This window comes from Nelumbo lutea, chromosome 4 (genome assembly GCF_056320005.1).
Source record: "Nelumbo lutea isolate HS-2025 chromosome 4, American lotus-T2T, whole genome shotgun sequence".
NCBI classification, from domain to species: Eukaryota; Viridiplantae; Streptophyta; class Magnoliopsida; order Proteales; family Nelumbonaceae; genus Nelumbo; species Nelumbo lutea.
In genome coordinates this window covers 39,050,338-39,122,426 of record NC_142687.1, presented here as the reverse complement: position 1 = coordinate 39,122,426, position 72,089 = coordinate 39,050,338, and the positions used below count along the sequence as shown (strand labels likewise).

General features: G+C 35.6%; 2 protein-coding genes across 3 annotated transcripts; both read left to right on the top strand.

Moving 5' to 3' along the window:
• The first annotated feature begins 40,609 nt into the window (after positions 1–40,609).
• On the top strand, positions 40,610–57,953 carry WOL (CHASE domain containing histidine kinase protein). Of its 2 annotated transcripts, none has more exons than XM_088983434.1 (12): positions 40,610–41,632; positions 42,309–42,716; positions 42,852–43,085; positions 43,200–43,369; positions 46,962–47,180; positions 47,282–47,468; positions 47,580–47,631; positions 47,758–47,987; positions 48,213–48,311; positions 48,486–49,201; positions 49,707–50,210; positions 57,231–57,953. In XM_088983434.1, exons 2-12 carry the CDS (start codon positions 42,381–42,383, stop codon positions 57,481–57,483), a joined length of 3,000 nt encoding a protein of 999 aa, XP_088839560.1. In that variant the 5' UTR covers positions 40,610–41,632; positions 42,309–42,380; the 3' UTR covers positions 57,484–57,953. The 2 variants fall into 2 exon arrangements, with proteins under 2 accessions (XP_088839560.1, XP_088839561.1); XM_088983435.1 differs by having other exon boundaries at positions 42,247–42,716.
• A 5,037-nt stretch (positions 57,954–62,990) lies between these two features.
• Positions 62,991–67,771, top strand: LOC148855318 (brassinosteroid-related acyltransferase 1-like). Its single transcript, XM_088986739.1, has 3 exons — positions 62,991–63,718; positions 64,312–64,773; positions 67,074–67,771. Exons 1-3 carry the CDS (start codon positions 63,287–63,289, stop codon positions 67,569–67,571), a joined length of 1,392 nt encoding a protein of 463 aa, XP_088842865.1. The 5' UTR covers positions 62,991–63,286; the 3' UTR covers positions 67,572–67,771.
• Positions 67,772–72,089: the final 4,318 nt, after the last annotated feature.

Sequence of the window (72,089 nt, the reverse complement as noted above, 5' to 3'; positions counted from 1 at the left end):
AGATAAATCCCTATATATTAAATGTTACATCTTAACCATTTCATGTGAGAGGGTTGAGGCTAAACCTGCCAACACATCCAAGTTCATTGTTGATATCTTCTTCAAATTGCCAATTGATGAGGCCCATACATGTAGCCCATGCCCATGCTGCCGTGTATCATAGAATGAACCAAAGAGATACCAGTGACCTAAACTAGCCTAATTGTCTATTTAACCAATTAGTCTCATACAAATGCACAAGGTACACATTAAGGGTGAGCCAATGAGATCCTTGGGCCAATAGTCATCTCCTTGCAAGACCATGACTCATTAGAAAAAGTTATGCAATACACAACACTCTCTAACTCTCTGCTTCTTTGCTTTCCTTGTTGACCAACCTCCTCAGCTCAGCCTATGTGACCCATGCTCACTTACTGGCTTAAGCATCAAAGAGTTCATCCCAGGAACATACCTCAGGACTCTCTACCCTTTTAGGGGTCTTTAGAAGCAACTCAGTTCACCACTCACCTTGCTTTATCATTTTTCCTCCTCTTTATCTATTGGTCAGGTTTTGACTGCAACACCAATATCAACACAAACTAGGAAAAGAGATCTAAACACATTCTCTTATAACTTTCTTCCCTTAATTTCCTTAATAGCTTTGTTCGTAACTTTTATACTACTATTTGTCAACACCCAAATTTTCCTATAAAAATAGTTAAATACAACCGAAGAATTACTAGATCTAGTTATATTGCATAAATATATACTAGTTACCTGCTTATCAAATAAATAAATATATACTATTTACCTAGTGTATAAGGCACAAGGAGGAATAAAAAAGCAAAACATTAAATTAGTTTGGCACAATGATTCTTCAATTTAGATTTCTCTAGTTGAAAGTTTAAAGGAAATGTTTGTGGGCATTTTGTTCTAGAGAAAGATCATGATTTTAATGAGATACTATTAGGACCCCGTGTAATGCGTAGGATTTGTTAAATAAATCAAGTAATTGATTAAGTATATTAATCAATTTGGTAGGATCTATGACTTAGTAATAGAGACTTGGGATCTAGTCCTACTAGGGTGGAGGTTAAAATGATAGGGGATGGGCCGTTATATAGCCCCATTAAGTAAAAAAAAAAAAACTAAAAAAGTACATCAAATAATTTTTAAGTACATTAAGTAAATAAAGTTAAATAAGCAAATTAAGCTAAGTGAACTTAGTTAATTTAGTTTTAACTAATCTATGTTACAATTTATTTAGTTTTTTAAGCTTAAAACTTATCAAATTAATAATTCTTATTAGGTTTTATAATTTTTATCATTCTAATTGAATTTTTATTATCTTATTTTAATGTTTATTGACTTGTTAATTTTTTTATTATGAAGTTATATTATTAAGAATGGTAATGGTGTGGGTTCAAGGTGGGGCACCCCCTTCCTGTCCCCGCCTTATAGACAACTCCCTTACTTTGTCCCAACCCCATCCCTAATGGCAAGGCAGAGCACCCATTCCCAATTGGGGATGGGGAATCATCAAAGTTTCCCTCCTTTGAGGCAATCGCTTAAATATATATCAACCTTAAGGGTTATTTTAGAAATGGAATTATAGGATGCTAGGGTTTTGCAAATTTAAGGAAAACTTATGGATATTTTAAAAAATAATGATAAACCTAAGGGTATTTTAATAATTTATTATTGAGTTTGGGTGGGTTTGAAAAATTATATGCCAACTCCATTCCTACTATATCCTTGGTTCAGGGTAAAATAGTTTTTACATCCCTACCCTTATCCCATTTAAAATTAGGAAAACTTGCCTCAAATGCACCAAAATTGGGAGTCATGAATTAATTAATAACACTTTATTTAATAAATAATTATTTATTTCATTAATTATGGAAATGATTAAGTATAATGTTTAATTAATGATATTGAGCACATGAATTGTATAGGACACGGATGGCAAATATAAGGAGTCATGTAATTGTATACATGTAACTGATAAAATGAACCCAAATGACTCATTTGAGTTGAATCTATATTTTATATGGATTAATTCTTGATTGAAATCATGTTCAATTTATTTAATTATAGCAGTGATTGAATGTAATGTTTAATGATATTGAGCACTTGTATTGTATAGGACAAGAATAGTAAACATAAGGAGTCATGGTATTGTATATGTGTAACTCAAAAAATGAACATAAATGATCCATTTGACTTGAATCCACATTTTATATGGGTTAATACTTTATGAAATTAGGTTCAAATTCACCCACTCTAATTGTCATCTTCACCCAGATGGAGAAGAGTCTAGATCTAGTAGGCACAACATTGTAAGCACAATAAATGAGCATACAATAAATATTCTACAAATATATCAAAAGTTGATTTTAATCTTTTTTTCAAGGGTAGGTTGGAGGTATTTTAGGGGATAGGTGTCAAAAAGAATAACTTCAAAGTGTTTAATTAGCATGCTCATAATGTGTGCTTACATGATCCAATTCCAATTTGACAAATGATTTCGAAATGCCTTGCTTTAGAAATTGCTTACATGGAGAGCCACCTATTCATTATTTTTCAAACCAGTCAATTTTATCCTAACTTGTGCGTTTCTCTTTTCTCCTTTTTGTTTCTTTGGAAAATAGCAATTATTATTAACTTGTATTTCATGATTGAAGCTTCAATCAATACCACAACAAATTGTGAAAAAAGCTTAAACAAATCAATGGATATGACCAAATTAGTGATTAATCAAGGTGAGAAATAAAAACAAAAACAAGAAAAGATTAGAGCCCGAATCCCAACCTTCAACATTTCTAAGGTTTTCGGTTCTTTTGATTTTTGTACTTTTGGCACAAAAGTCTTCAAAGCCTCCTCAACTAATACCAAACATACTACACTCAAATTTTGCATGCTACTAAAAAGGTTTCTTAATGACCTTCATCAATTTTAGACTCGTCCTCTATATGTAACATTTCAGGAAAAGTCACTGTGATTCAATTGTTGGGCTATGCTTATTATCTAATGGATGAAACTTGGTGATAGGAAAGAACTTCATAATCTTCACTATTACATGGGAATGTCAGTCATTTTGCAAAACCATGTTTCTAGACATACTCATAAACAAAAAAAAAAAAAAAAAAAAAGAAAAAGGATAAAAACTTTCAAATGCTACACAACCTGTTTTGCTGAAACAAATAAATGTATTCCATTTTGGCTGTCGATGTTATTAGGTTGATGATTATTTGATGATCTTGTCTCCCAACAGTAATGAAACATTTCTGCAAGAATAGTAAAAACTACAGTAAAAAATGTTTTCCTACAATCTTAGCTGAAAAAAGAGAGGGGATAAAAAGAAAAGGAGAGATAGATGGCATACATGCGATTTTTTCCTTCATCTTAGAATAGGTTCTTTCATAGAGTAGGACAACTTTTTATGTATTTATTCTTTTGTGAGATGGGTTCTTCAATTTTATATATAAAGGAAATGAATCTATAAGAATGGAAACTTAATCTAAGATGGAAACATGACATAGCAGAATTCTAAAACATTCTATCTACATGAGACATGGGAGAAATTTTAGAATGTGGCTCTACACATTTTCACATATGAAGGGGATTTTTTTTTTAAATAAAAAGGAAATTCGAATTTTGAGAGAGGATTACATATTAAAAATAGTAAGAAATTAAAAAAAAAAACATAAGAAAACAGAAAAAAAAAACACAGATTTCCTTGTTTGAGTATATACTAGTAGGGCAAAACATAAATAATATGATGATAAAAGGATAAAAAAGTACAAGTGTTCTCCATTGTTACATATGTAATGGATACAAAAGTTGAATATCCATTCCCAAGTAGTAGAACCTTTAGTCAGCAAGAGATTGTAGGTAACAAATGAACATAGATAAAAACCAATTCAAGTATGAATGAAAAAAATCTTCAAAGAGCATGCTCCATGATCTATACCATTAAAAATTGTTATTTTTTGGTAGAAAACAGTTAGAGGAATTTACTAAGCTTACTAGCTAAATATTGAACTTAGTGACATACCCTCCTTCCCCCCTGGCCATAAATGTGATAAAATAAAAAAGTTTTTTCCCTAAAAAAGCGAAAATAAAGACTTGCTTCAATTTGTTAAAAGGATATGATGAAGCACCAATGTCTATGGTTAAGACAAATAAAGGTAAATAATGAAGTAATAAAATGATGGGCAACTCCATTTCAATTGGAGAAGACAAAGCAAAGAGTAAAAACCCTTCAATGTCTCAACATTTCTCACACAAAAATCCCTAAAATAGTAGAAACCGATGCCAGTGAATTAGGATATGGAGGGATCCTAAAATAGAAGAGAGATGGGAAAGATGAAATTGCTCGATTTACTTTTGGAACCTGGAATGACACCTAGAGAAAATATTCTACTGTTAAAAAAGAAATGCTTAGCATAATTCTTTGCATCACTAAATTTCAAAGTGATTTGACAAATCAGCATTTTACTCTATAAATCGATTGAAAATCCACCAAAGAAATTTGGGAAAAAGATAACAACAACAACAATTGTTATTATTATTATTATTTGATTATTTTGAGAAATTATTACCAATAATTGGTAATTATTGTTAATTGTTATTATTGTTACTAAGATTAATTAGAAATTGTCAAGAAATTATTACTAAGATTGTTATTATTGTTAATTGTTAACTTATTTCTAAATATTACTTAATAATTATTCAGATAATTGTCAAGAAATTAATAAACAATAATATTCATATAATTTAATAATTATTGAATGATTAATTATAAATAATTAATTTAATAGTAATAACATTTTATTTGTTAAATTATTAAATAATTATTATTTGTTTAATGTTGTAACAGTAATAACAATAATTTGTTAATTGAGTGAATAATTATTCCAATTATTACTAAGATTCAAATTATCAATGTTGTTTCGGTAACTACTGAAAACAAAAATTTAAATAACGAAAGAAAATAACAATTGCTGGTAAATAAGTTTCTCTTGGATAAATTAAGTGGACTTTTTTGTTAATGTTCTAATTTAACATCCCAAGCTTATTGTTTCTATCACTTCTTTTCTTAATGGATTTATTTTTCTTTTTATTGACTTTTTTGCCTAGCTTTTTTTTTATTGAAACATAAAATGTAAAATGGTTATAATTGTTTGATAATTAATTATTAATTTATTTAATGCTTAAAAGTAAATTATTGCTTATAAACTGCTATTTTATGGATATTTGTACCTTCCATTATTAATTTATTTATCATTTATAAATTTTAATTAATTTTTCTTAATTTTTTGAGGCTTACGCCTCACAACGCCTTGATGCTTATGCCTTTGGACTACTATGGCTCGACTACTCCTTTAGTCCTTTAAAATCTTGGTTGCAGCAAGGTGCCAACCAGCTGGTAAGGTCTCCTACGATCGTAATGGAGACTTGGGATCGAATCCTACCTGGGTTAGGGGATGGGCTACCCCCATTTTGTAGCCCTTCAAAGATAAAAAAAAAAAAAAAAAAAAAAAAAAAAAATCTTGGTTGTAGAGAGGCGTGAATGACATTGGTTTCCTATTATGCCACGATTCAGAATCGTGAAAGATTTTGTTTTAATTTTTTGGGCCCAAAGAGGAGAGTTGGCAAGCTGACATGGCAATCTTGAAGGCTTTGAAAGGGAATAAGCTACCCCTCTAGGATTGTTCGGTTGAGGCAATCAAGGAGAGGGCTGCTGAACATAGACATGTGGACATGTGGCCCAAATTAGCATGAACATAGACATTCTATGGATGATGCTAATTTGGGCTTTGCAAATGTGAAATTTGTTCATCTTTATAAATGGGGCCAAAATAAATCAAACTTACTGGGCTGAACTGAATCCAAACATGGCCCGAACCCATTGTACATAAATTGGTATTACCTTGGGCCTTTAACAAGTCCAATCTGATGTCGATCCTCGATCCACATCTCTCTTCCACTTACAGCACCTAGTTGAAGAATGGATTAACATATAGAATTTGTTAATTTTAGTGAAGAAAAACCTATGTTGGTCTCTTTAACTTGAAAGCACTAGCCACATGTCCAAAACTAAAGAGGGTAGGGTTGACATTTGACAACTTGACATGGACTGGAGAAAGTGGCAAATCCAAGGATCCCCCCAATTCAATAGATGGTTTGTTTTGGCGACATAGCCCACATCATCTCTCCACGTGGCAAAAATGGTGTATCCCTAATTAAGGAGGCCTTTTCCCCTTTTCATTTGTATAATCATAATCCAGAGAATAAAAGTTCAGCTAGCTAGAATGACTTTTCAAAATTTCCCTATAAAACCCTCGTTTCTACTTTCTATGCATCTTTACCCTGTGCTTTTCTGACAAATACTTGAACCTCCCGATGTTATCCATAGAAATAATTAAAAGAAGGGGTGTAATTGCATATTTATTTGAAATGTGAAGGGAGGTTTTTGCAGAGGTCAAAATACAGGAGGTTTGCTTCTACAGATGGCAAGGTTGTGGTGTTTATGTGGACAAGAGAAAAATAACATGTCTGATCCAAAAGATGCTGTATCTGATTGGACAGCCATGGACAGAGATTGGTGGGTTCATCTTGGGAGCTTTTCTACCTGAAAATTAGAAACCCAAGAGCAAAAGTATTGGCCATTCTTCCTAATCACTAGAAAGGGAATCGAGGGTGGTTGTGAAAAGAGCAGCACAACTAACTTAAAACTTTGTCTTTAATTTGTTCAAGGGTCAATCAGATCTTACTGTTACCCACTAAATTTGAACAAATCCCATGCTTAGTAACATAGATCATCATCGTCATCTAAGCCTTTGGGGTCAGTTACATGAATCCTATCTTATGCCATTGTTTAACTCTAAGTACTTTGACCCATACCCTTTTTAGTCTACCCCTAATTAGGGGTGTCAATTGGACTGGATTTGGTCTCATCCGATCCAGTCCAATGTGAGTCCATTACAAATGGACCCGGTTCAATCCAGTCCAATGAATATTTTGGGTTATTTTGGACCAATCCAGTACAATGTCTGGACCGTCCAATTTGTTCAAATTTATGTTACTTTAGATTGGTTCCACTCACACCTGATCCATTGACACCTGTATTATTATCTTTTATTAATGGACCAGATATTGGTTCAATCCAATATAAATTCATTACAAACAGACCAGATCCAATCCAATATGTCTTATTAGTCCATCCAATCCGTTCAAATTCAATATGTCTTATTGATCTGTTTAATCTATCCAAATTGATTTCATCTTGGCTGGAGTCCAACCCAAAACCGGTCCATTGATACCCTTAACCTTTCTAGCCCTTTCAATTTGCAATAGTCACTTCTTCTTAGTGGTTAGGCCAAACCAAAACCATTGTCCGTAGGCCTTGGTTGAAAACTTGACAATACAAATAAGCAGCCTAAGCTCAATTTTGCCTCGGCAGCTAACGCAGAGCCCATTTTCATCTAGCCATTGAAACTTCACCCAACCAGATCGAAACTTGGGTTGACTCTGAATTTCAATGGGCTGGACACTTAGGTCAATGCTGGTAGGACTTGGCCCAGCCAACCACTAGTAACCGGGTAACTTATAATCCAAAATCTAATATACGAGAAAGCCGTTGACTAGTTATGTCCAAAGAGATGTCAAAATAAAATGATGTTGCCTTTCTAGAAAAACCATGTACTTTAAAATGAGGCCCATTTAGAACCAGGCCCTGTAGAACCATATCCATAAGAAACTCAGGCTAAGGCCCCATTTGGGATGGTTTCTGCAATGGGGGCGAGATGTGTTAACTGAGCTGCTTTGGTTAAGCATCTATGCTCTAGATAAGTTACTCAAAGTAGCTTCATGTTACAGTCACGATTCTAGCATTCAGAACGTCCCATATTAACTTTCAAATGGGGCCGAAGCCATGTCCCGGAAGCTCTCTCAAATGGGCACTAAAACCAGTAACTTTCGAGACTATGGATAATACGTGTCTCACACCGACCTTACAGCATGTTCTAGCCACACATCGGAAACATTTCTTATACTTGTATTTATTATTTATGGGGAGATGTCTCAATACATGATGGGATGTGGCTGTGAAAAACAGATCCTAATTCTGCAAGAATAATATATGCCCGGGTTATCCATTGGATGGGATAATATTGGATTTATTATCTATCCATTTCTATACCATCAAAAGAGTTCAGACTCTCTGCCCTTACCTACTAACCCCACCCCCTCACTCCAGGCCACTCCAAAATGAGCCTGGCCTTTTTATCAGATGGTCTTCAAGATGGGCCTGCACCAAATGTGGCTTTCCAATTGTTAGGCCAGTCGGCAGGCATCCGCTTTTGAAGTCCAGAAAGGTCACAAATAATTCAGCTAGGGTCTGAGAGAAGTTAAACTTAAGGAAGATAGAGGCAGTATTATCCACTGATGTATGGCCACAAAGTAAAAAAGAGAGAAAAATAAAAGAAAGAGAGAAAAGATAAAAGGAAGATCCATAGAATCGTTGGATGTACAATCCCTTAATCCATCTGATTCATGAATTCATGTTTGTTGCTCTCAACTCTCAAATAAGACCAAATACACACTTGGCCACAACCACCGAATGTCGGTTCTTTAGCTAATTCTAGTACAATTTGCCTTTATCAAAGGGCTGCATATCCTTGGCCCAACTGTCAATCTGCCGGAATAGTTCTTTCTGTGTAGTTGTGTACGACTGCCAAAGAATAATTCAGTCAGTTGAGGGAAGACATTCCAACCTCCCTTCCTCTACCACTTAATTTCATCAAACACTTTCAATTATTAGTTGTTGATATCCTTAGAATGAGGTCCATTGAGAATGATGCCAACCCTTGCTGTACAGTGGGTGTCATTAATCGGTCAATTTAATAGTTGTTTGATATTTAAACAATTTGCAATTTAGTAGGTAAGGACCAGAATAATGTAGGCCGTTTTTGGTTTTTGGTAGAACATAACTTGAATAACAGAGAAACAGAAAGTTGAGGAAAAAACCACACAACCTAAATCACAATCATATACATTGGCGAACATCCTCTTAATTATTTAGGCTCACTTTGGAAGTAATACAAATACAAATATATAGAGTGCAAACTATGTATTATCTATGTATTTATATTTGTACTCTTTCCAAACTGAGCCTTAGGATTGGAATTACACTCACTAGATTTGAATCAATTTTCATTTAACCTACCTAAGTTCAGGTTGGGAAGGGGAATAATGTGTGTGGTTTACCTTAGGAAAATAAAATTCTGTATCTCTCTAAGGCTACAGTCTCTGTCCCCCCATATATAGATGTAAGCTTTTACCCTCTATTAGTGAAAATTTAGGTTTTTCCTTTTAGATATAACCTTCTTTTACCTTATACAAATACAAATTTACAGTGGTTACCCCTCCACTGAAGAATTCATTTTGGGGAGTTTGCATAAAGTATAAACCATGAAGATGCTGTGGCTATGGTTGCAGCATTTTCTTGTGACTAGGGGTGCAACTCGGGTTGGCTTGACTTAGCATTTGGCATCACTTTTGAATTGGGCTTTAGGTCAGGTCCATTTAAATTTTGACAAAATCCCATTAAAAAAAATGCAGAGAAATTAGCAACCCAACCAAAAAACAGACCACCTGGTGTTTTGAATTTAAAACAAATGGGGTTGTGCCTATATTATTATTGGTGGTTACAAGAAAATGCTATGGCCGTGGTCGCATCAAATGCATGCTCTATTATGTGATGTAGAAAATTGGAGGTGTTTGTGTTTATCAATCTGACCATTTGCATCCACATAAGAAAAAAAAGAGAGTTTATTGTTTGGTGATAAAGGCTTCGGGTCCCATAGCCAGCCAAAAGACTATCACTTGAATAAAGTCACAAATGAAGTTAAAAGCCTACACACAAGCTTTACAAGCCACAGTTCTATACTTTCAATTGAGAGCCCACATTAGAGATATAATTTTTATTTTATTTTATTTATTTATTTATTTTGGGTCTTTGAATACAGTTTTGAACCCCCCCACAGGGTACGCCCGATCGACCTAGGGTGCATGTGGAACCTACTTGCAATGACGCCGGGAGCCTGCAATCTGCTGCTCCCTTGGCTGTGTATTGATGCACAGCAATCATCTAAAGTAATCATCTCTTAACAAATCAAGGTACATTCACAAACTTGACTGCAGTGAAAGAACCATGTTTTTTATACAGAGAATAAGAGGAGTCAAGTTCCTATTCTAAAATCATGATACACCAGATCTCAAAAGGGTTTTCAGTTCAGGATTCAATCTCTCTATCAATGAGATGAACTTTTCTGAATAGTCATCCAAAGGTCAGTAGTCTAGAGCAAGCTCAAAACAAGTTATCCACAGATGACATATTATTATAAGCATTGACATGTCTTGATCAGGTGCTGATTCTGGCAGCTGGATCACTGGCTAACCCATTATCTACTCAAATCATCCAAAGATTCTAATCTGTGTTGAGGGGTTTAATAGTTGTTAACGGTCGCTATTATGGAGTTCTGATTGCTTGTTATTTTATATAATAGTTGTAAATATTTAAATCAAGATCTTTCTGTGGGTATTGCTTAGATTTATAGAAAGTTGAGGCCTTCAATGGCCAACATCACTTAGGAAAAGGCCCAACAGATGCTGCATTATGGAGCTTAATTGGACCAAAAAAAAAGATTAAAGATATGACCAGTCCATTCCATAGGGCCCACCAATCAGATTGATTGCCTAGATTGACCACATCACTCTCTACTTAACTAATAATATTAGAAAAAAAGGCCCCAAGTCATCAAATCAAATTGTCAAATGCCAAAAAAATTTCATATACATCTATATGCTATGATACCCAGATTGTCTCAATGTGCTCTGTCCTTGAAGTTGATCCTATGATCCAATCAAGCTTGGACTGGTCCATCTTCTGATTAAGACATCACATTAGAGGGAATAGGGATGTTGTTCTTTCTGTGAGTTGGCCCGAGTTGCACTCTAACCCGATTGAACATGCAAAAAATTATTCTGCTCAGAGTTTAGACAAAAATGGGCTTGTTATTTTATTGCAAAAAGTGGTTCCTTCATGTGGAAGGCTAGGCGGCTTATCCAATCCATAAATCTAATAGGGGAGCATCTTCTCTTGGCAATATCTTAGCTGTGGGGCTACATCATGGTCTTGAGTTGGAAATGGGGCCCATAATAGAGATTAACCATGGCAAGCCAGTTTTAGGCCTTTAGCTATCTATCACAGCTACCCCATTTTGTTGTCCTAACAAAAATTATGAAAAATAATCAAAATAATGTATAAAAGAATTTCTTGATCTTGGGGTTTCTTTACTAGTACTAGAGAAAAGTAAAAAAAAAAAAAAATCTTGGGTTGGATTGAACAATTGGTGGGTCCCAATGACAAGGGCCTAGATTGCAAGCAACCCAAACCCAAATGATGACAGTAGCTATGGTTTGGAAAGGTTAACAGATATCTCCAATCAACTTTCTTCTTGTAACAGGTACTGGGAGTCCAACTCCAATCGTTTGAATTTGAAAGGAAAGAAAGGTTCCCAAGATGGGACATCAGGATCTCTTTCTATATAGAAAGAATGACTTTAACCAATCCAGGCCATCAATCTGGTGCTGCTACCAGCTAAATGACCCAATCATTCACCTCTAGGAAAAGAAGGAAATTGAATGCTGACACAAGGGTCCTACTCAATAATAACAAGGTTGAAATCAAAGCCTCTGTTGCAAGCTTAGTGGGGGTAGGTGGGTGGGTTCTTTTGGTGAATGATATCTGATGAGAAGGGCCTTATGTGTTATCTCCCCATGACTCAAAGACAAGCCCCCTCCATTGAATGCAGAAGGGGGTTTCAATGACCTAAATCCTTCTACAATCTACACCACTGAATGTGGTTTTTTTAATTGTTGGATGATTAGAAGATTAGGGCAATACAGAGCCCTCCACTGGAGGGTCATTTGCAACTCATAGATAGCGCCCAAAAATAAGGGTCAGTTTCTTAAGATTTTAAATGCAGTTGGTGGATTGATCCAGTAATGTTTCAGCTTCAATTCATGTTTTCCCCTTTTGGGTGCTTTTGCTAATTTATTAGTTCAACACGGCTTGTTTATGACTTGACCATCTACTAACAAGCTTTAGTTCTTTACTAATATAGATAGATATTGTTTCTCAGACTGACAAGCATGAGAACGGGGATTTGAGTAAAAGAATAAAAGCCAAAGTTTTATTTATTTTTTTGGTGAATTGCCAAAGGTTAAGCCCATGTCCAATGAATCCATCTCAAGATCCCAGATAGACAGGAGACTAACATTGGGTGATGGCTATTTTTCAGTTGATGGGTTTTTATGGCTGTCTTGATCTATAATTATATATCTCTTAGATAATAAGTTAAAATTGTTGCTTAATTTGGGGGGGGGGGGGCGTTTGTCAATGTGAATGGTTTTATTTTGTAAAACAAAAACAACTGTCATGTCAATAAAAATAATACATTTTTTATGCTGATGTAGTATTTGTTTGCCATTATGATATGGGAAAGATATAACATCTGAAAAACAGCTGACCAATAAAATGGAATCATAAACGTGGTATCACATAAAAGTTTTTTTTTTTTTTTTTTTTATCAAAATCTATGAATAGGTTTTAATTGGTCAAAACTCTTTCCATACCATATCTTTCCCGCATCATGGATTTACCCTTGTTTTTGTTTTAATAAGAAAACAAAACCATTCACAATGACAGACACCCCATTAATGAACATTAAGTAATCCATAGTTCCATACATCCAATTAACTATATTCAAACTTTAAGAGAGGCATTCCATCACATTATCTGTACCATTTAATTAATACCATGAAAATTATTAGAATGAAGCATGTGAAATCAATTATGAATCATAAGTGTTTAAATCATGTAAGCAGTTTTGTAATAAATAATGTTCAATAAAACTAATTAATTAAACACAAATGGGTGTCATAAACAGCAATCGTTTTATTGTTTTCTATATTTTTCTTATTATCAACCAATAACTAATTACTTTTCAATTCATTGCCCAATCAAACACAACAGAATACATATTTTAAAGAGAGATGAATCCTAACCAGATTCAATTCATTCTGATTACTTATGGCACTGGACCCATTGATCTCATATGTACTAGAGGATGCTTTCATTTGAGCCATGGATTGTTGGGTTTAGAGAGTTTTTTCCCTGTTTGGTTGTACTTATTCTATGTTTCAACTAGCCTGATTTATTTGTTCTTACAAAATTACCCATGTTGCTTATTAATTATTTAAATAAAGGTTCAAAATATCCATATTGGTGGATCCCAAAATGCATAGAAACACTGTTATAGAAAAGTTTATGGGGTTTTAAAACTTTGGGGGGCTTTACTAGCACCCCTCTAATACCTGTAAAATAAATAAAAAATAAAATAAGAAATATCGCCACATTAGTATACACTTAAAGATATCGGATGTATTGATATTTTAATCCTGATTTAAATTAAAATAAATATAATATATGAAAAAAAAAAGCTAACAAACTCTTGTACATATCCATACACTAATTCTAGGGTTTTAATATTAAACATAAAATAATACATATTATCCAAGGGAAGATGAAGAGTCATATCCATTTAACTTTTGTTAATGGTCAAACCAAAATTGTAAGAGATTAGGTGCAGGAACAAAACTTTACTCTAAAAATTCAGAAAGCTCAACTTGAATATCTTGTGGCCATGATTCAATTGCAATATCTTTCATGGGTTCCACTACCATGTCTGTGAGGCGAAGCTTATAGGAATTGCATAAACTCGTTGCACCAGAAATTAGGGTATGGATAGAAACAAATGTGTCATGCATTGACCGACCCATTTTTTATTTGAATGTACTAACCAATGAAACATTGACTAGCCAGCTGTTCTCTTGGCGTTTCAAAAGATTCTTGATAGTGTTAATGCCTTAATGGGGCTGTTCTTTTCTTGACATGACACCAGAAATATGAACAGAGATCAACACCCCCACTTGGTCTCTATTGCTTGTGGTTTTCTTTAGGTCATTCATGTCTTCCTGGTCTTTTTTCTTTTAACTAAAAAAAGTTGAAGCTTTCATTGGCTAGCCTCACCTGATCACCCCATCTCTCTATTTGGCTGAAACCAGACATTGGACGTGAAACCCTAATTTGTTCAATACTTACCGAATCAGATATTGGACAGTACACAAAAGTTGCTTAACTTTAATTTGGAGTCAATGGGTGTTGAACAAGTTATAGCTTGTGTGTACTGTGTTCAATCAAAGGTTCTATAAAGCTTGAGCACTACCCATATAGTAAAAAGGCTCTAAGGTGGCTGAGTGGTTTATTTTTTATAAATGCTAGCTCCACTCACAAGAGGACTAAAGATCCACTCTCTCAATTTCTGGGGTTGTTTAGTTGAGGTTGACCTTCAGCTATGTGAGTTGCAATTCTGTTCACGTTTTGTTAAGCTTGGTATTATTAATTCAAATCGATTGAGCAATTTTACCTTTAAGTTTAGAGGACAGTGATCGTATTTCTGCAACCGTCTGGCAGGACAATTTGGAGACCCCTCCATAAAATGCAAATACGTCAATATTTACAATAAATCAAGGCATTATATCAACTGTTTTTTAATTTCAAGTAATGCTGGTGTATTTACATTTCATTGAGGGTCGCATGTGACATGGTTGCAGAAAATGTTTTCTCTAGAGGACATAGCCTGTGGGCCGATAATCTGCCATGCATGTCTCTGATCCTTATCAAGACCCACTTGAGTGAGTCCCACTCTAAAAAAATAATAATAATGGAGTTTTTACCGTTTAGTCTATTTCAGAAATCTTAACTCACCGTACAGTTTAGGATAGGTGCCAACTTAGAATTAATGTCAATTCATTAGTGAGTATGGGTGTTATAGATAGAGCTGCTTATAAAATTAAATTATTGTAAATCTGCAGTTTAAATGAGAATTCTGAGGGAGAGTGTAGTCTAAAATTCTCAAAAATATTTTGGTTAAAAGTTAAATGGAAGCCATGATTATAGATTTATATTGGTATATGATATTATAGGGTGATTAATGTTGAACCGCTTTCCTATGGGTTAATGGGTTAATGGTTCACCTGTTTGGTTCAATCAGTAATGTCATGTTATAAAAATTTAGAAAAAAAAATCAGAAATCCATTGAATGAAGGCTAAGAAGCAAATGGATCAACGGCTCAACCGTTTGATTCAATGGATTATTGACCAGTTAATATTTTATTTTATTTTATTTTGTAATAAGTGGGATAGAGGTTGACTCATACCGGTACTGTACTGACTGAGCCACCAGGTCACTGATCTGAACGGCCAGGTCAACAACATATGTGACAGCACCAAATCACAAAATAAACAACTCTTCTCTTAGTCAAGCATGCATCTTACGTTTCGTCTTCTACCAGTCAAATTACTTTAAAAGGGAATTAATTAAATTCTGTACTCCTTTGAGTTAAACGTGGAAAATTCACAAGGAATTAGAGAGTTGGTAACTCAGATTCATATCTATAATATATACAAAAAGCGTGAATATAGTGTAATTTTATTTTATTTTATTTCTTTATCCTATAAAGCATATATAAATCATTTTATTTTATCTTTAATGTCTAATAAAATATCCATATTTGTATATTTAATCCACTTATAATTGTGAGGGTTAAAAATATAACTTTAATTATTATATTCCACTTTATTTGATGTCTTCTAATTAATTCTCATACTTAAGGTATTAAATTCAATTTTCTCTTATTAAATCCTGTAGTTTTAAGTTGTTTTTTCACTAATAAATGCTACTAGTGAAATCTATGTTAATATTTTTAACATTATAAATTCATATATTTTAAAATAGACTTGAAAACAAAACATTATTTATCCAAGTGGTGGTTAAGCAATTCAACCATCCAAATCAAATTGATCAATCTACAAAGTCATAGTTAGGTAATAAAAATTTTAAAATAGAAATAAATATAGAAAATTATAAAAAATGTAAAAAAATAGACACATTTATGTAATCAAATTAAAAAAAAATTAAGTGTAACAAACAACAATTATTTTTATTGATAATGAAAATGGAATGCATAATTTAAAACATGCCTAAAATGAAATATAAAAATTAATAATAAATAGTTTAAATTTTGTGTTAAATGTATTAAATTTTAATGTCATAAATAAATAATACAAATTAATAAAATATAAAAATAAAAAAAATAATACATACATTTTATAAAAAAAAAACATTAAGACACTTGTATAATATTACATATTTATTATATTAAACAAAAAGTAAGTGTAAAATATCAAAATTAGTTTTACAAACAAAAATACAAGAAATTATAGTAAAAATTGAATACATTTATAATTCTATATTTACACTACTATTAAAAATATGAATAAGATTGTGGAATTTTCCTTTAGCTAAAATACTCATTTTTAATTTAGTCCCTATTTAATTGTGAAGTTTAAATTGTATGAATTACTACTTTTCACTGCATTCAATTCACTCTATTTAAATCTTACATTTTTTTTTTATAAATGAACCAAAAAATGATACACCAAAAATATAAAACATTACAAAATGAAGAATCTAGTCAAGTAGTAGGGGTGTAAATGGATCGGATCATGATCTAATCTAATACTTTTGTCGAATTCGAATATCCCCAGTCGAGATCTTCTGACTGGGTCGGGTTAGATAATAAGATTCTATTAGAAATTGGATCAAATTCAGATCACTCCCTACCCGATCCTATATATATATATTATTTATATTACATTTTTGTAAATTTGTTTTATTATTTATTTTTTATAAAAAATGTATATATATGATGAAAATGGTTGAAGAGATACTCGTATTTTTTGTTTTTCTTTATTTAAATTATTATATTTTAATATTTTAATAAATTATAAATTAAATTGGAATAAGTCAGATCCAAATATTTGACTTCCTAACCAGATTAATATTCAAATCCATGTTTATTAGATGTAATCAGATTTGCTGTTAATAGTATTGTATAAGATTTGGATATACCTTGATTCGAATTCGATCCAATCCGTTTGCACCCCTACCAAGCAGGTAGGCTTGTCAATGATAGTTGAAACTTTATAACTCAATCCGATTATCACATATTTGGATGAGGTGTTTATGTAATTAGATTTGGATTTTGCAATTTACATTAGATTAATAGTAAAAAATATAAAATAAAAAAAAGATACATAAAAGTTTATAGAAAATTTTGGATGTATTATTACTATTATTTAACGTCATCTAGAATTGCCACATGCAAAGCATGTCCATGGTTACTACTAAGTATAAATAACCCAATATTCTATGAGTGTGTAAAATGATTTGAGGCTCAAATAGGCCCAACATGTTTGTGTGGAGTTTGGGAGTGATTAATTGAATAATAAGTTGTTTATTTTAATATAATATAAAAAAGTTTTTATTCTAATAAACACTGGTGAGAGTTTGGTGAAAAAAACAATTATTTTAAATGGGGATAATATAGGTATTTTTAAAATAACGTGGCGGGCCAAGTGCAGGTAAGAAAGGAAATAAGCACTTATTTAAGAATCTAAAGTAAACACTTATTCAGGTTTATTTCCCAAATACAAATAAATAATTATTGGTGCGGTTTCAGTATAAGCAGTTATTTTTAAGAACTCCCAAACGTAGCCTTACTATTTTCTATTGATGGGGTAAATTTAGCCCATAATTCCTGTCATGTGTCTAGGATAAATTTATTTTATGATTAAGTTAAAAAGTAGAAGGGTTGGAAAGCTAATGATACTTGAGTAAACTCCAATCTTGATGAAAATTTTGAAGTTTAAAAAATTTCATCCATTTTGAACCCAAAATCTGAAATGGAAATTTTAAAAATTTGAACATTTTTTTATTTTATTAATATTTTTATATTTTACAATATATTCTTTATTTATCTGAATTTATGTTTGCAGGACTTATAGATTAATCCAAAATCTAGGAGGAATATGATGGAATCTCAAAATATCAGGAGTGATTTTGAAATCGATCCAGTCCAAAACGAAATCCCCATATATATTTTGGAAAATTTTCTGGAACTGAAAATGAAGTTTCTCAAAATTTTGTCAAATTTTAAAATCACGATATGAGTTGGGGTTATGATGGTGGTGAGCAAAGACTCAACAATCTAAGGTCTCTTTTCCAATTTAAGGAATGGGATCTGCTCCTCACACATGGGCGCCTCACATTTTAGTGAGGAGCAGATCCGGTCTCCCAATTTATTGATTTATGATTTCTCCACAATGCAAAAAGTGGCTGGGTTTGCTAGAAAGAAGCTTTATTGACATAATTATGCTACTTTTTTTTTCTTTGTCTGGGGAAATCTTTTGTCTATATTGTTACTTTTAATTTATTTTAATATTATTATTATTATTTTTTTTAATTTTCTAAAAAATTCGTGCCGCTCATCATCCGGCCCGTAACCTAACCTGCCATGGACCTGCTTGGGCTCGTGTTGTGGGCCATACTGGACTTGCAAGCGGCCTGCAAAGGTGGGCTGGATGACCCAGCATGACTCACATCAAGGTTCAAAGTATCGTTACTTATCGACCCATATTGATCGATACATATTATATCGAGAGCACCCCGATATGCCCCTACAGAGGGGGTATCAGAGTTTTAACTGGTTTAAGGGGTGGAGGAACTTTAAACTGGCCCCGTGAACCGAATTTGAAAAAAAAAGTACATATCGGTATTTAGAACCGTGGCCCACATTGCACTTCTTTGTTAATTATATATCATTGAGCAGAATTACAAATTACAGTGAGAGTGCTCCCATCAGAAGGTTACGGACTTACAGATCTACCAATACCTTTGAAAAATCAACAAGATCAAACAAATTTTACAGATGGTTGTTGTTAAGTTGTTCTGGAACCTTATTAATGTCTTCTTCACACACGACTGTTTGATTGAATCTTATTTATAAATTAAGTGGTGCATATACACTTTACACCTGCAGTAGGAGCAGAGATTCAGATGCTCTAGACAATTGACCTAGTAGAGAATTAAGCATTTTTCTGATTTACTCTTGTATAAATGCTTATGAATCCTTGTGGCAGTATTTATACAAAAACATCCCCAACAAAACCCTAGGTGTTGCTACTTTGGTCAATGGTCCAAAGAGTCCAAATTGAGGAGAATGAGGACAGATAAAAAAATAAAGGAAAGGTTAAAGAGTGTAGTAAAAACAAAGCTGGAGAGTGGAGAGTCCATAGCAAGAGGAAAGGATGCCACTGCAAGTACAAATTTGTGCAACCCTTGCATTATTCCTTGCCTTAAAAAGACATTGGGAGGGGGGGGGGGGAGGGGACCTATGAGAAGACACATGCCTCTTTCATGGATCCCTTATTTGTAGGACAGATAAGGAGTTGCACAAACTCATCTTTTACTAAAGGACAGTTTATGCAACTCTTCTATCTCTTGCACTATATGTGGGACCCATATAAAGACAGTACTGCTAATACAAAGTTGAACATGCCTTTTCATGGATCCCCATATTTCTTTTATCATGAAGACAGAGGTGCATAAGCTCATCCTTTACTAAGCTTTCTTCAACACAAACATGATTGGGATCATCCAATCATGTTGACATTTGGTTTTACCACATGTTCATGCAATTTGCCCTCAGATGTTTTGCACACGTGGCTACTTATGTGGGGACTTTTTGACACTCATGATGAGGGCACCCTCATAGGCTTTTTTTTTTTACTCAAAACTCAAAAGGTTCCTCTCCAAGTAGGAACTGGAAGACTTATTTTGACAGGTGGCACATGCTACTGGCGAAAACCGAACCCTACCCATTCAATGCGCAATGAAGCAACGACACTTGGTGGCTGCATAATCTGCCACGTGGAAGATTCCTTGTACTGGCATAGAAAAACATGTCTCCTTAGGGATGGAGAAATCTCCAAAAGGGGACCAACAGAATGGTAATGGTGATTCCCTATCATCTCCAATGTACCCACACGAACCACCACCACAAATAAGGTGGATTTTGTCCACCTACAAGGATTTGTGGGGCTTTACCTCTGCAGGCCTACCACACGTTCAAATTGCAATAATATTGGCACAAGAAAACGTTGACACAAGAACAGTATAAATCATTAATGTGGTGGGTGCATCTGCAACCATTGGATCACTAACACAGCCCCTGAGATGTGAGAATATATAGCTACTGGTTGAAGATGAAATGCAGAGAAGAGAAGAGAGTACTAGGACACTGCCATGAGCCGTGACCCCATGTGCAAATGGCAGATAATGCGATCATTTATTGAACATAACACCACATGACTTTCTTTGGAAAGTGATGGAGGCCTTGACAAGCAAACACATGGCCGACACATATTTGTTTTTTGAAAGAGCTTTGGAAGGGGGTACATGCACTTAGTGACAAAAGAGGGTACCTAAGCTAATGGTCCCCAAATGTAACATCTCTCTAATTCTTCCAATGGAAACTAGGAAGTAGCCCTTTATGGTCATTTCATTTCTCTATCTCCACATCTTTTTTATTTTTCTTCCAAGTAAAAGTAATTTTATGGAATTAATTAGGCTCTTGATCTACATCATCCTGAATAAAAACAAAACCATCTAGGCAATTGATTCTGTTTCACCTTTAACTTGTTATTTGGTAAAAAATTATTGATTTAGTTGGTGATTGTTGACTCACATGATCAAACTGTTGGCCCTTTTGACCCGTTCAACAGTTTTTGTCTATTTTTTATTTTTATTATTTTATTTTTAAATTAGAATGAACCATTCATTTGACCGGACGATTGAACTACTGATCCGAAAACCGGTGGCCAAAACAATTCCAATTTTAGTTTGGTTTTTAAAACCTTGCTTTTTATTGCTCATGCTTTCACTTGTCCAATCCATTCTTGTCCTACTCTCTATCCCTTAACAGATTTCCCCTAAATGGTGAACCCCTCCCAATGGAAAATTTTCCATTACTTCTAATTTTGTATTTATTTTATCAATTTAAGAATGGGAGATAAACCCATACCCACTTACACGTCCTTCTCCCAACAAAGGAAAAAAATGGAAAAGAAAGATCTGCATCACTTGTTCTATTTGAGGCACCTCCATTCCAATCTCAAAGGAAAGAGAGTAAAAAAACTGAGAATCATGGTAAAGACGACATAGTACTTTTAACGTTTGGTTTATATTTTACCCTAAGGTTCAGCCTGTTTGCAGTTTGAATTTTATCTGCATTGGTGTAGGAGTAAATGCATGGGACTGCAAATTGGTTGAGTGTAAATTCTGGTTTAATTTTATTTCAGATTTGACCTTGCCTTTTTGTTTATGAGAATAAAAAATTATGTGCCCCCACCTCTTATGAAAGAGAATGGAGGTAGGAAGGTTATTTTTTGGGGATGATGTGGTCCCGGCCTGTTTTATATGAGAGAGGATTGACGTAAGAGGGAGGTGGAGAAAATTTTACATCAGTTTTTGATGTGCAAAAAGTTGCACTGTCAATGAGTGCAAATGAAACAAAAGTATAAATTTTGCATGAGTTAGGACTTCAAATTATAGTTACAAACAAGCACATGTAAAACTGAACTGGGTGCAAAGTTTGTATTTGTTTCAGATTTGCACCACAAACAAATAGAGTCTAAGCAGCAAATTATACCATTCAGGAAGGTATAATTCTTCTTCTGAAATAGATTCTTTCAATTGCAACTTGCAAACAAGTTCATATAGTAATTCAAATAGATTACACAAAAGTTGATGTGGAAAAGAGAAAAATGTCCAAACTCACCAACTGATGCAAGCAAAAGAATTCCAAAATATTGATAATTATTGAAGACAGTTCAACAAAAAGCTTAACATACACAAGTAGAAGCTAGAGAAAAAGTAAAAAAAAAAAAAATTGTAATGTTCCAAGGCAAAGTGGTGTGGCTCTATTTTGTGTTGGCTAATGTAATTTACTCCTCTTTTAATAGACTTCAAAGAGCACCCCACCTACTAGGAATAATCCAAATCTTTAAATAACAATTTGGATTTTCCAATTTTCTTCTAGGGCTTCTTTTCTCCCTCTTTGTCCACTTTTCATCTTGTTTGTGTCTACTGAAAAGAGGATACTTTTTCTTTCCTTTTAATACTTAATTTACCTTTCTTCTTCTTTTTCTCTTCTATTTTTTTTTTCTTAAAAGATAAAATTTGACAAATATCTTTATTATTTTATTTTTCTTTTCTCTCAATGAAAGGCAACAATTAACAAAGATCTTTATTAATTGTTTTGTAGCCAAACACGAAATATGTGTCTAACATATTTAAAACAAAGAGTTCTTTCTTTTTTTTTTTTTTCTCTTGGGTAAGAAACAAAGGGTACTAAGGGGCCGTTTGATCATGACTGAAGTTGCTGAATTGAAAAACTTATGGCTTTGTCATTTAATCATTAAAATAATTAAATAATAAATTTTTCATGGGTATAATGATCTATGCAACTCGAATTTCAGCTATTAAGAACTCACAACCTACTTAAAAACTTATTCACTAAAAGCCAAAGCAATAAGTTTTTCAATTCAGCATTTTCAACTGTTATCAATCGGCCCCTAAGTAGTCATATTTTGTTATTGGACCATTTACTAAAACATCCCTATAGTTTCTTGGATTTACTAAAACGTACCCTATGGTTTGTGTTTTACTAAAACATCCTCTAAAGTTTTCAATCGATTTACTTAATTGACATTATTTTAGATGAAAGCGGAAAATGATGACCCTAACATCCATTCAAATAAATTTAATCAAAAGAAAATAAAAATAAAATACCATTTTTGCCCCTAATAAGACATGGACAACCAATCTATTTTGTTCTATTTGGTCAATTTTGTTTTCTATATGATAAAGTGTTCAGGATATTTTTGGAATAAACAACCATGTGTCCATGCCCTCAAACATTTTCTACTCAGTTTAGCTGATCATGTACTATTTTTAGATGGAAAACCAAATAGTTCTTAATGAAAGGTCTATTAAATAAATAGGTTGCAAACTATAAGGAGTGTTATAATAAAATGAAAATTATAAGATATATTTAAGTAAATCTATGAAACTTTAGGGGGTGTTCTATTGGATGATCCTTTGTTGTTTTTACTTTATTTAATAAATTTAGCCTCTCCTCTGCTTTAAAGAATAATCTATTATCCACATTTTTCACCCCTTCAAAAATCAACCAAACACCTTCCAAGGTATGGCCAGTGTTTCAGACATAGACATAGGAGTTGGAATCTGACATAGTGTTCAAGAGTCAAACTCGACAAGTTGAGAAAACAAAGACTCGTCAAGACATCTATGGGATGGCATATATTATTGAAATATATATATATATATATTTTTTAATTCTTACATTATATATCTTCAAAAAATGTTGCCTCCATTACTAAGCAATTTTTGATACGAAAGTAACATTCATTTTGTACTTTAGTTGCTCTTTTATGTCAAATAAACTAAGAGACAAAAAGTAAATGTTAGGTAGAAGTGTCTTCAATAAATGTCTAGGTGACGAGAATCTCTCTCTTTCTCTCTACCTTGTATTTTTCCCTTTGTATGGTTCTCAGTTTGTGCAAATGGATTTATAGGCTTCTTTCTTTTTTGTTGCCTAAGATTTTTTTTTTATGAAATTTCAATTAAAATCCTTTAATGTTGTAAACTAATTCATGTGAGATAATTGTTTATTTCATGGAATTGATTTTCCATCCCTATTGGTGAAATAGTTGGTAATTTAGATGATTTTGAGGTTCGATAGACAACTTAAATTATTTCCTTCGGTACTTGTTTGATCCTTTGATGGGAAGGTGATGACTTCTCTCTTCATTATAGAAGATTGGCAGATTCCCATCTCCTGTCACTGTTGGGAGATTAAGAAGGTTTTAATATTGATCCTAAAATAGACATCAGAGGTTGAAATTGGATCAAAAATGGCAAGGCCTAACTAAAGGATTAAGAGGTTTTAAGGGTTAGGATAATAAGATTGAAGAGGAGGCATGACAAAAGCACAAATAATAGCTAATATGGATTTATGACATACTGGGCGGAAGATAAATTACAGATTAGTATTCTGATACATTTGTTTATTATTTTTGTTTAATACCCATTTTTTATTATTTAATTTAAGAAATTAAATTAAGTTTTAAAAAATAAGAGATTGTTATTTAGTTGTTTTTTGTTTAACTACCCTCACTTTTGAAAGAATGGTTTGACACATTGCTAAGCTTAAAGCCTCCTAATTGAAAGGGAGTAACCACTCTTAACTGTTTTAGAGTGATTTGAATTCTATTTAAAAATGGGAATAAACCATTTCAGTCTGAAATGCTATTTCTTGAATTAATAGGAAGCATGCGTTTGAAGATGGGGCTCTAGTCTGATCACATGTAGGTACACAAAGAGATTGTTTCTAAGATTTGAATCTTGGTCACCCAAATCGCAATGGAACAATCCAACTATTGTCCCGTAAAAGTAAATGTATATTTTAAATATTATGAAAAGGGATGGCACCTATTTGGTAAAAGTGGGGCCTCACTTTGAATTAGGTGGGTTTTTCCTGATCTTAAATAGGGATGGGGAAAATATTTTTGCCACGAACCACGAACCAAGGACTAGGGGGACGAGATTTGCATATTAACCCAGTGGTTAATTACTAAAATATGCCTAGGTTTAATATTAATTTCTAAAATATCCTTAAATTTCCCTAAAACCTTTAAGATCCCATACTCCAATGTTTAAAATACCCTTAAATTCCCATAATTTAGTTTCTAAAATACCCCATGCAAATATGATAATATTTTTAGGCGGTTGACTCGAGGCGGAAAAAATCAGTGCAACCAAACGGTAACCAACCCCAGTTGGAGGACACTGGTAACATGCATCATACAAGTATAAGCGGTTTCTCCCATCCAAACATGATCCAAGTATTGTGAAGCAGTATGAGGTATAAACCCAAGGCAGCTATGCAATCAAGCATCTCTGTACAGAGGAAATCTATTGATGATCCGATGATTAGAAAATTTAAATAGGTGGCCATTAACCATGAAGAAAATTAGGCGTCGCAGGTGCAAACCATCGACGTTGAGCAATTTTGATCTAATCTTTCATTAAGTGAAGAGACACCTACATATGGGTTCAAGATGTTGTTCAACTAAAAGAATTAACTAAAAATGATTTCAGGAATCTTTATTTTGAACCTGACTTGGACTATGCCCAAAATGTTGAGACGTGTATCCAACCTATAGGGGATGAATATCACTAGTGCTTTAGACCAATCACTTGTGATGAAATATCTCCTACTCTGATGGCTTTTATTTTTATTCCAAGGAGTAACATACATAATAGCATTAATCTAATGCATGAAACAAACCATTCTTTTAAGAAGAAACGAGGGAAAATGGGTTTCTTAGGCATCAAAATTGACCTTGAAAAATAGATTGAATTTCATCCGGAAAACCCTTGATAAAGTAGGAATTCCTCCTAACTGGTGTAGGTCGATTATGTCATGTGTTACTACTCCTACCTTTTAGATCGTTGTTAATGGAGAGATGTTGGATCCTTTTTCAATCCGAAAGAGGTATTCGACAGGGGGATTCTCTATCTCCCTATTTGTTTGCCCTTTGTCTTGAGTCTCTCTCAGGTTGGTTAAATGAAGCTATCTCCCAAAAGCGATTGATTCCTTGTAAACTGTCCAGATTTGGTCTTCCTATTTCACACTTGTTCTATGCAGATGATCTTTTCATCTTGTGCAAGGCTACACCTAGGTTTCTTACAAGAACCTTATCCATTATACAACATTTTTGCAAATAAGCAGGTGAAGCCATAAGCCTAGAAAAACCATTAATGGTAAGCTCCTCTGATGTTTCCAGAGATATGAGACAACATTTGTCAAACATTAGTGGACTTACCATTTCAGGCTTTTCAGCAAGAATTGACAAGTACCTGTGCTTACCTGTCGTAAATGATTGAGTTGGCCATCAGACTTTTTTCCTTATTGATGGAAAAAATTAAATCTTAATTGAATGGTTGGACAAGTGCAACATCATCTTTTGCAATTTGCAGGTAGACAAATATTAATAAACAGTGTGATGGATACCCCTTCCTAATTATCTGGGCCAATCCTTTGAAATTCCTCTCGCTTTAACCAACAAAGTTGATCGCATTAAGAGGAATTTCTTATGGGGATGTAACTCAAATGCCCTCCTTACAAAAAGTGCCTAGAGGCTAATGAAAAATCAAAATTCTCTGTGGGCCACCAATACTCTGGATTTCCGAGCCCAAATTGGCCACTCTTGGGGATGAAAGAGGTACAAAACTTTGGGAAAATAGATAGGTCAATACCACACCTCTTTCTCAGTTGCGCCTGTTAGGCCCTTTAACCTCTACTAGTCCTACTCATGTTGTTGACTGTATCGCTAATAACTCTTGGGATTTACAAGCAATTGAGTCCATTCTTCTTGATAATGTCATCCAACAAATCCAAGCAATCCCTCTTGTTAATATGCCACGAAACATAGATAAGTGGTATTGGTACTACAGTAAAAAAAAAAAGAAATGTTACAGTGAATCCGCGGTCACCTTGGCTGTTGGATGGGTGGATACTCAATGAAAATTGGACAAACTATGAATGATGTGGCTGAGCTATGGATTATGGCCCATCCATGAAAGCATCATTCAAGCATTCGATAGGGGTTTCAGGCATCTCATCATCGGATCAATCAGACTCTTTTTCTACCATAATCTTTCTTCAAGCCAGGAAATGCCCAACATGGAAGATGGACACTCTTTTTGATAATATTTTGAATATGATGGAAGAATGTGAAACAATTCAACTCAAAACACTGTTATCGGGAAGCCAATAGATGTGCTCATAGTATGTAAGCTTTATCCTTTTTCTACCAAAAAAATAAAAAAATAGAATGACCTCTTTGAATTGTCTAATTAAAAAAAAAATTACCGTGATTTGGCTTAGTTTGGAAAGAGTACAAATATATATAAAATACAAGGTTTTGCACTCTATATATTTGTATTTATACTCCTTCCAAACTGAGCCTTCTGAAAGATAAAAGTACATTTTAGAACCATACTACCTTTTTTTACAACTTCCAACCCAACACCACCTTAGGAAAGAAATAGATGTACAATAGAATGCCTACAAAATAATATTCATCTCTAATACCAAAGGCACCTTGAAGAATAATACTAGACATCTTAAACCATCTAAAATATTTATAAAAAGACTTGAATAGTATGATAAAATCAATTGCAAATGGTAGAAGTTTAAGGGTTTTTTTGGCTAGCTTGAAGCTTCCAATAATCCTACAGCTTCACCCTGGTGAGCATGTTTGTTTAATGCCTAAACAACCATTATAAAGAAGAATGGAGAAAGCAGATTAATTCTGTGTCTCCTCTCAAAGCTTCCAAAGTGTAGACTTCGGGGGATAATTAACTAGTACTGAAAATAACTATGAAGAAGTAGTGCAAACCCATGTCTGATTCTACCATTTAAGTTCAAACCCATTCTTTACATGAAGTATGGGCATATGCCTGCTCCATGCAATATACCCACTGATTTGGTTACAACATTTATAGGGAAAAGTGCAGGTCTGGTTTCCAACTCAAAAAAAGAAAAAAACAAAAGGTGCAGATTTGGTTGAATAAAAAACCATTCAAACCATACTCAACCCTCTGGTCAGTTTCTTTTTTGCCCTTTTTAAACCCACCTACCCCAAAAAGAAAAAAAAAAAAAAGAGTTATTATAATCGGGTTGAAAATAATCACACTGAATTTGCCAATCAGCATAGACTTTCAGATGGGCTAACCAAATTCACAATGTATAGATGGCCAGACTGAGCCCATCTTGATAATCAACGGGCTGGATCAAGCTAACTGACAAGGGAAAGTGGGGTGAATTTTCTTTTCCTTTTTTCCCTTTTTTTAGGGGGTGGGGGAGATCCTGTTCCTGCCCTTTAAAAATGAAACACGTGGCAACTCATTAAGGCCTAGACCAATTCCTCAATTCACGGACTGGTCCAGGGCTCAAACAAGTGAATACAAGCTTCTATGTATAAGAAATGTTTCACACTGTCTAGGGTCACCTCTTTCAACACCATGAGGGTGTACCCCACTAGCCAGCTAGCTATCTGGCATGCGCTTGTCCAACAGTTTGGCTGCCTATAAAGAATTATTATTTTTTAGGTGGGTGTACTGTTATTCCCTTGAGACCAGGGGAGTACAATCTTTTAGTATTCAATAAAAAAATGATCTCTCACAAATCAGAGGGAAGAAAATAATGGTTAGGTAGACTATCTTCCAAACCCCAAACTATGTTGTGAAAACACATGATGCATACTTGGGGCAATAAATTAATAAAGAGACCCTAAACTAGCTTGTTTTGACCACATTCTAGCTATCTGCATGCATTCCCCTTGCTCAGCTATATGCCCAAACCCTCAATTTTTTAATACCCCATCTACCTAAATAAAAGACTCTCTTGTCTTCGTGTTTGATAAGGAAGGAGAGAGAGAGAGAGTCTTGCATTTCATATTTTCAACTTGAGTCAAGAAGAGAAAGACCCTTTTGAGTCTTGGCTCACAGAGAGAGAAAGACCCCCTTGTGTTTGATATTTTCATCTTGATCCAAGAAGAGAGAGAAAGACCGTTTTGGGTAGATCTTGGCTCAGAGAGAGAGAGTGTGTTTGATATTTTCTACTTGACCCAAGAAGAGAGAGAAAGACCCCTTGTGTTTGATATTTTCCTCTTGATCCAAGAAGAGAGACAAAAACCCTCTTGAGTCTTGGCCCTAAGAGAGAGAAAGAGAGAGAGAGAGAGAGAGCGCTTTGTATCATGAATGTGGACCTGATGCTTTTGCCCCTTTACTCAAAACTAGTTCAAATGGATTGATTACACCTTGGATGAGTCTTAAGTGTCAATGGGCCAGAATGCATGATGTGGGATTAGACCGATACATGTCAATTTTGCAATCCTAGATTCCTAGGCAGAGATAAGAGACAATGAAGACTGGATTAAAGAAGGGAGAGAGGAATTAACGGGCTCTTCTTCTGAGCTCCACGAGTAATTTATATATTGCCCGGATGGTAAGTTGGCAGTGGGGTTGTCAATGACTTCATTTAGCAGACAATCATGCCGTGGAAACCTCCCATTGGACCAGATAAGTGCAATAGCAAATGCAATTGATGATTTTGATGGTGTTTCAAGTACGGTTTTCGAACCGCTGATGATCCGGAAGGTTGGATCGTTCGGCATGGGAATCGTTTACATAGTTGGTTTTATTTTATCTCAAATTTGGTTTTTGGCCATAAATCATTGAATTGATTAGCGATTCATTGATTTGGGCGGTTGAACTGTCGATTCGTTCAATAATTTTTTATCGTTTTTAAATTATTTTTTAATTTTTATTGTTAGAACGGACTATCCATTCAAACCGGATGATTAAACCATCAACCCAGAAACCAATGACCAGAACAGACTAAAAGTTCCATTTTTGGATCGTTTTTTAAAACTATGATTTCAAGCCGAAACGTTTCAATTTGAATCATCATATTTCAAGTGAACGAAAATAGAGAGACATTTCGGCACAAAATACAAAGTAAAACTTGTAAATCCGATGCAAAATGTGGCTTGTGGAAGTATTTCAACTTGAAGGGGGGAACACTACCAAACAATCCCTTCCATCTCCATTGACAAAACCAACTTTACCGTATATATATTTGATGGAATATTGGAATCCCAATCAAATCAAATTGTGATGAATTTAGGTTTGACTGGAGGATAGATGAATCTAATATTTGATCTTATTCACATCACTTGAACCAATTCCTCTTCTCCTTTCATTTTCATTTTTCTATTGGAGTTGATTATTGGCTGGTCCTGGCATCCCCATCAAAGCATGGTTAGGGATAAAATGATGATTCACTAGAACAAGCATTATTACAAACACTTGGCCTAGGGTTTTGTGGGGAATTGATTTGGGTGCTTAATTTCCTATCTCTGCTGGAAATACAGCAAAAGATGCTCTTCTACATTTAAAAACAAAAACGAATATATAATTTTTTTAATCATGTACATTGAATTAATAATCAATGTTTTTAAAACTTAGTTAATATAAAAATATTTTTAAAACCTAGATGGCTAAATCGATTATGGAAAGGCTGGTCAGTCCTAGCTTTTTTTTTTTTTGGTTTTTTGGTTTCAATGGATAAACCATCTGGTTGAACCACATGATTTTAAATTAATCAATGTTCGTATTGTAAAAAAAACCAGTATATAATATATTTTTTTTACTTTTTAATCATGCAGTTTGAGGATAAACCAATGATGCCGGAAAGACATAATACCGACGGGAAGAATGCCACCTGATTGATGACGTACTAGTTAATTGGTTATAAGTTTTTTTACCCAATACCATTATTTATCGAACCTGTAGTTTTAATTAATAATCAATGTTTTTACAACTGAAATAGCAATTTTTTTTTTTCAAAACCTGGATGATCAAATTGATAACGAAAATGCTGACCCATCCTAAGTTTTAATGATTTTTTTTTATTTTCAAGGATAAAAACTATGCTGCCGAAGACATGATGCGAGAACAGCTTTGACCAATGAAAATCCCCCTTGGTGAATTTTGATAAGTACCACTATACCAGTTGCTTGGTTGTAAGTATTTCCAATATCATGGTCTAACCCTTTCTTTTATCTCACCGGATAATAGACCATCCGGTTGAACCATTTAATATTTTAACCTATAACCCTGTCAATATTTGCTATAAAGGTTCAGAGACTTCGGATCAAATCCTGCTGCCATTAGGGTTGGGGGGTTAAGAGGATGAGCTACCCCGTTGGCCCGTTGTTGTATAATAACATGAAACCAAAAAAAATAAAAGAAAAAAAAAATCAAAACCACCCGTTCATTTTCATACTTATCAAAAAGAAAACACATTTACCACAAAATGGTGTCAAAATACTATGCTAAAACAATTAAATCGAAACCTTTGATGTATTGCCATGGCCCCACCTTGAATTAGATAAAATGACTTCTTAATGTGACTAATGCAATATAACTAGCGGCATGATTTCCAGTTTGAGAGTGTCATAGCAAAAACGAATTAAAAATTTACCCTTCATTTCCAAATTTTCTTTTTTGTGTTTGGTTAAACATCCGAATCCCCTATAAGAGCTGATGAGTCGCTAAGCATTATATTAATAACCCTCTCTCCAAAGTCGGTGATAGCGAGAATCAGATTTATGTCTCTATTAGAAGAAATCAGTTAATATACCAACTGACAACTGAGTCACCCTTCAATTGGTTTCATGTCCAAATTTTTATTTCATGAAATTAACGCAAAAAAAAAAAAAAACTTGATTTCAAAAAGGAATTGAATCTAGGTTGAGCCCCCAATGAAACCCTAATCTCATTATTGTGGAGGGTGATTTTGTTTTTTTGTTAATTAGGGCTAGAGGATTAGAATATGAAAACATTAGTCCCATTCAACTTCCCAACGATGTAAACCGCAGACCATCCAGGTATCATCATTAGTAACAGACCCTTTTCAGGCCTTCTTGTCGCCTAATACGTTTTATTTTATCATTAACTTAAGAAAAAGACCTTCAGGGTACATAGACATGAATTTCTCCCTCACAGACAGTGAAGGGAAGAAGTATTTTCCTTTCCCACTTCCCATCCCCACCTTCTCCCAAAAAGACGAACTAGTCCCAACCCCCCCCCCCCCCCCTAAACAACATGACAAGGACATCCCATCATACATGGACATATGTCTGCACACACATGACGTCAAGGATCAAGTATTCAAGTGAGGAGCAGCAGCTCATCAGCCCATCAGCTTCCTATATGCAATTGTAAAAGGGGTCGGGGTATATCTGTCCTTGTAAAGCAGTCTGAGAAAAGCAACCCTAAAAAAGCCTACCTGACCCCAATAGTGTATTGTATGTACGTTAAAAGGAACAAGATCTTCAAACACTAAATATATACCTCCTATCAAGTTGAACATAAAATTTTGAGAGAAAAGGGTATTCCTGGAATATACCCAGGGTCTACCACCGTGGCTGTGGACCCATGTAAAAAGGCCACTGATTTTTTAACAATTTTAATTTTCTTGAGAATTTTATAGAATTGGTGAAACTGTTCATCTTAGTGTTAGATGCATGCACACCACCCCCACTCAAAGATCAGCATTCAATTCCAACAGTTCCTACACTCATATTATGGATTCATATGTAGATGACTATCACCAAAGCAAAGGTCATGGTACGCTTGATGACACTGTGCAGAGTGGAGTCATATGTAAGAAAAGATGAATTGATGAGCTCACATTGGCTGTGCCTGTTTCCATGTAAAAGGGGTGGAAAATGGAATTAGGGTTTTGAATTTTGATGTCAAAAAGGTAAAAAAAAAGGGTCATTTACATAGACACCCCTATATTTTTACATATTTTACTAAACCTGTTATACAGCTTGTAATCGCTTTTTTTTTTCTGTTTTTTTATCACTGTTCTTAGTTTGTAGTAGGAAATGACATTTTTTACCCTAACATCTAGAGTAAAAAATGCCAATTCTGCCCCTGAGTTTGTTTCTAAAATGCTGATATGAGAGAACTTACTTTTAGGGGTACTTTTGAAATTAAAACCTCAAGGCCATGCTATTTCGCATTTGTTTACTCGTTTTAAGGAATCATGTGACCTTTCTCAAATGAAAATACAAACAGTTACTAATAAAAAGTCAATTAACTAAATTGTGCCATTTTAGAAATACACAAACTATATGATAAGTTTTAGGGAAAATTCCACTTTAATACCCTGAACTTCCAGGGTAGTATCAAGTTAATACCCAAACTTTCAAATGTGTCATCGTAGCATTCAAACTTTCAAAAAGTGTCAGGTTGGTCTCTATCGTTAAATGATCATCAATTATCTATTAAAAATGTCAAAATTACCCTTCAAAAGAATACACTGTTCATTGTCTTCTACCCTGAGACTGAACTGATTATCTTCAAAGAAAAAGAGAGAAAAAACATGAAATATGATAGAGGGAAACAATAATTGAAAGCAAAGAAATAACTAGACAAGAATGTGTTTCAGATCTAAAGGTAGAAAGCAATGATTTCATTAGTCTAGAATCTCACACACATCAACCAGTTTAGTCTCAATTTTCAATGTAAAAGACAATGAACAATGTCTTCTTTTGAAGGATAATTTTTAATGGTAAGAACCAACTTAACATTTTTTGAAAGTTTAGATACTACAGTAACACGTTTGAAAATTTGGGTACTAACATGACATTATCCCCAAAGTTTAAGGTACTAAAGTGAAATTTTCCTAAATTTTAATAAATGCATGAAAATATGAGAGGTGTTTAAGTAAATGACCCTATAAAAATAAGGGCAAACATATACTAAAAAAAGTTGAAAAATTTATAATTGAAAAGGTAGCTTTTTCTTTTTCTTTTTCTTTTTGTTTTTTAAGGAGCTCATTTTAACTCTTTTCTTTTAAGACCTCAACAGCGCCTTAGAACTAAGATGGTATTATCGGTTCAACTGTCATGAGGAACTAAAATGAAGTGACTTTATTTCGCATGGTAGTTGTGTAGGGTTGTTTAACTTGTAGGAAAACCATTCGATTTGGAATTTTTTGAACACTTGAATATTTTGTTTAATTTTGTAAAAATGTTACTTCAATCCATGTCCTTTCTTTTGTTTGCTTCTAAGTGTTTTACACCTTCAATTCATTTTTTTTAATTTTCCATATTCATTAATTATTTTTTAATAAATCAATTATTGTTTTATTTAAATGTATGTATGCAAGTATCATTAGGTTCTTTTGGAATTGTACATATCGAACTGGGGTCCTCTGCATTGCCCATATGACCAACTCCCCAATCCACATAAGCAATACTCCACTTTCTAATTTCTATTGATCTTTCCCATAAGCAATTACATTTAGTTAAAAAAAAAAAAATCTAAAAAGCTATGAACAAAAAGATGGGCTTAAGGGAACAAGGGTTTCAAGCTGAAAATTCAATTAGCTAGGGTTGACAAGTGCAGAAGTGGGGCCCACATGTTGCCATGTGGAATATTCTTTGGGCCATTTACACTTCTTTTATACGACTTGATTATCAAGCTGATGCCTACTTTGGACTCAAAGAATTTACACCTCAGACCCTTGTGAGTACTCTCATTTCAACCCCAACTTTCTGTAGCTTCCACTCAGGATGCCCCGTTGATATATAATTCTTTCAGCTCCAAGACAAAAGCAAAAAAGCAAAATTTCAAATCCAATAAATAAGCCAAGTGCCAAGAGAGAAGAAAGAAAACACTTAACCAACAAGCAAGAAAACAAAACGGGCGTGCTCATCAAGACAAGAAAAGAGTAGTGCTGGGGTTGCGGGCCAGCTGAAAACAAGAACTGATTTGTTCTTTGTTCCATAAGTTCACTTTCTCTCATAAGGCTTGCTTCTATTCTAAGGTCGTTGCTGGGGCTTTTTCCTACACAGATGGATACATAAAGCATGTCAGGCCTAAAGCTTGTTACCGAAAAATACAGATCTCCAATGAGGAGATAACTAAACGAATGCAATGAGACCCTCTTTTGGCATTTTTCCAAGGGTGAAGAGTGTTGTGGGTGGAGCTTTCCATAAAGAAAACCCAGATGGTTTTTTAGTTGTTTTTGCTTTTTAGGGGAGGGGGGGGGGGCTGTTTGATAATGGTTACTTGAAGTGGAAGTCGTTCAATTCAGCCACCCATTTTTTTTTGGCATTTTTTCATTGTAAGGGTGAAGAGTGTTGTGAGTGGAGCTAGATTTGTTGGAAAATGGGGTAACTGAACTTGCAATCAGCAAAGTTGAAGAATCTCTGAAGAAACTTTTTGTGAGACGGTTAGAGAGAGAGAGAGAGAGAAAGTTGATTTCGAAAATGTGTTTTTGAAGTATGATTCATGCTCCTTAAATAGTTTATGAAGAGGTATGAAGAAAAGGTAAGTATTGGCGTGCACAACACGTGGTATCAAACCCCCATACCCTCCTCTACTATTTGCAAGGAATGTAAATCAGCTCATATTAAAATATTGAAAACAAAGCTTATAATTTTCCAATGTGGGGCAAGTTTAAAACTGGGTTTTGTAAGAGGAAAGTTAATTTTTCAATCAAGTGTACAAGTACAATTTCTCATGTAATTGACCAATCAAACCCATTGGATTTAATCTCTTATGAGATTAAAATCTAAAATCCAACAAGCTTTCCAACAGCAAATTAAAGACATCTAAATGGATTTTTGAGTTGCTTTTGGTTTTACAACTTAGAGGTTAATTGTTTTGATAATGTTTACCAGAAGTGGCTTGAAAGCAACAAGTCATTCAGTTCAGCCACCCTCTTTTTGGCATTTTTCATTCCAAGGGTGAAGAGTGTTGTGAGTGGAGCTAGCTTTCTAGCAGCAAATTAAAAACATCTAGCTGATTTTTGAATTGTTTTTGGCTTTACAACTTAGGGGCTGTTTGATAATGGTTACCTGACTAAAGCAATAAGTCATTCAGTTCAAATGGTTTTTGGCATTTTTCCAAGGATGAAGAGTGTTGTGGGTGGAGCTTTCCAGCAAAGAGACCCAGATGGTTTAGGGGCTATTTGATAATGGCTACCTGAAGTGGCTGAACTGAATGACTTATTAAAGCAATAACTCATTCAGTTCAGCCACTTGAGCCATTTTCAAGCAGCCCCCCTAGAAGGAAAAGCTCTGCTTCTTCCATCATCAATGGCTGTCCATACTAATTTCACAGTCACAGTGCAATGAACCCTTCTCATGTCCTACCTCCACTAGATAATTGGGAGCTTGAGTAGCTCTCTATCTAGTACACTACTAGCAGAATTCAGACCTTATTGGAGCTGGATCTCCAATAAGAATGCACCTAATAAGCTAATTAGCTGATTCAGAGTGCAAATTGCTCTAAATTCCTTTCACATGCAACAGTGCCTGCTAAGAGTTGACATGAGCTTTAACTCAACAATGGCTACTCAAAGGTGCTTGTTCCTTTCTTTTCTTTTCCTTTTCTATTTTTATGACCGTGATACAAATTTATTTATGTACCTTTTAATAAAAGTTGACAATCTTACTATGTTCATGAGTTCCTATACAATTGGCCCAAGTTCTTAAGTAATTAGTACTTGAATGGAAAACATAAAGAGTTATGTACATGATTTGCTTTATTTTTGCTATGTGGATGGCAGATGTGGCAAATCTAAACCACCCACTGAAAAGGGGAATCTTATGACTAGTCAAATGTTTTAAAGAAAGGCTGATAAATAAAACCACTTTTCTCTCAAGGTGGCAAGTGAGTGATTCAATCATCTGGGTCAAATGGATAAACTTGTGATATCATAAATTGTATAATAAAATATAAATTAAAAATAAATAAATTTATAAAAGATATAAAAATATTAAAAATGTGCAAAAAAAAAAAAGTTGAACATGTCCCTAATATTATATTTCCACTATATTAAGGAAAAGTAAATTCAATAAACAAGGTTCAAAATATGGCAAATGTGTATCATCTGATTTGTAATTGGCTTTTAGCTAGGTTAATTTATAGATTGATTATGCACTAGTTTAAATGAAAGTAATCATGATGAAGTTCAAGTCTGTCAAAACAAAAATTACTTAAAACAATACTCACTTTTTTTTTTTTTACTATCTAGCATGTTGACCTTGGCAATAAATGGAAATTATTGCTGTTAAGTCATATATTTAAGTTTGACCTATGACCTGCTAATCATGTTCAAAAAGTTTGATGGTTTGAACTTTGAACTACTGGTTACTAGGTCACTAAGGTGGTGTTTGGCTTCAATGCCATTTTTGAGGAAACAGTGCCATGTAGGCATCACATTAGAAAACAGTCTCTTATTGATATCGTTCTTTTATAAAAAAATGTTACTTCAAACCATGCCTTAGAAGTCGAGAAAGTGTGGTATGAAATAATGTCAAATTCCAGGTCTTCTCAGAAAACAGTTCATTACTGTCAACAGTGCAATGATGTCGCATATCATATTGGATGTTGGATGATATGGCCAATGCTGAAAACAATTCTTCATAACTGGTACCAAATAAAACCAGTGTTGTTTTCTAAAAAATAGCTCAAGTGGCAACACTACTTTCAAACAAAAAATAAGCATCCTTTTTTGAAAAAACGATGCTTACAACCCAAACATACCCAACACTGTTTTTATGAGAAAAAGATGCTGTATTCCCAGCACCGATGCCAAACACCTACTAACTAAACATTTTTTCTCTGATTGAATTAAATGGTTAAAGGACTAAATGAACCCAAAATCCTGATTAGGTGATGGGTCAATTGGTCTCATTGGCTGGATCAACGAATAACATAACAAAGAAACAAGAAAACAGAAAAGGGGAGACCAAAGAAAATGCAGGATGTGTTTTTTTATTTCGTAAAATAAAATCATACATATTTTCCCTGATTGAACGTATAAGGATTAAATGAACCCAAAATCCTAAAAAGGTAATGAATCAACTGGTCTGACTGGCCAGTCAACGATTAACCACATCACCCCTTATTAATGTGGACGGCTAAATAGAAGGGGAGATTAAGGGGATGTTTTGTATGAATTTTGTTTATTTGAGAAACACTTGTACTTGATTTATTTTCAAGATCAAGAAAAAGGGGCTGATAAATGTTTTCTTAGTTTTGGTTGACAGTTAAGTGCCATTAGACACCATTATCCCATGTATCGCTTCCTTTTATTTGATAAACGATACCATGTCATTGCCAAATCAGCATTTATCCCATTATATTAATTCGTATGTATGGGTATTCACAAAAGTAGGGTTAGGGGAATAAACTTCATTTAATGCTCCTCCCAATGGTTAAACATTTATTAATGGTGATTAATCAAGTATTTTTTTCTTGGTTTTGAAGACAAATCAAGTGTCATACACACAAACACCTTAGTTTTGGGGAAATGTTAAAATGAGACTTCCCCCAAAGGATGGTTTGCACATAAACTGAGACAAATAATTATTAAATAAGCAGTCTTACCAAATAGCATTTTGGGAGGAATGCCTACGTGGCACCATTTTTTGAATAAATGAAAACCATATCAAACACCATGCAAAGAAAATGTTAGATGAAACAGTAATAAGAATGATTTGAGGTCTCACAATTTGACCTAACATAAAATCATAAATAATTGCCCCCAAACTATTCAATAAATTACTTTAACAATAAAAAAAAAGTACTTTATTCTATAAAACAAGAAAAAAGAAACGAAAGAAGACTTCTTCCCACATATTAACTTTGAGAGAACCAGACTTCATCTTGAGGATTCCTTTTTAGATCATCCCAGCAATGATATGGTGTACAGCTTCTATGATAACTAATGTTCTAAAAATCAGGCCTGCAACTGTAAGGGATAGATGTGGAAGTGTGAGTGTTTCAAACCCATTTGACAATGATTTTACTTTGCACCAAACAGTGGAAATGACCCACAAAATTAATCAAAAAAAGATTCAAACTAAATAGTGTTCTGAAGATTAATGGGCATTGAGCAAAAAGGTAAAAACTCCGGTTTAGTGGGTCCACTCGGTTTTTACTGCCTTTTGATTAAAAAATCAACCAATCAAACCGGTAAGCTGAGCCTGGTTCAAATATGGGTCTCCACTAGGTATTCTTCTGTTTCACTACCAAAAATAAGAAAATGGTATTCTTCCTTTGAGGGATGCCAGGGATGGGTTAAATGATAAATTCGCATTGGCCCAACCCTATGGGTTTAAATCGGGTCAGCTTTGATCAGGTGTTAGGTTGGACTGATTTGAAGGCCTGTGTTAAATCTGATCTTTGGTTGAGTATTAGTGTACTTGGAGTTGCTTTGGATCAGATTCCGGTCAAACCAGACCTGCACTGAATACAACCGGCCCATTGACATACCAACTTCTATTCTTTTTAACTGTGGAATTAAAACAGTATTGTTTGATTCAACTGACCAGATAATTGAACCGATGACACAGTAAAATGCCATATTGCATGGTTCAAAGAACCAAAACTCTTTTTTTTTTTATTTTATATATATATATATATATATAATTTTTTGGCCAGAGGTCAGATGGACATCTTAGGACGGGTCTAATGTTTAAAGTTTAAAGATAAGGAAACCCCCCTAATTGATACATTGCAATATTTTGAACTTGGATATAATTGGTTAGGTTCTAAGAATATCCGAAGAAAAAAGTTCTAATTGGTCTGGTTTGCAGTGGAAATTAGAATCAAAATTGGTTGGAATTGGAATGATTTATTCTATAGTTTACTTGGTTCAAACAGGTATTGGAATGGGAATTGAAATCAGCTTATGGAAAGAACAAATGGGGAGGAAATAGACATTCCTTCAAACAGAGAAATGTCATTCTCCCAGAAATGGGAATGAAATTCCAATTTTATCCAATCAAACAATTAGAATCAGAATGGTTTACTTTGACTCCGATTCTAAACCCTTATTGCTGCAGACCAAACCAGTTCCTTCTCCATGGAAAGAACAACAAACCAATCCACCCTTGCCACGTGGAAAATATGATGTAAAAAAACATTTGGAATCAAATATTGGAAGCAGATTCCCTAGGATAATAGGACTCAACATATAAATACAGGGTACCAAAAATGAAAAAATAAAATTTCCTGTGTTATCCCATCCCATCTCATCCCACTTCTTCGCATCCAAATGCACCATTAAAAAACTCATCTTGACAGGGGCTGTTCCCACGTCTCTACCCACAACATATTACAGTTGTGCAATGAAAATATCTCCCTCGTTATGGGAAGATATTCCAACACACGGTGATGATGCTCTATAGGCAGGGATGTGGGAACAATGGATAGCAGATCCCTGAGGCATCCGACCTGCCTCCCCTCACGTTCTCTCATTGTATTATGTACCCTTTATATTGTCCAAACGTATTTAATAGTTAATACAACGGAAAAAAAATACAAAATCCATGTCTAGAGTTGACATCCGGAGGTCGGAGCCCGTCTCCTGAGTCTTGACCGTTAAAAGACGGCCGTTACGACAGTTATCACGACGGTTACAAAAGCCATTCCACAAATAAGGGACCGTTTGGCAATACCATCCAGCCAACAAGACAAGCCATAAGGCATCAACTAAAAAAACAATTTTATCTGATACAATCTCGATTCTCATCGTTTATTTTATATTACTCAGTAAGCTTACTTAAAAAAGGCTAAAACAGGGTTAGTTCTTAGTTAATTATAGCAAGTATGGCCCACGAGACACGAGTTATTATCGTACGTTATGATGCACTATATCGAAACCACATAATTGAGGTGGCAGTTTCGTGATTGTTTTCAAAAGTAAGGGGCTTTTAGTAAAATTGGATGAGAAGATCCGCTCCTTGTCGGGAGTCATTATCCAGGAGATCTTTGAAAACGATATTTTATTTTTAGATTTTATTTTTTAATTTTTATTTTATGCGAGCTTGCAAAGCGAATCCTCTGCTCTATCCCCACTCTAGGACTCTACTCTGCAATTAAAGCAGACTTGGAGCGAGAACGAGAGCGAGAGAGAGAGAGAGAGAGAGGGAAAGCTCAGTTTCTGCTCTCTCTTACCTCATTGGCTCCTTCCTGATTCAACCCATTTTTTTTTCTCCTGATATTTTTTGGCCATCTGGGTTCACAGAAAAAGTCATCTGGAGTGGTGATTTAAGTTCTGGTTGATCAGAGGAAACAGGCAGTTTCATGGTCTTCAAATTAATGAAGACCCAGTTGGGTTCTTGATTCAGAGGTCTCTGTTCTGGGTGCCACTTGGGGAGGTTGAAGAATCAGTTGTGCTGTGGAGATCTGAGCTCGCTTTTGCAGCTTGGGTTTGAAGATTCAACCAAGTTGCCCGATTCGAAGAAGGGCTGGAAATAAAAAAGGGAAGGAAATGAACAGTTTGAGTAGTTCGGTACCACGAGCCCACGACTTGATCTGATTGACACCCACTAATAAATGCAGGTTGGGAGTTCCGATTCTCGTCCGAGAGCGAATTTTCAGCTCCGATGTTTATTTTTTTTTTCCTTTCCGTTTTTGAGAATTTAGACGGGAGGTTTTGAGCTTGGTTGACTAGAGCTGGATAAGGTGTGGAGTATGGAAAGATGGAAAAGAGAGGAGATGGTGAGAAATAGAAAATTGTGAGAGAGAAGAAGAGAAATTTAAGAGAGAGAGAGAGAGAGAGAGAGAGAGAGAGAGAGAGAGAGAGAGAGAGAGAGACAGAGGAGGATGACAAGAATAAGTAAATTATAGAAAGGAGATTAGATTAAAATATTAGAAATAGAAAATTTTAAAAAAGAAAAGCGTAGAAGGCGAGGCAAACTTGTTTATAGTTTCTGGGGGACAATCGCGTATCTACAAATATCCAGAAATTCGATTCAGTTGCTTTGGAAAAGGGTGATAAAGCGAATACCACATTAGAATAGAGGGTCCGATCAAGATTTTGCGTGATACAGACGAACCACCCCATACAATGCACCTCACAACAGGTAGATTTCTGCATACTCTAATGTTTCACTCTCTCTCTAACACACACACAAGCTTAAGTTTCTCTCTCTCATAAGCTTAAGTTTCTCTCTCTCATAAGCTTAAGTTTCTCTCTCTAACTCTTGCTACTGTGCTTCGCTGGTTTTCGAGCTTAAAGAAATCAATTTAGGTCAATCTATTTTGATTTGCTTTAAAAAAAAGAAAAACAGACAACGTGCTCTTTCTTTGTCCGGATGCCTCAACTAAAACCCCACGCTTGAAGAGGACATGATAGGGGGTTCTGGGGCTTTTTTAATTCATTGGAACCCAGAAACCAGAGGCACACCAGGGGAGGGGGGAGACCCATTTGCTACTTCTTTGGGATTTGAAATTTTTTCTTCTTTTGAGAAGAGCAGTCGGCCATGCTTGTTCTGTAAAGCTCTCTTTCCTTCTCTCTCCAATTCTGTGATTAAAATAGAGGGAGAGAAAGAAAGAGAGAGAAGTCTTTAGCTCAGTTTTCTTGGGTTTATCAGCTGGGGTTCTCGTTTTGAGTTTTAATTTCCATGCTTCAACTTGAAGCACGCAGAACGATGCTAGTGTAGACTATATTTAGAATATCCTTTTCTTTCAATTGCAGAAAAAGATATCTTTTGAAACTTCTGGTCTCCTGAGGGAAGTTAGTTTTTGAGTATTGTTTAGATGAGAGATGAACTGGGGAGAAGGAGAGAAAGAGGAGGAAGGAAAAACCAGAGGACTTGAGTTTTTCTGGTGATGGGTCAGAAGGCGCAGAGCCACCACACGGTGGCCGTGAGGCTGAACGAGCAATTGGCGGCGACACATGCGATCTCATTCTATCGGGAGAAAAGAGCTTGGTTCCCGAGGGTGCTCTTTTGCTGGATCATTTTCATGGCCGGCGTTAGCAGTGTTATCTTCAGGAACATGGATGCAGATAACATGGTGAGAAGGAAGGAGGTTCTGGAGAGCTCTTGCGAGCAGCGGGCGAGGATGCTGCAGGACCAATTCAGTGTCAGCGTCAACCACGTTCACGCCCTTGCAATCCTTGTGTCTACGTTCCATTACTACAAGAACCCGTCAGCCATCGACCAGGTATTCTACTCCGTTTTTTTGTTACTTTTCTTCTTTTTCTCTGTTGTTATCGTTTAGTCCTTCAATGTTGAGCTTGGTGTATGTTTTACCTGATTTGGGCGAGTCTCTTGCTCTGGGTTATGGTGGTAAATGCAGGAGACCTTTGCTGAGTATACTGCCAGGACTGCTTTTGAGCGGCCATTGCTGAGTGGAGTGGCGTATGCACAGAGGGTGGTTCATTCCGAGAGGGAGAAGTTTGAGAAGCAGCAGGGTTGGACGATTAAAACAATGGAAAAAGAACCATCACCTGTTCGGGATGAATATGCGCCAGTGATATTCTCGCAGGAGACTGTGTCCCACATCGAATCACTTGATATGATGTCTGGAGAGGTAGATTTTGATGTTCTGTTTTCAAATAACTCATCTTGATTCAGTTTATTTCTCAAGATGTCATGTGTTTCATTTTAACGGGATTCTTCTGCGGTTCTACCCTGATTGATACAGGAGGACCGGGAAAACATTTTGAGGGCTAGGGCTACTGGAAAAGCTGTTCTCACAAGGCCATTTAGCCTGCTGAAGTCTCACCATCTGGGTGTTGTTTTGACCTTTCCTGTTTATCGCACCAATGTCCCTCCTCATGCAACTGCAGAGGAGCGTATTGAAGCAACTACAGGGTGAGTCCTCGTGTTTATTTTTCTTATTGGATGTTCTGTTGCAGTCATGCTTCTCTTAAGCATTCTATTTCTGGCTTAAAAATTAGCATAGTGAGTTCTGTAGAAATCAAATTTTAAGCCACAGGGATTTGTAGATCTTTTTTTTTTTTTAAATAAAGATTTGTTGGTCAGGCATGTGGAAAGCCTAATCCAAAACAAGAAATATCAGGTATTGAAACAACATTGCATTCAGCATTCTGTCACCTATTCCCATTTGTAATTCCCTCTTGGTTCCTTCTTTCCCTTATGTAGATCCTTCTCACTGAATTTTGCCTAGAACATGAATATGGTCTTTTGGTGTTTGGTTTTGGTGAACTTATTGTCTGATATTTTGATTCTCTTATATATTTATATATTTGCCCACCAATTCCACGGGGACATACAATTTGGGCTTTTACTATTGCTTCTAATATCAAAGATTATGCCTTGGGCATTGAAAAATCATTTCCGGCATTGAAAAATCATTTCCATCAAATAACTTTTAAGTTTTCAGTTTTAGCAAGGGAAATCTACTTGCTTATTTTCACCATTGCCTCTCTGCATCTATAGGTTTCTGTGGCATTGTGAGGTTATTGCTTGGAGTGGAGATAAAAATGTTTCCCCATCCTATCTCATCTGTTAGTTTCATTTCGAGATTAGGTTGTTTTTCCTATTAATTGGCACAACTATTGTTGGGCCCCAAATAGGTATTAGATTTCAACCAGGTCAATTCTCATAGATATACCTGTTTGGAAGATCTTGACTTTACCATAATGAGTAATTGGAATGTTTACTAAAGTGGCAGAGGCTTGACAATGCCTTTTATGGATAGTGCCAGATGAATAAAAATCAGCATTTTCCCCCTTGAGAAAGTTCTTTTCCCTTTAAAGGCATGGCTAGGTTCTTCACTTGGAATGAAGCTCTAGCTTGAATAAGAAAATAATAGAAGTATAAAATGAAAAGAACATGTGAAATGTCCTTAGAAACTTCTCTCTCTCTCTCTCTCTCTCTCTCTCTCTCTTCCTTTGACCGATAAGAAACTTGTGTCTCATGCTTGCTATTCATGTCTACAGTCAGTTATTCTCTCCAAAAATTGGGCATGCTGAAACATGCCTTATTCATGGGACCTTGAAGCAATAAGAAGGCTCTTTGGGCCCAAGCTTAGAAGCACCTGGGTGAGCCCAACCAGGTTGCATCAGGTCGGCTTTGGATTTCCTCTAAAGCAATCATCAAAATTTAGCATTATAACATTAAGGTCTGTATGGTGCTAATTAGGCCATATTGATTGATTAATGGAGTAAAACGAGCAACGTAATAATAGCCTACAATGGCTAACATGTGCTGACACAACCTCCAAGTCATCATCCATGATACAAAATCATGAATGTGCTTCCAAAGTTATTTTCCTTGCACAGAAGGTGTACTATTGTAGTTTAGTTGAGACTTGATGGACCTTTAGGGAACACAACTAGTGGAGTTTATGGTTGTGGAATTTATCAGGCAGGTCCAGTCGTCCAGATCCTGCTTCCCCACATTTACCAGCCAACTATGTTGCCCAGGTGTGGCAAGGACACGGCTGAACATGATATCAGATATGGAATTTAAACTAAAAATTGAAGTGATATGGCACTGTTGTACAGTTTTCTGGATATCTTAGCTAGCCAATTATTGAGCTTTGTTCAGCATGTCAACCTGGACACGAGTAAATTGTAAGAGTTACGATCAGTAATCAGGAATAGGTGAATTTAAAAATCAAAGCAAGGTGAAATGCTCTAGACAACAATGTCTTCTTGGTAGAATGGATTGTTTTGGAGATCCCAATGTTCTTTGCAAAACTCTCCTCTGATGCCATATATTGAACCAAAATTAAGTTTCCCAACCATCTCCAAGTAAATGAAGTATGATATTCTTTGCAACTATTTTTGCTTTTGGGGCTCTCAAGGATCACTGAAACTTCGAAGAGGCAGGGAAGTGTCAATAGACCATATTCTTGATTGTGTTAACAGAATCTATGCTGGGCTTAATGGTGCCATGCAAGAAGGGGACATTCTATGCAATAGGCCTGAGCATACAGTGGACGACATTACTATCCCTAGAAAATTTTCAGGAAGGATTTATATGGAGCAAAAGTTAATGGTTTGGGATTCTCTATTTAGGGATGTTCTAATAAATACCTCTCTTCCATACTACTTTAAGTATTTGATGACACTATTACATCTTTTGGGATTCTCAGAGATTTTTTATCGTGTCTTTTTTCTTGGGCAGTCTTAATGGTTTAAGTCTACTAACATGGGGTTCCTAAATTACATAATTTGACAGTTTACTGGCAATATTTTATTTTTGATACTCTGGAAAATGTCATAAAAATTGAGAATGTATTGTAAAGTTACCGAGTTTGGATGAATGGGAAATATGTTGACCAAAATCATGACTATAGAATTTTTTTCAATGTCAATGCGCCATAATCCATAATACCATTAATTTGTACTTTGCTTCCTTAAGCTTGTCATAATATTTATATATATTGTTATTTTTCAAGTTTTATGGTTTTAAAATATTTTTAATATCTATAAGTATCTTTTTTGAAGTTCTACAGAATGATGCCACTTTTTAATGCTTTCCTTGAACTAGCAATTTTAATGCAATTTCAAAAATTTTCATGAAATGTCTCATTCTTTTTTTTTTTTTTTTGAGTACCAATGTTTCCCTTGAAAATAGAATTGGATAATAGTTATGAGATGGATTCTTATTTTGGAATGGCTTGCTAGTTATGAGATGGAGTTTTATTTTGGAATTACTCCTCTGCCTGTCCTGGTTATGTAGATGCTATATGATTTTGAGATGAATATAAGAAGAAAAATAGTTTAAATTAACAAAGCATTTTGAGGTGGGCTTTCCCATCTCTTTTTTATATTTTATTTTATTTTTATAATTAATTATATGGTGAAATTGAATATGTTTCAAGTCTTTTTTGTTAGCTACTCTTGTTTCTTTGAACCCGAGTATTTCCATGAAAATCTGGTCCTGGAATTGTTTATTGTGAGTGTTTGATAAAAAATCTTCTAAAAATCATCAACATCCTTTGCTTGATTGTTTTGCTTTCCTTATAGTTCAATGGTTCCATTAGATTCCTAATTATATTGTACATGCAATATATGAAGCTAGTAATTTGTTATTCCATGGTGTTGGTTTTTTAGGAGTATTTGTAATTGGCCCTGATCTGTAATATTTTTGTTCTTCCATATCTCATTAATGTTCAAGGACACCTGAGCATGCTAATCTTGTAACCAGCCTTAGTTTTGTGATTATCATTTGACTTTGGACAGCTCTAATGTTGTGAACATTTTGAATTTTGTTTTCTTTATTTTGGTTTCAACAGGGAACCACGTTGATCTTCTAAGTTAAAACTGAATCCTAAGTCGTTCTGGCTAGGTCTATATATGGTTCATGTAAAAAAGAAAGAAAGAGCGCAATAAAAGCATTAACCACTTCCAGCTTTTTGCTCCCCCTACTTTTATTCATATGCAAGTTACTTCTTCATCCATGAGAGGGCTAATTAACTGATGAAAAACAGATATCTTGGTGGAGCTTTTGATGTTGAATCACTGGTAGAGAACCTGCTAGGGCAACTCGCGGGGAAGCAGGCAATTTTGGTAAATGTATATGATGTTACCAACTCATCTGATCATCTGATCATGTATGGACCTCGATACCCTGATGGTGACATGTCCCTTGCACATGAGAGCAAGCTTGATTTTGGAGATCCATTTAGGAAGCACTTAATGATATGTAGGTAAGTGCTTCCAGTACTTATTTTTTATTAGAAAGGGTTTATCTGGCAACTGCAGAGGATTATATGCTCTTTTGGATACTAATTCATTCTGTCTTAAGCAGATATCATCAGAAGGCCCCTACTTCATGGACAGCTCTAACTACTGCGTTCCTATGGTTTGTGATCGGTGTGTTAGTAGGATACATTTTCTATGGTGCAGTGATGCACATTCTTAAAGTTGAGGATGATTTCCATGAAATGCAGGAACTGAAAGTCCGAGCAGAAGCAGCTGATGTTGCCAAATCTCAGGTCCCATCCGAAACCCATCCCAGAACATGTTTAAGTCATGCTTTTATCTCTTTTGATGCTGCTAAGTTTCATGCTTCATGACCTAAATTTTATTTGTTTTGTTGATAACAGTTTCTAGCTACTGTTTCCCATGAGATAAGAACACCCATGAATGGTGTCCTTGGTAAGTTGAAGGCTTTTATTGCTTAGTTGTTTGCATATGTATGTAGGGAAAACTGAAAGGAAACATTGTTATTATTTTCATTATTTAACCAGGAAATTTGATAATTGTAGTACTTTGCAATTGCAGGAATGCTAGGTCTGCTTCTGGATACAGATCTGAACTCAACTCAAAGGGATTATGCTCAAACCGCTCAAGCCTGTGGGAATGCACTGATAGCTTTAATAAATGAAGTACTTGACCGTGCAAAAATTGAGGCTGGCAAGTTAGAGCTAGAGGCAGTCCCCTTTGACCTACGATCCATACTAGATGATGTTCTCTCATTATTTTCTGGGAAGTCTAGGCAAAAGGGTACTGAGGTAAGTCTATCTACAGCAAAGATGTTTATCTTCTGGTCATTGACCATTCATAGGGCCCCATAATTGCTTCTGTTCAGTTTTTGTTGTTGATATTTCTCATTATTTTTTATCTTGTCTTTCATTGTCTTACTAATTTTCTTCTTCATTTTGGGGCTAACATCTATGTCTGTGCTGATTTCCATGGTTCACTATCATGATGCTACATGATGAATTGTCTAAGTGAAGCTTGCTGCATTCGTCTCTGATAAAGTTCCCAAAGTCCTTATTGGTGATCCTGGGAGATTCCGGCAGATTATTACAAATCTTGTTGGCAATGCTGTTAAAGTGAGTATTCATTAAAGCTTGGGGTGCCAGTTGAAGCTTTTGTGTGTGTGTGTGTGTGCATGCGTGTGTTCCCCCCATGCAAATGTGATTTCAGTCCAAGTTAGCAACAGTAAGTTAATATCACCATCAAATATTCATCCGTATAACATATTTATTTCTTTTGCATTTTGGCAGTTTACTGAACAGGGCCATATATTTGTCCAAGTCCATCTAGCTGAACATACTAAGTCTGTGATGGCTGCAAAAGCTAATGCGTGCTTGAAGAGAGGATCAGATGAAGTGGAAGTTATAGCAAGTCAAACCCAGTTTAATACTTTAAGTGGTTTTCAAGCAGCTGATGACCAGAATAGTTGGGAAAATTTTAAGCTTCTAATTGCAGATGAGGAATTTTGCTCTGATGCCTCAGATAACTGGATTCCAACTGGTGAAGATTCTGAAAGTGTGACTTTGATGGTATCTGTGGAGGATACGGGAATTGGGATTCCTTTCCAAGCCCAAGATCGGGTTTTCATGCCATTTATGCAGGCAGACAGTTCAACATCCAGGAACTATGGTGGAACTGGTATTGGCTTGAGCATCAGTAAGTGTTTGGTTGAACTGATGGGTGGCAAGATCAACTTCATAAGTCGGCCTAAACTTGGAAGCACATTTACATTTACTGCTGTTTTGAGATGTCAAAAAAATGCATCTAGTGATCTAAAGAAATCTCCTTTGGAGGTCATTCCTACTGGTTTCAATGGGATGAAAGCAATTCTAGTTGATGGAAAACCAGTTAGAGCTGCTGTAACAAAATACCACCTAAAGCGACTTGGTATTATTGTAGAAGATGCCAGTAGTATCAAGATGGCAATTGGTGCACTATGTGGACAAAATGGTCACTTGAGATCTGGGTGAGTCTCTCCCCTTCAAGTTGACTCGAATGGGAGTCTTTTAGTTGATGAAATTTCAAAAGTTACTGCCTGCTGATGTGTGAACAGTTACTGAAGTTTTTATTTCCATTAAAATCTTCCACATAAATGAACCAAATGGACTATTTGCATATTTCTTTTTTCTGTCTTCATGTATTGTGTCTTCTAAACAGGGTGATGAGGCTGGGTTCTATGTGAAGAACCATAACTTACATGCAATTCGTCTAATAAAAAAATCTTACATGCAGTTCTTATAATTAAGATTTTATGCCATGTTATTGAAACATATAATTATTTTGCTAATTTTGTACAACTTGGACTAACTCTGTTTTTGCAAAGACTTGAGTTGCTCATAAACAGTTAACTAATTCCCCCAACCCCACCCAAATTGTATGGTGTACCAAGTTTTTTTCTTTCTACCCCATTCCATTTGAAGATAATTTTGATATGTTACTGAAACTAAACTACATTGTTTTTTTTTTGTCAGAAATGGAAGAAGACCAGATATGATTCTGGTTGAGAAGGATTCCTGGATTTCCAGTGAGGATGGGGTTTTGCCTGTACGGTTCATGGACTGGAAGCAGAATGGTTGCATGTTATTGCCAAAGGTGATCCTTCTTGCAACCTCTATCAGTACTACAGAATCTGATAAAGCAAAGGCTGCAGGTTTTGCCAATACTGTGATCATGAAACCTCTGAGAGTAAGTATGCTTGCAGCATGCCTTCAAGAGGTGCTGGGAATGGGGAAGAGGAGGCCACAAGGGAAAGAAATGATGAAGGGATCTGCTTTGCATCATAGCCTGCTACATGGGAAGAATATATTAGTCGTTGATGACAATATGGTAAACCGTAAAGTTGCTGCTCGTGTGCTGGAGAAATTTGGGGCTAACGTGGAGTGTGCTGATAGCGGGAAAGCTGCACTCATGTTGCTTAGTTTGCCACATAAGTTTGATGCTTGCTTCATGGACATTCAGATGCCAGAAATGGATGGGTATGTCTTAGAAGTTCTTCACATTGACTTATTATATGCAATTTAAGGTTTTCCCTTAAGAACATGGAAATTTTCCTCATTGTGTGGAGCTGCTGAGTATGCATTAACTTTGCTGCTTAGACCAAGTTCTTTTCTGCTTTGTTGTATGTAAAACTTAGAGGCTTTATGAAATTTAAGAATTGCTTGATTCTTATCAAAATTCTGGACCTGTGGAAACTTTTTTCACCTCATCTGGAGAAATATTGAGAGTGCAGCAGTATATTTCTGCCCCCTTCATTCTTCTCTCTTGGTTCTGCATTGTCCTTTGCTTCTCTTCATCTGTAATCAACTAAGAAGCTAACTTGGTATGGAGCAGATAAGAGAAGATCATGAATATTTGCATGGAAACATCGATCAAATCATTATGATATAGGTAACATCAGAACCTGTACAGACACGAAATGTTGGACCATACTGGTTGATGGAAGATCAATTGTGGATTAACTGGATTCAAGAAAGCATTTCCAAGATTTTAGAAATTGTGCATATCAAAGTGTCTTTAGCAGTCTGTGCAGATACATCCTTGATCTCTCAAAGAAACTTGGTCCAAGACTCCAAACTAGAAGATGTGCCAATGAACCAAATTTGATTTTAGATGATCAATAAGAGGAACCAATACAAGTTGTTGGTATGTTTCAAAGATTGGTAGGGAAGCTAATATTTCATTCACTAGACCTGTTATATCATATGTTGTTGGGGTTGTCAGTCAGTTTATGTATTCTCCTAGGCTTACTCACCTCAATGTCGTGAACAAATTGCTGTGTTATCTCAAGGATTCACCAAGTTAGGGGGGTTGTTTAGAAAGAATGGCATATGAAGGTCAAAACTGCAATTTGGGCAACCTCAATTACTGATAGAGGATCAACTTCTAGTATACTACATTGGTAGGTTGAAATATGGTCATATGGAGAAGTAAGAAGCAATTAGTGGTAGTGCGAGATCTAGTTCTGAGGTAAGAGTACCGTGCCATGGCACATGGAGCTTGTCAGTTGCTATGGTTGAAGAAACTTCTTCATAAACTTGCTTGTGTAGTATGGAGACATTAATCTTTACTTTGAGAACAAAGCTGTAATAAGTACGGTTCAAAGTATTTATACACCTCTGTGTATTGGTACTTTGAACAATATTCCTTTTTTTTTTTAATTTTTTCTTCAAGTTCAGTTTTAAGTATATAAATATTATTTAAAAAATGGGTTCCCAAAAACATCTGTAAACAGGTGTATCGGGGATCAAAAGATACGATACGATATGCCCGGGGCTATACTTGGTAATAAGTATAGCCCACAACCTAGTTCAACACAATAGAATGAAGTATATTGAAGTTGATAGACATTTCATATGTGAGAAAGTTGTTGTTAGAGAAACTTGCTTGTCTAATGCCAAGACGGAAGACCAGTTAACGGATATTCTCTTACTGAGGTTGTTACAAAGTCCCAATTGTTTGGTAGACTTGGCAATCTGGGTATGTGTGACACATGTGCACCAGCTTGAGGTTGTGATGGTTAGGAAGGTTGGGATGGGTTTAAGGGTGATGTAGGAGATGAAAACAAAGATTTGTTGGAATAGAAAAGGTCTAGGGAGTTGAATGCAAAAAATTGTAGATATTCCCCCGGATGGTGGGGAATTTAAAAATATAAAACACAGGTCTAGGATAGGAAATAGGGTTAGAATGGATGGTGGTAGTGTAGAAGGCAATTGGGAGTATGGTGGCACAAAAGGATGGAAACTTCTAGTAGTGGGAGAAAATTTGGAAGCTAAGGGATCTAGGGTGTTCTAGGTGGAATTTTAAGATGAGATTTGGAGGGATGAAATGATGTATGGGATGCATGGAGATTCTACAATTATGGGGGAGTTAGAGATGGTTTGGCACAAAAGACAAAAATGACCAGAATGGGGAACTTTTGATGAAAATTAAAGGGAAACTCATCTAGACTATTCCAGTCATTTGAGCCTGTTGAATGTATGCCTTTTGATGAAGAACTAATGGCTGTAGTGGCTTCTTATTCTTAAAGGATTAAAGAGAAAATAAAAAGATAAAACCCATAATTACTAAACCAAGCGCCTGGATTCATTTTAGCATTTAATAGCTGCATTCAGGGCCTAAAACATTGTGGGGAATGGTCTCAAAACAAGCTTCAGAAAGATTGCTGGTGTCGGGACAGATCACTTAAAGACCTGTTTCCATCCCTATATGAGCTGGCTGTGGATCTCAGGTGGCAGACTGTTATCAGGTGCAGCAAAAGAAATCTGAATGGTTAGGAGGTGCCCCAACTAGTGGATTTACTGCAAAAGCTATACAGTACTCGGCTGTGCTTTTCAAGAGGAGACAAGAGATTGTGGGTGTGGGAGAACTCAGGTTAATTCTTGGTTAGATCCTTCTATAAAAGGTTGGCTGGGCAGCTGGAGTGGGATTTCCTAAGTAGGCATGGTGCAAAGCTGTTACCTATAAGTTGCCCCTTATGCCGAGAAACATCTGAGGCCATCAGTTGGCTGAAACAGTCTGGAAAAGCCCCATGGTACTTATAATGAGATCAAAAAGGTTAGAAGATTGTCAAGTAACATGCAGGTGGAATTCCAATGGGTGCCAAGGTCAACTTATAGTCATTCATCAAAAAAGGTCAACTTATAGTCTGGCAGATCAACTAGCAAAGAAAGAGGTTAACAGGAAACAATGTTTTTGGGCTCAGTTGTAATGCTTAAGATCATACTTACTGGTTTGCTTTTCTTGTAATTCCTATCTTGTAATGGGGTTGCCGAGGTTGCGAACAGAAGTGAAGACGGACTACTGGGGCAAAAGTCTCCTCATAATCAATGTCATACTCCTGTGTGAATCCTTTAGCTACCAATCTAGCTTTATACATTTCAATTGAACCATCTGCCCGAGTCTTGATTTTTTAGACCCATTTGCAACCAATCACGGATTTATCTGGAGGCAGGTCAACTAAATCCCAAGTATGAGTGCTTGTAAGAGCTTGAATTTCTTCTGCCATAAGGGTCAGTACTAGCCTCGTGATAGGTACAAGGCTCATATAAAGATACAATGGTAGAATAATAATGAAAATCACCAAGAAGAATGGAAGGTTTAGTGACCCTACCAGAGCGATGGAGTGAAACATCAGAATGAGCAGGGTCGAATTCATCAAGAAGAATCAAGGGCTCAGAAGAAGGCTGAGTTGGAGGATCCATAGCCAAGGTAGATGCATCAGGAGAGGTTGCAGGTTGTACAGTACTATTAGAGCTATCAGATGAAGAAGTAGTCGGACCTGCAAGTAAATCATCAGGAAAAAACGAGATAGTAGGATCAGTAAAAAAATGTGAAGATGTCGTGGTAACTCGAAATGGGGAGAGACTGGAGAACATTGTGTTCCCAAAAGGTAACATGACGAGATATGCGAAGTCGTTGGGAAAGAGGATCCCAACACCGATATCCTTTATGTTCAATATCATACCTGAGAAAACAACATAGACATGCTTTTGGTTCCAATTTGGTATGTTCATGAGGTGGAACGAGATGTTAGGAAGTGACAAATGTGTGTTAGGGAGTGACAAACGAGATGTTGAAACAGTGCCTAGACTTTTGACAGTTAAGGTGGAACTATCGGCAGTATGAACAATTGGTGCAATAGAAGGATGTGACTCGGAAGTGAACAATGATGAATTGGATGTCATATGATTGCAACAGGCAGAATCAAAAAACCATGGATGAGGACTTCTGTCCATATGCCTTTTTGGCTTACAAGCGACGGCACTCAGAAATAGTGTGACCAGTCTTCTTGCAGTAATTGCAGAAAGTCCGTTTTGAAGATTTAGTTGAAGTAGCAGACGTACCCGGAGTAGCAAGAACAACATCAGTAGATAATAAGGATCGTTCATCTCGAAGTGCTTTTAGACGAGTTTCTTCAGAAAGCAAATCTTTGATCACAACTTCAAGAGAAGGCAACGAGCTACGATGAAGTAGAGTACCACTAATAGGTTCGTACTCATCCTTGAGAGTCATCAGAAGATGCTAAACATGTTGGCGATTGCGAAGCTTGGAATAAGTAGTAGCTACAAAGGTACTATCCCATTCAGGTTCACACTGTGCTAATTGATCCCAAAGAACTTGTAATTCAGAGACATAACTGTGAATGGTCTGTTCAGGTTGTTGCTTCATACGATGAAGATGCCTATAGAGTTGAAACTGATGCACATCATCAGAAATAGAATAACGAACTTGTAAGAAATCCCATACCTCTTTAAGAGAGTCATATCTGCGAAATTCCAACTTGATGCTTGCAATACAAGTAATGCGAAACCAGGTCAATATTTGCTGATTTTTCCCGTCCCATTTTTCTACTCGTTCAACAAATTTATCTTCTATTTCATCAGCAATTTTGGTAGGTTTGGGAATCTCACCCGTCACATATTGCCATAGAAGGTGTCCCTTGAGAAAACTGCACCTCTTGGGACCATAAATCATAATTTGAGTCATCGAAGGTAACAGTGATGGGATGAGAGATATGTTGAGCAGCTTTAGATGAATCCATGAGGAGAAACACAAAACTTTGGAGCAACACAGATCACGGGAAAATCTTAATACTGACAAATAAGGCAAACCTGGGGCTCTCGCTCAGGCTCAAGCTCAAACTCGTATTCCTTTCTTGCTTTCTTCAGTCAATTCTGTTTTTGTCTTCCCCCAACTAAGCCTTAGCGACCAGCTCAGACAACAACAATGGCGAGTCAAGCGATTGAGAATTACAGAGAGAAGGCGGAGATGCTCTCTGCAAGGAGAAATCGCTACCCAAGAGTCTGTTGCCGCTGGACAGCACGGAGGAGGTGGGCTACAACAGGGAAGCTAGGTTCATCTGGCTTAAGGAGGAAGAACGCAGCACACCTTCAAGTGCATCGGGAAGCAGGTCTCGTACGCGAATGAGATTACCGCCTTCGTGGAGAACCACCAGATGAAGAAGCTGATCAGGGTCAAGAGTAAGGAGCTCCTGATTCGGGTTGGGTCACCCTCTGGGATATCTACCTCGACGACCCTGCTTTCGGTAAGATCTTGTTTAAAACACCGGCCGGAATCTCTCGTTCATTCCCCGTTTCTGCTTTCGGGCTTGAAGAAGAAGAAGCAAATAAGAATTGAACTCAATGTTTCTGCGTGCACCGAAAGTCGTGTACAGGACGACAATCATGACGGGAGGTTATGTGAGGGTGCTAGCCTTCAACCCGAGGTGCTACGATAACCGGTGCAATGACAGTGTGCACTCATGAGAGGGCGCTGGCGAAGCTCAAGTGGAGGGACGGATCCGATAAAGTATCGCACGCTCTGATACCATGATACGGAACCAAGAAAGATGGATGGAGAAGATAATAATTTCTCTTGATATTGCTAATTCAATAGGCTACAGCTCTATTTATAATAGAGCTAATTATAATGGGGATACAATAGGGAGACAAGGTCGGCGACCTAAAGTAGGATACAATAAGGAAAGAAAAAGAGATAAGAAGATAAGATATGTACAGCTATCTCCTAGAAGGAAGGAGATAATGATACTGATTTTGATAGAAAACGCTAACACTATTAATAAAATCTATTCTTGTACTGATAAAAAAACATCTGAGGTCAGCTTACCACTTCACTGTAGTTTCTCTTTAATGTTTGGGCAAGGATGATGAGCTTGTTTGCGGTGAGGGGTTGTTTTCTAAAGACACTTAATGAGATGTTAACAGGCTGGCAAGTGATAGGATTAAGCAAACAAGGGACGTAGCATGGGGTGTTATTTCTGCAGCTGTTCTGTGGTCAATATGGAACCATAGAATTTTAAGAAAATGAGGCAAGCTCTATTGAGGAGGTTACAAGCGAATCATGGGGAAGGTGCTATCTTGGCTGACAACTAACAAGCTGTTTAAAAGCATATCAATTAACTTTTTTTTAATTTTTTTTATTCCAGTTTCCCTTTTGTAAATAGTTAGGGATTGATCGCATATCGATAGATGTATAAACACCCGGTGAAGAGCAACCTGTTTTACAAGGGCTTTTGCCTTCTGAATACAATATAATGACATTACTTTTCAAGAAAAAAAAAACATAATCATGCTAGTCATGGGAATCACTCACCAATAAGCTGTAAATCTCTAATCAGCTTCATTCATACATTGTGCAAAATGCCCATAGATATTTATAGACTGTAGACCCATGAGAATCCTAGTAAAGCTCAAAAACTAAAAAATTACAGAATTACCATTAACCTATTTTAGCTCAATGATGATTTACTAACTCTTAAAATACTTATTCAATAACTTTGATACTTGAAGCATAAACCAATTATAACTAGGAAATTTGTATCCTATTATTGGACCCCACAATAATTATAAAATAACAAAAATGCCTCTTGTGTCACTTGTCAAAAAAACCCTCTGCTGTCCAGTTCAGCCCAAATCCCTATCCCTAGTTGTGTCATACCAGGACCTACTGCAAGGTCGTCTTCTTAACTCTTCAAAGGTGGTGATTGATCTGCATTAACATCTGATCCTTCACACGTGTCTTAAAATTTTGTTTTATGTAATTCAGACCAAAAAGAATAGAAGGTGGTAATTGATATGAGTATCATCATATTGTGGGTCACATAAAGAATAGAAGATGGAAAAAATATGAATTCAGATATATGACTTCCTTTTTTATGTGAACTAGGTGATATCATAATTATCCAAGTAGAACCTGTGGATGAATTGCTCATTGTAGAATAATAAATTCTTATTTTCCATGATGTGTTATCTTTCTCAAGAAAAAAAAGCCCATAATGTGTTACCTCATTCTGTTGAGCTTTTAAAACTAGGTGGAAATTCTGGAATGAGGACATTGAAAAAGATTATTGATTGGTAAATATGCTTGGAAAACATCATTTTGGTCTATCAGTAAACAGAAAGTTCATAATCATGTTGTGCTCTTATGCTACAATCTGATTGATTTTGGAGGGATGACTTATGCCTTCCTCGCTGCAGATTTGAGGCAACCAGGCAGATTCGGTTAATGGAGAGGAAGGAGAATGAGAAAATAAAGACCAGAGAAGCAACCTATGAGGGGGGAAGCAAAACTGAGTGGCATGTGCCAATATTAGCCATGACAGCTGATGTTATACATGCGACATATGAAGAGTGCGTCAAGTGTGGAATGGATGGTTATGTCTCCAAGCCCTTTGAGGAGGAGAATCTTTACCAGGCAGTTTCCAAGTTCTTTGAATCCAAACCAATTTGAGACTCATAACACAACTCATTTCTTTTGAGCCAGGCATATCCAATACTGATAGAAAACCCAGTCATATCCAATTGGCAATCTTTGGGGGTGGGGGAAGCCATGGGTTCACACCCTTGGAATTGCAGCAAATTTTTTGAACTCCTTCGGTGGTGTTTAGTGATCTTTGGCCCGAGTCATCCAGCTAGTGTTCAGGTTTTCCTTTTATTTTTCTTTGGGTGAGGGGATGCTGGTGGGCTGGGAGGTTCTTTGTTTGCCGGCATTGTACAACGGATTGGTAAAAAAAATTATTTGAACTGAATTGCAATTGATCACCGTCTTTGAGTGTATGTATACGATAATTAGACCTCCACCCCATCATGTATAGGTCTCTAGTAGGAGAGAGGCCAAGAGATCCTGTTCTTTAGAAAAAAAAAGGTTGTAAATTGATTTTCATATATATATGATCGTGTTGTTTCTCATTCTTTCGAGAAGCTATTCGAGTGGTATCTTGAATCATGTAATTCTATTGCTATCAAACTCTTGTTCACCATCTGTACCTATGTGTTTTCTCCACTTGTTTTTACGTCCCACGACTGATTCTTGTTCTGACGATGCATGCCTTCTGGGCTGCTTCTGTCCAAGGACTGTATCTAAGGTACTTGTAGTATCAAGATCTTTCATATCAAAACTCATTGACTTAGCATAGCACTTAGGAGGTGCTGAATTTCTGGCTCAATTACCTGTGATTGTTTCAGAGCTAACAAATGCCTGATATTGGCATGGACTTTTGGCCTGCTTGTGTAGTTGGGAAAGTGGGTTGGTTCTCCACTTCCCTGGTTAGAGGGCTTGTTGATCATTGTTCTCCCAAGTCCCGACCCCCCCCCCCCCCCCCCCCCCCCCCCCCCCCCCCCAAAAAAAAAAAAAAAAAAAAAAAAAAAAACTGGTGCCCAAACCCTTTCTAAGTAACTTAAACTGAAGGGCAACTCAATTCAAAAGCTAGAGAATCATAGGCCCATAAATATTGAGGGTGGATACTCAAAGTCCACATTTAATAGATATGAAGTGGGTCAGAAAAAAAAAAATCCAGCAGCCTGGCCAATGCATGGAGGCCACATTGGCGCCCCACATGGCACATGCACATCTCAGTGTGCATTGGGAAAATTTCCCCTACTCACGGGGAGATGCTCCAATACACAAGTGGGAGGTGCTGTGGGGCGCCAATCTCATCTCCAATACATAAGGCTCCTGCCAATGCAGGGTCTGGGTGGGATAGATATACACAGCATTGACCCCTGCAGTTGTGCCAAGGCCCACAGTCAGAAAGCTGCTTTAAATATGATTTCAACCCTAATTTTAAACTGGACATATTTGGAGGCTGAAAGTAATTTCTGCAAATCTATGAAACGTTAAATCAGATTGTATATGGTATGGTCACTCTTCCAGTTCCAGGTGGCACCCCTAGTCCTAATTCTTTAGATATGTAATGCCCGCAAGGGACCTAGAACCCAAGACATTCCTTTAGTAGTATTCTACCCACTTTATTAATCATTCTGGGGCTACCAATATGACATCAACCAACTGATACCACTCTATTAACTATGTAGATAAAACAAAACAAAAGGAAAGCCTATAAGCTCCATATATTCTCATTCTCATCTTCTATGTTAAATACTTCAAGAAATAAATATAGCTTCCGCTTGCATCTAGGGCCTGAGAATCCATGAAAATTATTTTCTTTTTGGGCTGTAACATGTTCATTCTCCAACTGGTTTCAATCAATATATGCATGGTCCCCTCTTATTTACAAAAACACTGCTTTCGACCATAATGAACCCTTTACAAGTTTCCGCTGGCAAGTGGCAAGCACATCTTACTAATAAAATGTTAGTGATATTTACAAAAACCCTTGTCAGGCCTGGTAATCCACTATTCATATTGCAAGTTGTTAGAGAATAAAAACCTATTCAGGGACTTCACCTAGAAGCTCAAGCTTTTAAGTTGGATGGTTCTTTGAGATGGTATTAGAGCCAGATTAACCAAATGGTCTAATATTTAATCCTTTCCTTGATTCTCGTCACCTCTATTATAATTAATTAAATTTTAGCACAAGGATTGGATGGACCTGTGCTCGTTCACACTACAAGCCCAATGGGCTTTTGCATGAGGAGGTGTGTAGAGAATAAGGAACCCATTCAATAATCTATAACAGCTAAAACTTTTAGGTTGAATGGTTCTTTGAAACAAATAAGTTTACATCATGGTTTTAAAACCAATCCGGTGACCGAACCGATCAGGGGTCCGGTTACCGGGTTGAACGGTCTGACCATTCGAACCGAATGCTCGGCCTGTTTTGACAAGATAATAATAATAATAAAAAAAAGGCCAAAACATTCGAATGGTTCAAACGGTTAACCGCCTGGTTCAGTGGTTCTCTGACCAAAATCAACGGTTTGGGGAGAAAATCCATTTTTTGGGGAAAACAGAACTGATCACCTGACTGTTTCCCAGTTTTCCGATCTGACCATCCGGTCCGGTCCGGTTTTGAAAACCATGGTTTACGTCATCCATTAGATTGTTCTCTGTACAACTGTCTTGACTGTTACCACCCATTCCCCAGTTATGAGTTAACCTCGCAGAAGATATTACCAACAGTTCAGTTCATTTAAGCTTGGTGCTGTTTTGGCTGAAAGACAATTTCATTTCTACCCATCCAAACAATCTATAGTGATGAGAGATACAAGATTATCCAAAGTCAAATTTGTTAATTTGACAAGTAAATTTATAAGTTTGCAAAATATAGGTCTTAAATCATCTGTCAGATCGAACTGCAGATCCAAAACCATCAAGCCCTGTTATAAATGCAAAGATTAATATCAGTAGTCTCCTTTTCTTGAGGAGACTCTTGTTGAAACCAAGTAATTCAAACCTCTCCAGACAAATAGCTCCAAATCAACTTTCAAATAAGCAACTACCCCACATACAAATTAAAATATTGTGCTACAAATTACGAAGTGATATAGTAGGAACCTAACATGAATTTTCTCGGATTGAGTGATGGTTATCTGAAGAATACAAGGTAGACAATATACCCATATCCTAAAAAAGTAAGATCATGATCAATTAGGCCAGGCAGACATTCTGTTTTTCTAATAAAATATGAAGCTAGTCTAACTACTAGATTAGGGCCTCTACATTTCAATGCTAGGAAAGAAATTCTTCACTAGATTTGATGGGTCTGGAATGTGGTTATGGAATTTCTGTTTCTATTAAAAAATGTGAACTTATCGGTTATATTTGCAGCGAATAGGCATTTTTTAGTGGAAAAAGAACGACAACAAGATGGGATTATATCTAATTTAACATGCTCTTGATCCTCTAGAGGAAATTTGTGCTCAGTCACTCTAATATTAAATCAGATAGTGTACTAGCTCAGTTACAAGTTATTAGTATAATATGTGTCTTATTCACTTTGTGTCGTCTGTACTTATTTGAATATTGATGTAAAATTGTTTATATATACATAAATAGTACAGAGGTACTGGGGAGTCACTAGTGTTCCACATTGAGGATAAGCATATTTGTTTTCACTACTTTCAAGGTTTTTGTTGTAAAAGGGAGATGCAAATGTGAGGATCCAGTTGTTGATAAACCATTTTGAGTCTCTCAAAAGTTGTTTTCAACCTGGGTGGGTTACACTTACAGTGTATGAGAGTATTGTATAGTACAAGGCAAAGGGTAGTTAGCTTTTTAATACAGTATTTGAAGACTGAGCAATTCTAAGCATGGTCACTTTGTGTAAAAAATGCCAAGGTTGGGTGATCAGTATCCAGTCCATCCCTCCCAGGACCCGGACCAACATTGGGTAATGGCCCCTATAATTTGAAGCCTGAGTGATTAATTCCCAAATCCAAATGCACTACAAGAAGATTGTATATCTAGAACCCTGCATTATTTATTCTCAATAAATTTCTTGTGTCCCTTCATTCAATTTCTTGTCTCATTTATGAGATCAATGCATAGCATTCTGTAATGTTGAAAATATATATGGGCAAATTCCAGAGATATCTAGAACAAATGCTTACCCATATTATGTATAAAAAAAAATGCTCTACCCAAATTTCTGCAATAGATAATATAACCAAAAGCTGATTCAAATCGTCTGTTCATAACCACTAATGCAATCTCAATGAATTCAAAGTGTTGATGTATTCACAGTTAGTTAGATATCATTAATCATGTTTATGACTCAGGTGTACACCCAATTCAAATGCTAATCATCATGATCCCATAACACAATACCTGCCATTTTATTTATAATGTTAATATGCATTAGATTATTGTACGTTGGGCAAAATAGTTTTATATAAGTTTTATATTGTCTACCATATGACAGCACTAGCAAAGCCTGTAAATAATTGTTGAAAATAGTAAAGTGAAGGTGGAGAGAGAGAGAGAGAATTCTTTTATGCCTCTTAAGCTTTTAGCAAAGGAGAAGACAACGCAGCACTAAAACCAAATACCCATAAAAACAAAAGAGAAAATAGATACGATGATATTCCTTTGCTTGGTTAAAGTAGAAACAACGTAGAGACATCAAACGGTTTAGGACCAAATGCATGTTTTCTGTTATGCTTGTCAGCCATGGGGAGGCAAACTCCATCCATATATTTGGTGCACTTGTCTCCATATCAAGCTTTACAGCGGAGAGTGCTTTAAAGTTTAAAACCAGGTTAGGTTAAACAAATAAACTAGGGAATGATATCCAATTTCATAACTTTATTGTCATTAATTATTAGCTATAGCTGTTGTACAGGAGAGTAGTGGTTCAACTAAAAGCACAAAGTATCTTATCAATCTCTCTGTCTATGTGAGTTGATGTGAAGGTTAGAGGAATTAGGGTTACATTGGACCATTGTGAAATAAACAAAGGAGGAAGCTAATGGGAGTTTATAACAAATAAACATTAATAAAAGGACAAAATATCTCATCAAATTGCTGACGCCCATTTGGCCATTACAACTGGTCTCAAGAAAAAGCACAAAGTATCTCATCAATCTGTCTGTGTGGATTGATTCGAAGGTTAGAGGAATTAGGGTTTTACATTGGATCATTGTGAATTAAACAAAGAAGGAAGCTGCTAATGGGAGTTTATAACAAACATTAATAAAAGGACTCATCATTTACACACTTAGTAATCCCACCTCCATTTGGTCTCAAATTGTTGACACCCATGAGGCCATTACAACCAGTCTCAACTAAAAGCATAAAGTATCTTATCAATCTCTCTGTCTGCGTGGGTTGATTTGAAGGTTTTAGAGGAATGAGGGTTATACATTTTAATAATGCCAGTTAGTTCTGAAACAACTAGATCTAATCATAAACCAGCATGCCTAATCATAGCCCACTCTACGACAGATGGCTTCGTCTGCCTGACTTCATTATGCTTTTACAGTAATTTGCTAATTAAGTTTCCGCCATGTTTTACTATAAATCACAGAAAAGTATATAAACTGTTAGTCTTTGTATCATGGTAGTAATTTTCATTTCAGAAGCTCTAATTGGCTCCTCTCTTTTTGGCTGGTGGATACCGTAGCCCACTACAACTTCCCACAAACAAACAGTACTATGGCCTAGCTTTTTCTCAATTGTGCCTATGGAAACTAACTAGGGTTTCTTTTTGTTGAGCCCCTACATTATTTTCAGCTTGAATTGATAGTTTTTGAGGATATATAAAACTAGGGCTTTGCTCATTCTGGATGAACGTGCGCCAGAAGTTTCTTGAATTCTGCAGAATTCATTACAGTTCTCAATCATTACCCAAGCAATGGAACTAAACGTTTGCTTGAAAGAGTCCATGATTCTGAAACCATGTCAACAGTCCAAAAGGCAAACTATCCAACTTTCTGGCCTGGACAGGATTTCTCCTGCAATTCTTTACACTCTTTTCTTCTATAACGCTCCTTTGACCGATCAGACGTCTTCTGAGGAAGATGATCACGTCGAGAGGGCAAAGAAGGCTCTGGAGAAGGTTTTGGTTTCATGGTTCCCAGCTGCAGGAAGGTTCAGAATCAACGAAGACACTGGAAAGCTGGAGATTGATTGCAACGACGAAGGTGTAACCTTGATAACTGCAGCGACAGACTCCAAGCTTGAAAAACTTGGGAAACTGCATGAATACAAAGCATGCTACGAGAAGCTGGTTCCTAAACTTCCAGCAGAAGGAGATATATCAGAAAACCCACTTGTGGTTGTGCAGGTATAATTTTGTTCATAGAAGTGGAAACCCTAGTTTCCATTCTTTTCTTCTGTGACATGCTTAATTAGTGGCTTAGTTTCTATTGGTTTCTTGGGTTGCTTTGGTTTTGTGTAATTCTTAATCACCTAATAATCATGAAGAAACCTCGCAATAATCCCGGGTGACTTCTTGTCTTGATCATAATTACACCAAGAAAAAAATAAAACTGTTGATGAAAGAGAAATTTATAGCTTAATTAACTGTTCAGACATCATCATTACCAAGATTTTCTTGCATGGGTGGTTGTGGATTTGCGCCACCCAGAAGTCTCAGAGAAAGAAAGAAACAAAACTGGAGTCCCCATTTTTTCTTTCATGCATCAGATATTACTAAGCATGAAGAAAAGTGATTTTTAAGGTGGAACCAGTAACAATTTCAAAAGGAAGAAAGGAAGGAGAAAACAAGGTATATATATACACCTCTCTCTCTCTCTCTCTGCATGTGTGTGTGTTTCATGATCTGTTTGTGTTTGTAGCCAAGTGTTTCCATATATTTCTCTTAAGAGAGCCCTAGCTACCATTTCATGGCCACTATAAGCTTGACTCTGTATGCAGATGACAAGGTTTTCTTGTGGAGGATATTGTGTCGGTGTTGGAGGTAGCCATGCTTTGTTTGATGGCTTTGGAGCATTCAACTTCTTGTCATCCTGGGCTCTCATTTCAAGTGGAAAAGATGAATCAGAGCTTGTTGTACCTAATCATTCAAGAGACGTCCTTCTGGATACTTCATTTTCTCCTAATTCAGGTGCAGACATTGCTTCCATCTTCAAACAAGGCCATATAGCTGCTATTCAGGACCTGTATGGAATACCCATGCAGGCCTTAGCATCTAATGACAGATGTTGGGAAACTACACTGTCTAAGTTTGGCCAACTTGATGACCCTGAAAGTGGAATTCAGCTTATAACTGTGTGCAAGAAGAAGGAAGCAGTAGAGAAATGGAAAGAACTAGCAATTGAAAACGGCAAGCTTTCAAAGTGTTCTACCTTTGATGTCCTCTGTGCCCATGTGTGGAAGGTAAGTTCACTAAAGATTCAATTTGGTATCTCCTTTCAGTATTTTATTAAACTAAAAGTTCCCACTTCGAGGCACTTGTCTTGCCCATGGAGTTTCTAATTAACTCAATAATTAATACTGCTTTGAATCACTAGGTGGATCAATTTGTAATGTACCAAAGTAAATATTTTTTAAAGCGAATTTTGGGAATTTATTTAGGGAATAAAAATACTTAAAAATTTTATTCGAAATGGTTAGGTAAGTAAAATTTTAATATTTGAATCAACTGGAATGTATAAAACTATAAATTGATTTCACTGTATATTTCCATTGAATTTGAGAGCAGAAATTCAGCATCTAAAATGGTTTCATTTCTAGTACTAAAGGAGTAATTAATAGAAGTGAATTGAAATTATTTCAAATTTCAAGAAATGAAAACATTTCAATTTTTAAACTTGAAATGATCAAATTTTGGATTATGACACTATGTTGCTAAATGCCATAATAAAAGCTAAAACGAAATGAGTGGCATCAGAATATGTTATAGTAAACAAATATATGTCATTTCAATCTAATGTGCATGTATGAGGGAAATTCCAAGGGCAGTAGATTTGTTAATGAGTACAAATGTAAAACATTTGAATAATATAGATACTTGTGTGTCATTAAATATTTTTTTGTTTTGCATATGTGACCCGATATTTTGTTATGTTTGTTGTATTAGCTCCATGTTTTCTAATTTCTTTTGAAGTTTTTTTTATCTATAACCCCAATGAAAATAAACCCAAGTATTCCTCAAAGGCTCAAACTATTTCATCTTAAACTAAGAAGAATTTTAGTAGTTTGTAATTATAAAACTTTGAAGTTTATGTATCGGTTTATCTCAGGGATGGGTATATATTCATATTAGGTGGAGTTTCTATATTAGGTTGGGCTGTATAAGCTTGCTATATACAGAGAATTCATGAGAGATAGAGTGTCAAACTTAATTTAGGCATAAGATTTTCTACAGCATGCATGCTCCATTGAAATCTCACAAGGGAATGCAGCATTTGCTATATTCATGCTGAGAAGCAATAACATAAAACAATTTTTGAAAAGCAACATGTTCCATAATTTTTGTGTATGGTTGAAAGAAAAACTTGATAGACAAAAGAGATGTTGTCATCCTATTAATTATTATTACTTATTACATTTTGGACTCTTGTATTCAAATTTTAATTCAAATCATTGTTTTAAAAAGCTTAAGTCCTGGGGTAAGGCACACCAATTTTGCTTCAAGGCTTAAACCTCACAACTTTGTTAGAATGAGGCATAAGCCTCAAGCTCCAAGGCATGAAATGTAGTTTATTTGAGGCATAAAAGCCTCAAGTATCAATGGTTATAGGAAGAAGCACTTCAATAATTATTGGCTAAATAAATAAAAAGAGTAAAAATGAAAAACCAATAGGGGAAATCAAGTTCTTAGTTGTTGTTTTCTTTTTTCTAAACTATTGAATGGTTGTAAATCTAATATCCAATTATATGGATAACTCTTCATATTTTCCTTTCTTATAAATTGATCATTTGAATTATGTGAGAACTTTGCATTTTGAAACATAAAATGTAAAATGTTTATAATTGTTAGTTGATTAATTATTATTTTATTTAATGCCTAAATGCCAAAACTTATGGCTTACAAACTTTTATATTATGAATATATCCTATCATAAAGTTTCATACATCTCATTAATGTACAAACATGCTACCTCTTAAAAACCCTTTAATATCTTAATTTTCTCTATTAAAATCTATCATTACTTCTCTAATAAAGCCATATATTCTTAAATCTTCCTCTCCCTCTTCAATATATGGTCAATTTTTGTATCATCTCTCCTCCCCTATTAAATCCCATATTGTTTTGAGTCAAAATAATTCCTGGTTTACTCTCAAATGTCTTTGAATCCCTTTTGATACTCTCTAAAAAATATGGGTTGGATTATGGGATTAGGCCAACCCAAGACCAACCCTAAACATGGACTTTGGTCTGGAACCAAACCAATGTCAGAAGCGAAATTTGCAAACCCTAACCTAACCAAATTTCCATTCAATCTCTTGCATTTGTATGGGTTCACTTGCTATTATATACATCTACAATATATATTTACAGAATGCTCCAAGAAAGGAATATAGGTTGATGAAATCACTTCTAGGGCCAGATCTTTTATATGTGCAAGGGCATCCACATATGTATGCATTTATGTAACAGATTGCTCTAGCATTTTTTTTAAATAAAAAAATGGTTGAAATTATCTTGGTACTGTACATTTGTCATCTTTCAGGCAAGAGTGAAGGCTCTTGTTCTACCTCCAAACACAAATATTTGTTTGCAATTCCCCATGGATTCCCGAAACAGATTCCAACCACCACTGGGCAAGAATTTCACTGGCAATGCTTTTGTTCTGGCTTCGGTTTCCTGCATGGTGAAGGATCTATTAGAAGAACCTCTTCACAGCACAGTCAAGAGAATTCAAGTGGCAAAAGATGAAATCACAGGTGAGTACTTAAAGTTGTATGTGAAGGCTCTTGAGTCATCAGAGAAATTCTTTCCCTCAATGAGAGAACTGACAATCGTAGCAGACTGGCTCAAGTTTCCCTTCGAAGCACTTGATTTTGGTTGGGGAAAGGTTGCTGGTGCAGCTCTTCTAGCAACTCCAGTTCCAGAAACTGCTTTCCTAATGCCAAACCTTGAAGAGTCAGACAGTCTCCTACTGAGAATGGGGCTTGGAGTGCAATATGTACCCAGTTTCATTGGCAACTTCAACAACAGCAACTACTGAGAGATAGGAAATGTCACCTCCATGTATGAGTAGTATATAGTATAGTGCTTTTTTGCTGTCATAAGACTTCTTTGTAGCTACTTTGTTGTAAGGGTAAAATCAACCAACCTGGTTAATGGACTATGTATAATTGCCCAAGATCTAGGGTTATTATAATAGTAAGTGAAGAACTAGTTCTAGTACTGGTTGAGGTAAGTAAATCCCGATCCAATCGATGATTTGAGTAGAAAAGTATAACTCTTTAAATAATATATAATGATTAAGAAATCTCATTTTCTAATCTTAAGCTAAAACAACTAATTAAACAAATAATTAGCATAGGATTCATTTGTATTATATTCATGACCCGTATTGGGTTAGTAGTTTGACCGTTTGGGTTCATGCATGACATGATAAATAATATGACAAAAATGTAAAAATAGATAAAATTGCAAAAAAGGAAACAAGAAAAACTTGGTTCAACCAGATGGAAGTAGTCGAGAATTGTTGTTATCAATGATGGAAATGGCTGAGAATTCAAAAAAAAAAAAAAGGGAATTATATATTTAACATGTAACCTGACCCAGTCAAATGGTTTTGTTCAACTGATGGATCACTAGGTTGTTGACTGGATCAATGCTTTCTTGCAAGTAAATGGTTCAAAGCCTAAATGGACCTAGAAACTTGATTGGGTGATGTATCACCTCATAGATATAACAACAGGTTGAAAACATTGATATTTAAGCCTCATTTGCATCTTGGTAAATGATTTATCCAAAAAAAAAAGATCTACTAATGTTCTTTTATTCCTCAGGTAAAGATGTACAATGACTGCTTTATCCAAAAGAAAACAAAGTGTCATTATTGAAGGGATAATATTATCTCATTATATATTAACGACTTTTAGTGCATATGGGTAAACAATTTATCCAAGTCTGGAGAGAGCATTACTATGCCAAGTAAATGAATCGCTCGGGAATCATTCTTTTTCATAGGACCTACCAACTTACCCACCACTACTTGAAAAAAAATGAATGAAGCCATTCTAATTATAATTTATAAATTAAGTCTTTTGTTGGTGCGTTCTTTTGAACCACCATGGTGTATCAGTTCCATTTATTTCGCCTTCCTTTTGTCTCAATTTCAAGTGTCTGGTGAACTGCAAACAAGAAAAGCCCTTAGTCTAAACGCCCTTGTAGCTAGTCCTTTTGCCCGGCTGGACTTTATTGCCAACATTGTGTCATCTGATCTTTCTACACCAAAATGAATGAAATTTTTTGTGTTTGCATGCACTCAGAAAAAGAGAGCAAAACTGGATTTGTTTATATATGGATGTAACCCCGGCCATAGACTTATATTTGGTTTGGGGTGTATTAAAATGGACTTGATATTTCTACTTACGAATCTATCACTTTTTAGACCTGGACTAAGATTTTGTTGGGTGTTATAATTCCTCTCTATGACTCCTCTAGATTCTGTTTTATTTTTAAAAATTTGTAAAACAATGAAATTAAAGATCAAATATAGTGCTACTTAAAGTTACCTACAACCAATTCAATGTCTTTTTTTAATTAGAAAACATGGGGCATTTTGACACCAATAACTAGGTCAGTTCCAGTACTACTATAAAAACTACAAATGGACTTGAGCGTTTGAACATGTTTTTGTAACCATAATACCCCCTATTGCTAATTTCCATTTTTTTGTGAGGGCAAAATTGTTAGAAGACCTTTGATTGGATCATGCAGTATTAGTAACAATTAGTACAAAAATGCCATTAATAATTTTGATTGTATGCCTACTTAATTGATAATTTATCTCATTGTATTATTGTGAGGGTAAAATCATATTTGTGGCTAAGGTTGCATCAAAGGAACTTAACCAGACTTTCATAACATTTCTCTAGGTATTTAATTTTACGGTACTTGAACTCTCGAAAACTGTTAATTTAGTATTTGTGTTTAGCAATTCATCAATTATCTATATCATGTGACGATATATATGTGCAACTTAAATTTTTTAAAAATGCCAAAACTACCATTTTTTTAATATTTTTACGACCAATTTACCTTAATTGTCTTCCCAAGAGACAACAAGAATTACTCGTCTTCTCAGGCAACAATGGCAGTTACCATGGATTGAATAACTAAAGAAAAGTATTACAATGGCAGTGGTCTAAATCCCTCTTCTCTGGTAACAATGTCATCTTCTCAGGCAACATTTTTCCATATAGCTTCTTTGATGGGAAGCACTGGTTCTTCAGCATTAAGGTTAACCCCAAAGTACAGGGTATTATTAATCTACAATTTACCCTTAATTTTAATTTGGACTTAAAATGACAAAATTCTCAGGCTTTTTTACAACATTTTTTTGTAACAAGTCACTTATTAAATAAATAGGTTCCATGACCTAACAAAATTCAATGTTAAAAAGAAGAAAGTTGTGAGATCCACCAATTAATTAAGTAGTTGAAAATGATTAGATGTGAATCTTCTAATATAGCTTAACCTTTTTGGCTTTTTTGAAAGGCCATGATGCAAATGCAGTTGGGTTAATATATTTTTTCTTCGGATTAATTGCTTATATATAACCTCTGGTTTCACTAAACTACGTACTTAAATATACCCCCTGGCCCCTACTTTCCATAACTACTTAAATATACTTGTTAATGCATTCAGAGGTTAAGATTAATGGAAAAATTAAAGGACAAACATGCCCGTGACTGTTCCATGAATTTTCAGAGCATGCTCCTTGAGAACAGGAGCAACGATGACTACTGAAGGCTTTGGAAACTTGAAGAGTTCTATCTTGTGGTGTTTAACAGGAAAAACATTGGAAAGACCACCCATAATAGGTAGTGCCTTTCATGAAACCAAAGTTCTATCACCACAGACCACAGGATATATTCAAGTAATTTAATCAAACTAAGACCACCCCCAGGAGAAGTAGTGCCTTTCATGAAACCAAAGTTCTATCACCACAGACCATAGCTAGGGTATATTTAAGTAATTTAGTCAAACTATAGGTGTTTGATGGAGGGCCGAGGAGAGGAAATCTCAAATAGTGCATTTATAACTTCTAACACATCCCCTTTGAAGATTACTCTATCGAAGTGCAGATCAACTACGAAAGTACGAAGTACAAACTTCAAAGCGTCTAACAAAGCTCCAGCTTCCGCTTCCACCGCAGAACAAGAGGGTCTTTTTGTGGCTCTGGCAAAGATAAACTCCATTAGTTATGGTCCCTGATGATGCTGACAGTAGAGTATCAGATGCAGAAGTACCTGTTCCCCCATCGAAGTTAACTTTGTACCAGTTAGTCAGGATTCCTTTTGCATCTGCTCCTCAATTTGAGCTTGGGTCCCTGACAGACTGGTTTATTCTTCAAAGCAGATTTACACCGACCCCAGCTTTCCACATATGCCATAGAATAATACTGCATTTTGCACACACACACACAGAGACTGTGCATTGAACAAAGAGATGGTCCAAAGTTTACTTACAATCGCCCCATCACTGGTCAAAATGCTGGTTAATTGAATCGAAGAAGATAGATATACGCTCAAGGTTCTTCAAAGGATTTATAGCTCCCAGCCGTGGCCCGTGGTCAAAAAACCATGCTTCAAGTTCATCCTCTCCAGTCCCCACCAACTGACCAACACAAGTTTCTGATATCTTAATGCCCAAAATGGCTACCTTGAATCGGATCGAAGCATCCATTGACCTCTTCTTCCTTCCAGTTCCAAACTTCCAGCAAAGGTTAGCCGTATCAATTAAACTAGAAGATTTGGCAGAAAGTTATGGAGTATCTCAAAATTTTCAGAACATTTCAAATAACTGAATTAATTTAATTATTACTAGGTTTTTAACCTTTTCTACTAACATTTAGGACATTAAATATTTAATAGCATATTTTTCGGTGATTCAAACAATGAAGTTTTGGTTTATTTCATTTTGGAACGAGAGACCAAAACAACCAAAACTTCAGTAATAACAAAACCATGTGTGAGAATTATAATGGCCTTTAATTTGAGTAATTGCGAGATACACAGCCCCTTGACATAATTAGAGGCCCCAAATGGGCTAGTCTTCGCACGGCCATCCCCTAGTGAAAGAGGATGAGAACTTATCATAATCTTTTGATGTTAAAACTATGAATTCAACTGCGGTGTATTCACTAATATTGGCTGCACGTTAAATCCAAATATTAGTTGAATAGTTATTAATATTCACTAATATTACTTACTTTTCATTAATTCATGTTTGTATTCACATACATTTAACGTCTTTTGATGCACTTTGCAGCAGATTCACGATAAATTCTATCTAAAACTACATGTAAAGTGATTAAACCTAGGGATTTAGGTTGCAAGACAACAAATTCACTACTACACCTGTACACCATGCTTCAGATATTTGGTATACTTACATGGATTTAAAATCTTAGCTTTAAGACATTTTCTATTCTTGGTGTATGTCCATCAATAAATGTTAAAAAATTGATTATTGAAAATAATATATTTGAAAACTACACATGCAT

Coding starts and splice junctions, on each gene's coding strand:
- LOC148855318 (XM_088986739.1), top strand. CDS start 63,287: ATGGAACTAAACGTTTGCTTGAAAGAGTCCATGATTCTGAAACCATGT. Junction 63,719..64,311: donor ACCCACTTGTGGTTGTGCAG/GTATAATTTTGT, acceptor CTCTGTATGCAG/ATGACAAGGTTTTCTTGTGG. Junction 64,774..67,073: donor TCTGTGCCCATGTGTGGAAG/GTAAGTTCACTA, acceptor GTCATCTTTCAG/GCAAGAGTGAAGGCTCTTGT.
- WOL (XM_088983434.1), top strand. CDS start 42,381: ATGGGTCAGAAGGCGCAGAGCCACCACACGGTGGCCGTGAGGCTGAAC. Junction 47,469..47,579: donor CTGATGTTGCCAAATCTCAG/GTCCCATCCGAA, acceptor TGTTGATAACAG/TTTCTAGCTACTGTTTCCCA. Junction 47,988..48,212: donor CTAGGCAAAAGGGTACTGAG/GTAAGTCTATCT, acceptor GTCTAAGTGAAG/CTTGCTGCATTCGTCTCTGA.